The 72,089-nt window shown below is 38.8% G+C and overlaps 3 protein-coding genes across 3 annotated transcripts in view; all 3 read right to left on the bottom strand.

Annotated features, from left to right (window-relative positions):
* Positions 1-13,906, bottom strand: part of LOC129436627 (cytochrome P450 2K1-like) — a 15,376-nt gene extending 1,470 nt beyond the window's left edge. The window contains exons 1-7 of the mRNA XM_055194865.2: positions 12,538-13,906; positions 9,884-10,046; positions 5,571-5,720; positions 5,321-5,481; positions 389-568; positions 136-277; positions 1-58 (exon numbers count right to left, since the gene is read on the bottom strand). The exon at positions 1-58 is cut by the window's left edge and continues 127 nt beyond it. Coding sequence (XP_055050840.2) covers positions 1-58; positions 136-277; positions 389-568; positions 5,321-5,481; positions 5,571-5,720; positions 9,884-10,046; positions 12,538-12,735 — 1,052 coding nt within the window. The 5' untranslated portion in view covers positions 12,736-13,906. The remainder of the gene's footprint in view (positions 59-135; positions 278-388; positions 569-5,320; positions 5,482-5,570; positions 5,721-9,883; positions 10,047-12,537) is intronic.
* An 18,268-nt stretch (positions 13,907-32,174) lies between these two features.
* Positions 32,175-52,436, bottom strand: LOC141362863 (cytochrome P450 2K1-like). The gene is made up of 9 exons (XM_073865122.1): positions 52,178-52,436; positions 42,231-42,393; positions 38,677-38,826; positions 38,427-38,587; positions 34,371-34,550; positions 34,121-34,262; positions 33,850-34,034; positions 33,503-33,644; positions 32,175-33,410 (listed from the first exon to the last, which is right to left on the bottom strand). The coding sequence occupies exons 1-9, from the start codon at positions 52,373-52,375 to the stop codon at positions 33,202-33,204; spliced, it is 1,530 nt and encodes a 509-aa protein (XP_073721223.1). The 5' UTR covers positions 52,376-52,436; the 3' UTR covers positions 32,175-33,201.
* An 18,217-nt stretch (positions 52,437-70,653) lies between these two features.
* Positions 70,654-72,089, bottom strand: part of LOC129436629 (cytochrome P450 2K1-like) — a 12,114-nt gene continuing 10,678 nt past the window's right edge. Inside the window, exon 9 of the mRNA XM_073865123.1 lies at positions 70,654-70,888. Within this exon, the coding sequence (XP_073721224.1) occupies positions 70,680-70,888 (209 nt within the window). The 3' untranslated portion in view covers positions 70,654-70,679. The remainder of the gene's footprint in view (positions 70,889-72,089) is intronic.

Genomic DNA, 72,089 nt, shown 5'->3' on the forward strand with positions numbered 1-72,089 from the left:
TCCTCTGTAACCGGTTCACGTCCATCAAGCACCCTGTCAATTTCCTCATGAACCCGATCTATGACCCAGAAGATCAAACAGAAAATGTTTCAAACCTTTCCTCACTTTTGTAAATATAAAGAGAACAGTTATTACCTTGTATGTGAGGATATTTGGCCATGAGCAGTAAACCCCAGCGTAGGGTTGTGCCGGTGGTGTCAGTACCGGCAGCAAACAGGTTGGACACAGACATGAGCAGGTTCTGATCATTATATTGCGAGTCATATTCACCAGATTTCTGTTAAAATCACAAAAAAAAACATGCTTTATTATTATTTAGAGTGAGAATTCGTTTTAAACATACGTACATTAACCCACACATTTGATATATAAATTCATGATATTCTACCTCTAAGCTTTGTTTTTGGATGAGGAAGGCATCAACTAATCCTCTGCAGTCGAGAGGGTTAAAGGTCTTCCGCAAGCGATCCACCAGCACCTGTATTTCAGCATGGTATTTCTCCAAAGTTTCTATTAGCAGTCTCCAGGTATTCAGCCATGGCCCAAGCACTGGAAACACGTTGTAGATCTGCATGTCGAGCCACACGATAAAGTACAACATAAACATCAAAACTGGCTTTTCACAATTCTGCATTGTTGTAAAATTTACAGACAAATTATGCAAATTTGTTGCAGATTTACAGTAAATACATGTTACTACAGACGGTAGAGACATACAGAATTTGTTTTAAAGGTGTAATGTGTTTTGCACGGCATCTACTGGTGTGATGCGACTTGCAACCAACCTCAATTTCAAAATGCAAAGACAAGCTAAGGTAGCTGCCACATAGGCTGTTTCTCAATTCCAAGAACGAAAAAAAAGAACGGACTTGCATTCTCGTGGAGATCGGTCTTGCTAGGCAACCTTGTAAGAACGAACTCAGAAGGTCACGGGAACACACTTGTGAGAATTGAGATGTGTGCCATCTTCCTGTTGGTCACCTGTCCTCCGCCATAGTTTTGCTGCAAAGGCTTCTGGGGCCTAAAGCGATTTCAATGTGCAAGTCTGCACTTGATGCATCTTCAATATCAAGAACACATCCCGGTATTTTCATGTGGCTCTCTACTTGCATTCTTGAGAATTTACCTATGGCTAAGCCACGCCCCCTCCACTAGCGCTACGGCAGCTGTCACAGGAGGATAGGGCTGTCACAATGATTAAATAATCATCTCATCGCAATTGTTTGACCTCATCGCAATGATTTCCAATCACCGCAATGATTTCCAATCACCGCAATGATTGCACATCTCTCTAAAAACACAAGGGGGAGCTGCAGCGCCTGTATAAATGAGACCATATCAGATTACTTTTAAATATGTGTTATAATATTTACTGCCAGATAAACCTTGCAAAAGATTTAATTTAAATAATCACAACACTGTGTGAAAATTATTTCATGAACAAACAAAAAAATATATGAGAATTAAATGTCAAAACCAAAAAAATCAGTAAATTAATCATCATAACTATCAAAGCCCTAAAACAGGCAAATAATCGTAATAATCGTCACAATTTCTTAGTCAATTAACCGCATGGGCGGAAATCCCGGGGGGGGGGGGGGGGGGGGGGGGGGGGGGGGGGGTCGGGGGGGACAGGACCCCCCCCATCTGAGGGTTGTCCCCCCGAAAATATCATTAAAATATGTGTTTTGAAAATATTTTAATGATTTATAATACTTAAAATAGTTGTGTAAGAAGTGAAACAATACAAATGCAAACGGAGCAACAACAAAAAACATTTTAAACATTTTGATTCCCCCTCCCTTGCCTCACAGTGGTTTGGTCCACTGCCCGCGCCCCTTTTACCTCACCACCGACACACAGTCCGGTAGAGAAGAGACGGAGCCGACGCGTAAATCAGCTATATACCTACAATACAACGTTTCCCATCACTTATCAGTTTATCCTCATATGTTCTAAAACTGGACTATTTTGACATGAACATATTTCGTTTTCTGAGAACAGAAGCAGATAAACGATCAAGAAAACAGTTTTATGCATTCATGCAGAGGTGAAAAAAACAAATTACATTTACTCACCTTGCTGTAACTGAGTTTTTTTTGTGTACTTTTACTTTGAGTAGTTTTTAAAATCTGTACTTTACTTTTACTTAAGTATGTTTAGAGTATTGTAGGCTACTTCGCTTCAAGTTAAATCATATCCGTTACTGAATAAAAAAAATAAAAAAGTAAGGTGATAAAGACGCGCCACGGATGATTGATTGATGGGCGGGGGAACGCGCAAAAAGAACCATGGAGAGGGACGAGACAGGCGCGGGCTAATGCAGACCCTCAATGCAATTCTTATGAAAGAAACCCCTGGCCATTGACGCAAAGCGATTGTTTCATTCAGGTAGGGTTCATCCTCTTGAGTACGGGTTTGAGTTTGAGAATTGCCGATCGGGTTTTAACCGCTAATTTGCACGACGCGTTTTTAATATGCGCATTATCTTCCGAGGTCTAGCAGCTTCGCGTCAAGTCAAACACAACTTAAGAACGTCCTCGAGAATGCGCAGATCATTAGACATTGCAGAGAGAGAGAGCGCGAGGGAGAGAGATTGAAAGACATCAGGTACACAAGGTCTGGGAAGCTATAGAATACAATAAACGTGTAAAAGTATTATGGCACTCATCTCATTATATGCTCATTTATGTATATAGTTTAATAACATAATGTATGTTACCAGCAATACATCAATTACAACCTTACTATAATGATTGTATTTATTAGCTGCTGGCCTCATATTATTTTTGCTTCAAAAGTGCATAACTCACCTGAAAAATCATTAAATATTTCCATAAATGTTTCTTAGTTATAAAAAAGCTTTTTATTTTATTAACTTTTTGTTATTGCACTTTAATTGTAAAGATGTTTAAAATTAAAACATAGTTTGAGATGTATACATCCTTCCTTCTTGAACTAGAAACCTCTCCCCGCTGTAAAAAAGTAACTTTTATTCTTAAAATTAAAATGACTTACTTTTTACTTGAGTAGATTTTTAGACCAGTAACTTTACTTTTACTTAAGTAAAATATAATTAAAGTAACTTTACGTTTACTTAAGTAGAATATTTCATTACTCGTTTCACCTCTGCATTCATGTGTATTAAAATTAAATTTGCGTCCGTTCATAGAGAAAGAGAAACCTTTTCTATCTGTACACATTTCCTGGCAAGTACAATTTTGCCTGTATTATTGGTGTCCCCTTCAAAAATTGTTCTTGAAAAATTTTATGTTTATTGTCCCCCCCAACATTTAGATGAAATTTTCGCCCCTGATTAACCGTCAGCCAAATTTGCTGAAGCTTTCCTTCGACTTCTCAACAATAAAATTATTAATATAACCCTCCTAATATATACAGTTGTGTTCAAAATTATTCAACCCCAACTGAAATTGATTGTTTTGGCCGGTTTGACATTGATTTTGATCATTCAGTCATCCTGCTTACAATTACATCAAAGAGGCATGTGTAGGTCAGACAAATATAACATAACATTTATAATGAAATAACCACAAATGTCTTTTCTGTGCTCACATCATTTTCAGTTTTATTCAACCCCCAAGTGACATTCAATCTTAGTACTTAGTACAACATCCTTTTACAGTTAAAACAGCTTTTAAACGTGAAGCATAGCTTGACACAAGTGTCTTGCAGCGATCTACGGGTATCTTCGCCCATTCATCATGGGCAAAAGCCTCCAGTTCAGTCACATTCTTAGGCTTGCACACTGCAACTGCTTTCTTTAAGTCCCACCAGAGGTTCTCAATCGGATTTAAGTCTGGTGACTGCGATGGCCACTTCAAAATGTTCCAGCCTTTTTTCTGCAACCATGCTCTAGTGGATTTGGAGGTATGCTTGGGATCCTTGTCCTGTTGAAAGGTCCAACGTCTCCCAAGCCTCAGGTTTGTGACGGACTGCAACACATTGTCATCCAATATCTCCTGGTACTGAAGAGAATTCATGGTACCTTGCACACGCTGAAGTTTCCCTGTACCTGCAGAAGCAAAACAGCCCCAAAGCATGATTGACCCCCCACCATGCTTCACAGTAGGCAAGGTGTTCTTTTCTTCATAGGCCTTGTTTTTCCTCCTCCAAACATAGCGTTGATCCATGGGCCCAAAAAGTTCTAATTTTCCACAGAACACTATCCCAAAACTTCTGTGGTTTGTCCACATGACTTTTGGCATACTGCAGTCGACTCTTCTTATTCTTCTTATTTTTCCACTCTACGCTTCAGATAGCGCACAGCAGTCGCAGTTAGCATCTTTTTCTGCCACGACCAGGAAGCGTTTCAACAGTGCCCTTTGCCTTGAATTTGTGAATGATGCTTCCTATGGTGTCTCTTGGTATGTTTAACATCTTTGCAATCTTCTTATAGCCATTGCCCTTCCTGTGAAGATTAATCACCTCTTCTCTTGTCTTCCTGGACCATTCTTTTGACTTCACCATGTTTGTAACCACACCAGTAAATGTTTAGAAGGAGTTGAGTATCACAGTCATTTTAAAGCTGCCTAATTGGTGCTTATTAGGCTTTATTGCTGTTCTGACATCCATAGGTGTTTTCAATACCTGATTGAAAACACTTCAATGAACCTCTGTTCTTCAGAGTGGTAGTTCTTTAAGGGGTTGAATAATTGTGTCAATGAAGAATTCACAAAAGAAACATTTACTACTATATTACAAAACCAATTGATGTCATTTTAGTTGCATATGGTTCTTTAAGAAGTCATTGTAGGATTTCATTCTGAATACAATTACAAATGTACACTAAATTCCCTAAAACCCTTAACAGCATTGGGGGTTGAATAATTTTGAACACAACTGTATATATATATATATATATATATATATATATATATATATATATTAGGGTTGTCAATAGATTAAAATATTTAATCTAGATTAATCGCAAGAGTGAACTCGCGAATAATCGCAAATTAATGTCACATTTTTATCTGTTCTAAATTTACCTAAATTACAATTTTCAGTTTTTTTAATTATATAAGTGCAACCAAACACAACAACCAGACATTTTGATGCTGGGAAACCATTTTTGATAAACTTTCTGAGTTGCCAACACCTTATAACCTCTTGGGAACAACTCCACTTCCATTGCTATTTGACCACGTGGGCTGTAAAAGGGTCTATTATTCAGAAGATCCTAAAAAGTTACACATTGCACCTTTAATTAAATAAATGAAACACAAGCTATTACTGCAAATTTGTAAAGATGTGATCATATAAATACCACAAACATCTTAATTAAGGTTAAAATGGGAACCTGTATGGAAGCAGAGCCCAACATGAGGATGAACTGGTTTGCCCTGTTGACCATTTGGTTAAACTTTGGATCCTCATATTCGAACCGATTTCCATAAACAATAGCTGAGATGATGTTAGAAACGGCATAATTTACTGGCTGGGTTGTACTAAAGGGATTTCCTGCAAGAGACACAGAAACGAAGATCAGATTTTGTTAAACATCAGCACTCAAATTGGCATTTATGAACTGTACACTGTAGTTGATATACCTTGGAAGGTCTCAAAAACGTCCCGTAGATATCGCGTCTCCTGAATAATTATCTCTTCGCTCCGTTTCTTTCCCATCCCAAAGTCTCGAAGAGTTGAGAGAGCAAATTTTCTCATCGTTTTCCACCTATTACCATTTGTAAAGCAGAGTCCTGCAGGAAAAGAGCTTCTCTTAATTTGTGTTTATAATATTTTCATACTGTTTGTTGATCTGTAATCTTTTAGCAAATAAACAAATTATACTGATTCAATCCTTGTTTAAAGCTTTGTTTATCTTGTCTAATTTGTTTCGAAAAGCTAGTCCATACTTTAATCTCTCTATCTGTAGTATGCATTGGCTGCGTCTGAACGCTTAGGCAGCTAAATTGTTGCCTCAATAAGTGTGTTCGAGATCATTCGGCGCTGCGCAGACAGATCGGCGTGGTTTGCTGCTTGCAGTCGAGGGAGGAGTTAAAGACGGAGCCGTCAAGCCGGACACCTGCTGCTTGCCGTAATGACATGTGTGCCGGGATTCCTTTTTTTAAATTGCGAATTAAGTAATTTAGATGCTGAATTTGTTAAAAACACACATTTTAATAAAAAGTTGCAACCAGAATTTTTTTTATATATTGAATATTTTCATTGCTGCTTATACTGTATGCCCGAAAATAATGGGAAACAAGCCTACATTATTAAAATACCAATAGAGTTTGTTATTTTAATTTTAATTTCATTGCACGACACAATATAACATATATATGCATAATAACATGTTTTTTCCTGTTATAAAAACATGAATTTATAATGTTTATTAGTGGAACTGAAGGTTGGATTAAACTTGAACGTACGTAATCATTGTCATCAGTGAGGCGACCAATCACGAAGAGCTGTGTCGTCATCACAACTCTGTGCAGCTCTACTCTCGAAAAGTTCTCACGTTACTTTAAAACCATATGACACAGTCGCGTGCCTTCAGAGCCAGCACAAGTCAGACAAAATTACTAACCGGCATGCACTGCTTCAAGTCAGTCGCCGATCGGTGTGTTTGACTTCATGCGGCGCTGCGCTGACCAATCGGCGAGGTTTGCCATTTGCAGTCAAGGGAGGAGTTGAAGACGAGGCAGACAAATCGGACACCTGCTGGTTGTCTTAGTGACATGTGCACCGTGTTTACTTTTTGATTTGCGAATGAAGTGAATTAGATGATGAATTTGTCTAAAAACCTTTTAATAAACATTGCAACCAGAACCCTTTATATTGAGTATAATAGTTGCTGTTTATACTGTATGCCTAAAATAACAGGAAACATAAGCCTAGATTATTAAAATACCAAAGAAAGAAATTGAGAAATTGATAGAAATTGGTCTTTCACTTCTTTTCATTTTTATTTTATTACTGTCAGGAACAGCGACAAATAAACCCAAAAGCAAGCGATGTCGGGGGGTAAACAGAAAACACTTTAATAATTAACGAAACAAAAGCCCACGAGGGGGCAAACAACAGTAAACAGGTTATATAAATACACTGGACAGACTGAACACACAACTAGACTTGACCTTAGACTTTGACACTACACAAGGGCTTTAAATAAAGGGAACAGGTGATAGGGATCAAACAATCAAACCAATGAGAATGACAAGGCAGCGGGGTAAAAAAGACAAGACAAGGAAAACACGTGGCCTGATATCAACACACCATGGCCACGTGTTCCCAAACATAACATGGTACTGTCTGAATCCTGTCAAATAGAACTAGACATTAAAACAAGACAAGATTCTGACAGAATCCTGACAGTACCCCTCAAGGGGACACACAAGACAAACACAACATTACAGATAACAACAAGACATGACTTTAAACTGGTTAAAAAAAACACAAAACAATGAGTACCGGGGCAACACAAGATAAACAAGTCCATGTGCAGGACTTGGGCGCCGCCGGGACAGCACAAACTGCTCTGGCTTCGATGGATGGATCGGCTGCATGGGCTGGGTTGACTGCACGGGTTGCGCGTGCTGGGTCGACTGCGCCCCTGGTTATAATATCCCATATTATAAATATAAACATGCAAAATATATCTTTATTTACACTAAATTTGGGCTCCAGCCAGTTTCTTGGCTTTCTTTTTTTTGACCAGGTTCGACAAATCACATTCTCTGTGCACGCCCATGCATAGAAATGTGGGACAGGACAATGGGTGCATCCCAATTCAGGGTCTGGATCCTTTTAAGGCAGTAGACTTTGAAGGCAGGCTCGATATTTGAAGGCGGTAGCCTCTAAAGACCACAGAGTGAACTGAAATGAGACGGTCTGCCAACCTCCTGGGGCTTGATCTTTATACCAGCTTGGGGTTCACACTGCGAGACAATAAGGGTGCTGATATCCACTATGTCACCTCCACCTGGCAACAGAGATGGCCAGCGCTGTTTGATCGACTGGGCTGCCTCACAGCTTTCACCCACTAGCCTCTGGTGGACCCAGGGGTATCGCCAGTCATACAGCCCCTGCGCAGGATTACTTCAGCCCTGCGGGAGGTCACTGCTGAGCTTCAAATGATGCTGGACAAGGGGGTGATTGAGCCGGTTAATGCGGCCCCCTGGATTTCTAACCTGGTCATTGCAACAAAAAAACTCTATAGGGATACAAGTCTGTGTTGACCTGCGCTCTGTGAATAATGTTGGTATCCCCGACAAGTATCCATTGTCAACAGCGGAGTAGCTGACCACTCACTCTTATGGTTCAACGGTCTTTACAAAGCTGGATCTGTGCCAGGGTTACCTGCAGGTGCCACTCCACCCTTCCAGAAGTTTATGTCTCCAGGGGCTCTGTTCAGGGGCTCAGCAGTTTATGTCTCTGTACAATGGTGCTGGGCAGCCTGCATGCATGTGTCCTATCAATGGCGAATGAGGGCCACTTGGGCATCGTTAAGCTCAAGCAAGGATGCCGGGACCTGGTCTGGTGGCTAGGCATTGATCACGTCATTGAAGGGCTGGTCAGGGACTGTGAACCTTGTCTCCTCAGTGGGAAGACTGGACTACCAGCTTCAACTCCTGTTCAACCTGGTCTATGGCCATCTCGCCCATGGGATCAACTTCAACTGGACATTTGTGGGGAAATTCATGACCATAGAGTTCCTCATCATCAACGCTTTCTGGTGGTCGTGTACAATCTCCATTCTAAATGGCCTGAGGTAATACCAGTCGAAATGGTCACATCGCAGACCATCACACAGATACTGGAAAGTCTGTTTGCTTTGGGCAATGGGCTGCAGTTCACATCTGCAGACTTCTCCACTTTTCTTTGCAATAAGGGAATTAAGCATATTGGGGCTGCACTCTACCACCCCAAGCGAATGGTGGGGTTAAAAAGTTCACTCAGAGCCTTAAGAATGGCATCCATGCACCTCTTGTCCAGGGGTACACATGCTTGGATAGAAGATGGAGATGCCATTGGACAGACTGAGAACACAAGACTTGTCAGCAGCGAATGGCACCTGGGTAGCGGCCAAAGCAGCGGTAACTTCAAACCAGAGGGGAATGAAGGAAAGCTTCGAAAACAGGCACAAGGAGAGTAAGATAGCGGTGATGGACTGGGTTCAGGTCCACAGACCTCATCGTAGCAGCAAAATGGCATCATTTTGGTCTAAAGCCCTCTAGGAGGATCATCAGTTACAGTCTGTGACATTCTTGTTGAGGGATGGCTCTCGCTGCCCTACTGACAAATCCAGCTAAAACCAGCATAAGCTGGTAGCTGGTTTTAGCTGGTTTAAGGTGGTTTACACTGGTCCTCCCAGCCTGACAAAGCTGGTCATGCTGGTGGGCCAGCTGGTATTCCAGCATGACCAGCTAAGTCCAGCTAGACCAGCTTAAAATGTGACCAAAACACAGCTAGACCAGCTTGCTACACCAGCAAAACCAGCTTCCTACACCAGCAAAATCAACTAAAACCAAGCTGGGGACCAGCTAAAACCAGCTCACCAGCTTATGCTGGTCTTAGCTGGATTTTTCAGTAGGGTGGCATGCTAGCAAACTAAGGAAAGTGTTAGCCCCTTCAAACTCAATCAGGTACCTACAGGCAATGGAGCCTAGTGAGAGAGCACCACAGCACATGCCCCTTCTGGCCCCTCCACTGGAGCCAGTACAGCCATGGCCAGGCCCAGAGTTTCAAGGTTCCCCTGTCAGGGAGGCCCCAGAACCATCTTTGCCAGCATTGGGGTGTCAAAACCTCTAGCTACTGCTTGATGTTAATCAGGGTGGCCAAGCTGTGCCACAGCCGATGGCATATCGAAAGACTTTATAACAAAGTCAACAGTAAAACGGTTAAAGTGATGTCTTACCGTGAACTTTATTCATGTCTTGGAATATGGGTGTTATGTCTCTTTCCCCGAATTCATCAGCATGGTTCACCAGTGCTTGTTTAACCGTCTTGTATCCGGCCAAAACCACAATCTTTTTGGGTCCAAGATGAACTTTGAACACTGACCCATATTTCTTGGATAACTGAACCGGTAAACAAGAGCAAGGAAAAAGTTTAAATGTTAAAGGACATGCATCTGTACTCCAAACCTGTCTGACATTATAACATTACAAATTAAAAGCACTGATAAAAAATATTTGTTGAGGAGGAAAACAAAACAAAACATGTACATGTACATTTTCAGACACAGTGCAAATTAATGTGTAAAAGTCTTCAACATGTGCTCTATTTTTGTTTTTATGAGTATTGCTAGTATTAGTCACGCTTCACTCCCTATGACAAATACAAAAGAAGCAAAACACTTTGTACCCTTTCAAACATGATCCCGGTTACACAATAATTCAAGTTACACAGGTATACAGGTGTTGCTTAAAACTATGTCATGTGAATTTATTTAGAGAAAAAAGAAAAATGTTATTCTAATGTTTGTTTATTCATCTAAGCATTCATTCAATGTATTGTTTTGTCAGACATCCCCATTTACAGGATCTGCACATGGCACACATTATCACCTTTTCAGACTGGTTATGGGCATCCAATGCAGCAAAAGCTGGTTTGAAAAACCGCCATTAAACATAAAAAAAGAAGACGGTTAGTCCCCTCAGTGGCTTTTATCACTGTATTTGGAATAAAAATTGATAAAATATTACTCTCTGCAAAAATATGAAGTAAACATAAAAAAAATGAATCAATATTTCTCCAAATATCCACACCTTGAATTAAAAGTTCAGATGAACGTGGTTTTGTCGAGTGCTTTCTTAATAAATCGCACGCGATTGTCATGCGCACCTCGTCAGTAAAGCCGGTTTCTTGATTAGTAATTAATCGTTATCAGCTGCTTTCAAATGGAGTGGCATTCAACCTTGCTATAATGGCACCATAGTGGATTCTTATTTATGTGCCCTGAGAATATGATTTAGAATGTTCAGTGATGTCACCACCAGATTCAAACTGCTTTTGGGCGTTGGTTGGCGCTGAGCCGGGGATTACTGCTTGTATTACTATGTAAACATAATGTAAGGGTGAACCCAAAAATGAAAATTGTGTCATCATTTACTGATCCTTATGTTGTTCTAAACCTGTACAAGTTATTTTTTATTTTGAAGAACACAAAATAAGATATTTTGATAATAAAGCACATTTGTTTGTAACCATTGACTTTCATAGCAGTAATAAATATTCTGGCAATATTGTGATAAATATGTGTGATAAATTCATACAGGTTTAGAACAACACGAGGATGAAAAGATGATGACACAATTTTCATTTTGGGTGAACTATCCCTTTAATAAAGCTAAATATCTAACGTTGACTGCAGTAGTTCAGTAAAAGTTTTTCATGTAATCTAAACTCATGATAAACCTTAAACTTACTTCCAATAGCAGAGCTCAACATAAATATGGATTAATCTTTATTACTAAGTTACAGAAGTTAGTCAGTCAGGAGCAGTGAGTGATTTTCTTGTCATCTTTTTTTGATATTTAATTATCTTTGATGACAGAGGTTAGGCTTATTATAAGATTTATATTTATATATATTGAATATATAAGATATATATTGTTTACTGGGAAAATCACTAGGACATTTATGCGTATGAGCATTTTAAGCCAAAAAGACGCAAAAATAAAGTAGTTTAAGCTCTGGCTGTGCATGCGTTGACCTTTATAAGTTCAAGGTGGAAATCCAGCTCAATTTATAATCATACAGTAGCCTATAAAGATCACTTTAAGGATTAAAACATTGTGTTGGGTTTTGTTGCAAAAAGAAATGCAAATATTACACTTTATTCTGTCCACAAGGCAATTACTTTACACACATTCCAGCCTATATGCTGAAACACTGAAAAAAAATGATTAATTGAATTTAATCAATTTTTTAAGATATGTGGTTGCAATAAATTTATTTAAGCTACATTTAAACAAAAAAAGATTGGTAAAGTAAAATATAAAACTTTTTTTAAATTTAGCTTAAATAAATTAATTGCAACCAATTACCTTAAAACATTTTATTAAATTCAATGAATCATTTTTTTTTCAGTGAATCATGTAGTATTAGCAATGTACAATTTCACTTACATCATTAATAAGTAGACTTTTCAAAGCATTATGTAGACATTTATCTTTTGTTTGTATGACAAATATTAATAAAGGAAAAACAAAATAAAACAAATACTGCAAAGCATAATCTGTTATTGTGGCTGCGGTGTGTCACGTGACAAACATGACGCGTGGCTATGAACAGTTAAAATATTTTTAACTTATGCGTGAAAGGGTTGATTTTAAGAATATATATATTCTAAGTAAACGACAAGAGCCCAGTTTAATAAAAAAAATATTTAGCATCCATTTTTAGGTGTGCCAGCTGCCACTGTGGGTGGCACTGGAACACCCTGTCTAAATATTTGTTATTAGTTTTAATAAAAATCCCTAAAAAACAATTAAGACACCTACCCATTCTACTGGGACTGTAATAAGAAACATCTGGAAAATGAATAAAATATAAAATCCTACTCACATCCCAGAGGCTCACATGAAGTTGCTTAAGGTCCAGAATGTGCAGGTTTCCCAAAAGTGGCAATGGTTTGGGTCCTGGAGGTTCTTGGTCATCTTCTGGAGACCTGAAGCAGAAATAAATAACCAAAAGCAGCAGAAGAGCAGCGAGTAAGGCTCCTGTGCTGGAGACATTCAGGAGAAGTGTTTCCACTAAAGCCATAATAAAAGAGATTTACACACAGCTGAACAGATGAGTATTTATGCCAGGAAATTATTTGGTCTAAAACATGGAGGAGGAGCCAGGAAAGATTTACAACACGATCTGTGTCCCAATTCAGGGGCTGCAACCTTATAAGCATGAGACCTTAAAAGGTGAGCACTCTGTCTTTCAAGGTGAAAGACGCGCAATGAATCTTGGGAATTCCTTGGCTGTTAAGGATCCATTCGTTCTACCCTTAAAAGCGTGGAGAAATGAGGACGCATTTTGAGGCTTCATTCTAAGCATCCTTTGAATTGGGACGGCCTTACCACCCTCAAGTCGCGCTGCTGTGATGCAATCGGTCTTAAAATACGTCCTTAGAAGGTCGCAGCCTTCGAATTGGGACACAGCCCCTAACTCAACAGCAGTAGGCTGTCAGTCGGTCCACATTGGCCACAAAAGTATTTGGATGTGGATAAAACTCATGCATTATGGTTTAGAGTATTATTTTAATCAAGCAACATAAGCAAAAATGATGTGTGTTGAGTTGACAAGGTTGTCTTGAATTGGAATTTGAATTGAATTGACTCCGCCCTACAGGAAGTTGAATTGGAATTGGAATGACAGGAAGTGAAATTAAATTCATGGTAATTCAAAGAAATTCCACAGTCACACAACAGATATAATCTTACATAAATTCAGTGTTAGGAAAGTTACTTTGGAAAATAGTTTGGCAACCATTTTAAATACTTTAAGTAAAGCATTCTGGGAAATGAAGTCATGTTCCATCAGTGTTCCATAAAATTACAATTACAAAAAAATCAAACTTAATTATTTTTATACAACAGTTTTTTCTGGTTCTCGAATCTGATTGGCTGAGAGCTATGCGATATTGTGCTGATAACGGCAATGTAACCGCTTCACCATTTCGTATTATTCCGCCACCTAGTAAATGTAGGTCCTCTAAACAGGCTCATCTCTGAATGGAGAAACTGCACCCACACACGGACCTGGACACACACACAAACGCGCTGTTTTGAATCACGCTCCGTGTGTCTCATTAGTTCACTAGCTCGTAAATCAGTCTGTGCTTCCCAATCGGAAGTTATTATTCCGTCAAAGAACAGCGCTCTTGGATGTTACGTTAAACTTAATGGGATTAATGTCTTGTCACGTCGTGTGGACACTTGGAAAGAGGATTGTAAACACTCATTTTCTGGGGCTATATCTCTAATCAGAACGCGAAAATCAATGTGGACATTGATCATTTATTTTATCGTGACGTGACTATTAAAACATGTTATGAGATATCGCCACTGATATATTTATAAGCAGCATGCAAAAACATCTCTCTGACACTTATAAAAAACTGGTTTATATAGTACTGACAAGAACAAAGTTTAATAATAATCGAGTGCTCGTATCGCGTTAAGAGTAAATGGGAACTCAATAGTAACATTATACAAATATAGTTTTATTCACTTTTACCTCGCGCCAAAATAATAACAACACAATAAATATGAATAAAAAACAAGTAATAGTTTGATCATGACACCAAATATTGCTGATTTGATCTCATTTTGATGATCAAAAACAAACAAGGCCGACATTAGAGCCAGGGAATCTCTGTCAGAGATTTAGCCCAGAGAGGGCGGTGGTCAGCGGGGCGAGTGAACACTGACGTCCGCTCATGCTTTGGTTCTCATTCGTACCGAATCTCACTAAGCAAACGTTCAAACAGGCGCTATCTTTACTAATCGACTGCAGATTTAAATATAATACATATACATTCTCGACTGAACTACTCTTAAAACTACACTTTGTGACCAAGAAACGGTAATATAAAGTAACGGCTTTTCCGTCCATTGAGTTGTTATGAGCTTCAAAGCAGCCGAAAGTTTTACCTGTCATTCTGGCCGCCCTCAAATCCGTGGCGGAAGAAGTAGTTCTCAAACAAAGAGGCTTTTAAAATAACTCCGTTGTTGTTTTCTAGTTTTCGTTTTTCAAACGTGTGCCGTCGAACTGTTGTATAAAAGCAATATCGCTCTCGGAGTCGTGTGATATAGCTCTATATCATCACGGCTGTGATTGCCTCTGGCACTCGGCCTACGGCCTCGTGCCTCTGGCCTAATCACAGCCGTGATGATATAGAGCTATATCGCACTCCTACTCGAGCGATATTGCTTAAAGGAATAGTCTACTCATTTTCAATATTAAAATATGTTATTACCTTAACTAAGAACTGTTGAATCATCCCTCTGTTATCTGTGTGTGTGCACGTAAGCGCTGGAGCGCGCTGCGACGCTATGATAGCATTTAGCTTAGCCCCATTCATTCAATGGTACCATTTACAGATAAAGTTAGAAGTGACCAAACACATCAACGTTTTTCCTATTTAAGACGAGTAGTTATACGAGCAAGTTTGGTGGTACAAAATAAAACATAGCGCTTTTCTAAGCGGATTTAAAAGAGTAACTATATTTTATGGCGTAATAGCACTTTTGGGAGTACTTGGACTCGGCGCAGTAACACCCTCCCTCTCCCATTATGAGAGTGAGAAGGGGAGCGGACTTTTCAGGCGAGTCGAAGTACTCCCAAAAGTGCTATTACGCCATACAATATAGTTACTCTTTTAAATCCGCTTAGAAAAGCACTATGTTTTATTTTGTACCACCAAACTTGCTCGTATAACTACTCGTCTTAAATAGGAAAAACGTTGATGTGTTTGGTCACTTCTAACTTTATCTCTAAATGGTACCATTGAATGAATGGGGCTAAGCTAAATGCTATCCTAGCATCGCAGCGCGCTCCAGCGCTTACGTGCACACACACAGATGACAGAGGGATGATTCAACAGTTCTTAGTTAAGGTAATAACATATTTTAATATTGAAAATGAGTAGACTATTCCTTTAAATATCATCACGGCTGTGATTGCCTCTGGCACTCGGCCTACGGCCTCGTGCCTCTGGCCTAATCACAGCCGTGATGATATATAGAGCTATATCACACTCCTACTCGAGCGATATTGCTTAAGTAATGTCTTATTGTTTTAACATTAATTGCTGGGGGGGAATATTTCCTGTTAATGTAATCTGTACAAGTATTTCAAACTAATATAATTTATAGAATATGTAATGCCATCATATCTGACATATACTGAAAGCTTACGACTTCAATTAAATTCTGAATTGTGCACAAGCCTGCACAATAGACGCTGAGGGGGACATCTCCTCCCCAATAATCAGAAACTTGATATTTTTAATATACATAAAAATCTCTGTACTTCATGTATCACAGCATCTGTGTAATGCAATTTTTTCCTGTTGTCATCCATGTATTCTAATCAAAATATCAATGAAACTGATTTGATTTGGAACAGCATTGAGTTAGCAGTAAAAAGCTCATGGGTTTAAATGATCTAATCCTGATTAAGTGATACAGATAAAGTATGTACCTTGAATGCCTTCCAAGGTTTTGGATAAATATAACAGTTCCAGTCCTTGATTCTTATATTTACTATAAATCACAGCTATGACCGCTGCACTCAATGATTCTGTGTATTACTGCACAGGACCAGTGGCGGCTCGTGACTCCTCATCCGAGGGGTGCTAATTCAAAATAAGAGTTCGGAGAATCATGTGTGTGGTTCCCTTTTCCAAAATATGTGTCCTGCATGTCGAGAGATCTTGTGTGCATCACGTGTTTTGTCAAAATAAGTGCCTGCTGCACACATGTTAAAACCGTTTATTATAAAAGAGATGCTCATGTTCACCAAATACACACAAGACACTCACTTTACAGTTAACTCGGATTAGGCATTAGATTCTGCGACTGTCTGGCAAATGTGAGCGTCTCTTTTATAATAAACCTTTTATACGCATCTGCAGGAGGCACTTATTTTGGCAGGACACATGATGCACACAAGTTCTCTCAAAGCGCAGAATACATATTTTGAAAAAAAGAACCACACACATGACGGGCTACATACATGTTGTGATAAACTACCCTAAAAAAAAGAAGTCACCAGCCGCCACTGCACTGTAAATATATGTGACCCAGAACCACAAAACCAGGCATAATATGTGTTGTTATCAAAGTTAAATAAATAAGCTTTACATTAATGCATGGTTTGTTTGGATATGACAATATTTGCTCAAGGTACAAATAATCTGAGGGTACAAAAACTAAATATTGAGAAAATCACATTTAAAGTCACAATGAAAATAAATGAAAAACTGTAGTTTGTTTTGGAATATTGTGAGGTGTTTTTTTTTTTACAAATGACTTATCTGTGTCAGGATTCCATCATCCACATCATCAGTCACTCCTCCCACTCGTTTCCTCTCCCCTGAATTCTAATCCCCAACACCGGTGTCCCATCACCATATTCTGCTCCTTTTACTCCTTGTCTGGTCTCATCACTAATGGACACCTAGGGCCCTATTTTAACGATCTGAAACGCAAGTCCGAAGCGCAAAGCGCAAGTGACTTTGTGGGCGGATCTTGGGCGCTGTTGCTATTTTCCCGGCGGGAGAAATAAGTCTTGCGCCGGGCGCAAATCAATAAGGGGTTGGTCTGAAGTAGATTCATTTTTCATAGGTGTGGTTTGGGCGTAACGTCAAATAAACCAATCAGAACGTCATCCAACATTCCCTTTAAACGCACGTGCGCAAGTTCCATGGCGGATTGCTATTATTATGGCGGATTTACCAGGCGCACGCCAGGACCCTTACGAAAATTAACCATGGTTTTATTGTGGTAAAAGTGTAGTAACCAGAGATGGGGACTCGAGTTTGAGACTCGGACTCGAGTGCGACTTAAGTCGCACACACAGTGACTTCAGACTCGACTTGAGACTCGACCCTCAAAGACTTCAGACTCGACTCGGACCGCGCGACTCGTGAACAATGTTTATTTTTAGGAAACGTCTGATGAGCTCGCTGTCATAGCTCCCTCCGTTACCTACAACCTGCCCACGACGTAACACGTGACATATCTGCTCCGCGCGCGCGGCCGCGAACATACATGAATGCACCGGCCGGCTGTGGCATTCATCCGAAGCTTTGGGTAGTGCTGTGACGGATCCGCGGTTCGGCTGGCATGCGATTTGCGGATAAATATGCAATTTAAATAGGGTAAGTTTATCACTGTTTCTAAGGCTTGCAATTGTTTAAATGGTTAAACAATTGTTAAAATGGTTAAACAATTTAACCGCAAAAAGGCACTCAAGTGAGCAGATTTCTGTACGCACATGCGGTTAAGTGTGTCCGGTCCAGCTCCAGTCAGGTCCAGAGTTGCGCTACTTTGTGTCATACTGTAGTGTAGTCCATTAACATACATTTGCTGAATAGAGCAATGAAAAACAACATAACGTTTTTATGTGAAGCGACTGCTGCATCTTCTTCCTGAAGCGCTCCGCCTGTGTTTGAGCAAGCGTTTAGTGCCCTCAGTAGTGTACATACAGAGAGAAGTATTTCAAAAGTTAAGCCAACATAAAATCTTTCTTTTCTGGACAAGGCACATACATACACGCAAAATGATCTCACAGTATTCTTTTTCTAATAAAACATTTTTGTTTATGTCTTAAGAAACCAGTCAGAAATCAGTCTGGGCTTATTTGTTCTTAATAAAGAGACAGTAACCTCAATTAACCTACTTAAGTCTGTGTCATTTATGTTAATCAAACAACCCAAGACAAACAGAAAATCACTTCTATTGCTCAAAAATAATAATAATAATATTTAATTTGTACAGTAAAGACAGTGTTATAATCCATTTAATTTCTGTACATAATGCTAATTTTAGACCTTACTTAATGTGCAACTATGTTCCTTTTTATAAATGTCTATAATTTCTTTATTTGTTATTAGAGTTTTATTTGTTACAACGAGACTTGAGACTTGACTTGGACTCGAGCCCAGAGACTTCAGACTTGACTCGGACTCGAGCTCAGAGACTTCAGACTTGACTTGGACTCGAGCTCAAAGACTTCAGACTTGACTCGGACTCGAGCTCAGAGACTTGTGAACATCTCTGGTAGTAACCATGTTTTTTTTGGTCAATTGATTACTATGAGCAAAACCATGGTTTTATTACACTAACCATGGTTTAACAATGGTTTTTGAAAACCATGGCTTTCAAAACCATGGTTATTTTGTGGTAACCATGGTTTTACTACAGTAACCATGGTTTTTTGGTCTTAACTGTAGTAAAACCATGGTTAATTTTCGTAAGGGGAGCGGTTCACAGCTGAGGAGACCGACGTTCTTGTAAGAGCAGTCAAAGAAAAAGAAATTATTTTGTATGGGGATGGGAGAAACCCGCCCAAATCAGCGTCGGCTAAACAGGCGTGGGAGGAAATAGCCACAATTGTTTCGTCAGCTGGCATCCCCAGGACGACGCACCAGTGCCGCAAGCGCTACAATGATATCAGGAGACGGGGGAAGTCCAAGCTTGCCAGCATAAATCGGGCACGCCGTGTAACGGGAGGTGGATTTGCCTCTACACAGGACCTGACCCCAGCAGAGGACATCGCTGCGTCCACTCTCACCGCTGAAAGCGTTGAAGGGTTTGGGGGCTTTGAAATCGGCACCCAAGAAACGCAAGCACTCCAACCCCAAGGTACACTTACAAATCAAGTTCACATACATTAAGGTTTCTTATGAAAACATTTTATTTATCATTATTTACATAAAATAAATGTAATACAGCCACACAACAAATTTCTGAAAATATTTTAATCGTTATATGCATAATTTTTTTTAACGCAGCCACACAATAAATAAAAATAATGTAATAGCTTCGCAGGAAGACCCTGGCGTCGCGGGCCGTGCGCACGGGCCATCTGAGGAGGGAACAGCGCATCAATCAAGACCTACACGCCGTGGCAGCATCGCTAGACCAGAAGACCACCCATTCCTGCAGCTCCAGCAAACCGGATTTGAAATGCTGGAGCGGGAGCTGTCCGGGATGCGGCGAAGTGTGAATGCCCGTCTTGACCGGGTGGCGATGTTGCTGCGGCCTCTCGGACGCATCTCCTCAAGCCTGGAGAGGATTGCTGCAGCCATGGAGCATGCCCCTTTAAGCGCACCACCACCTCCTATTGTGTCTCCTCCTGTTGTGCCTATTCCTCCTTCCTCCACATCTCCGTCCAACCGTTCCACCAGACACACACCACGCAATGTCATTCCTGGACCCTCAGGTGTCCAATCCCGCCGAGGCGCGTGTCGCAAAACTACCAGAGGAGGGAAAAAGAATTACAGTTTTTCTGTTTAAATATTTTTAACCTAATTTTCCTTTATCAATTACTGTTTGCTATTGATTTTGTTTTTTGACTAAATGTAAATAAATCTCACAAATAAATACTTTTCAATGTTTTGGACTTGTTCTCTCTGAATCACCACTCGAGTATGGTTATATTTTTGCAATTTAGTATAACATTAGACTGAGATAACTTTGCATACCTCACTATAAACGATGCAGCAGCTCTTCTGCCAAATAAGCTCTCCTCTCTCGTGCTGCTGCTGGGGCATTTGGGTTAAGTGGCATCGGCACATGCAGTTCACCATCACGTCTCCTTAAGTCCTCTAATATTTCCTCATCTATGTCAACAACACAACCTTGATTTATGGAAATGTTATGTAAAACACAACACGCCACAATGATTGCTGCGACTTTTTGAGGACTGTACTGTAAAGTGCCTCCTGATCTATCCAAACACCTAAAGCGCATTTTCAGAATGCCGAACGTTCGTTCAATTACAGAGCGTGTTTGTGTGTGTTTCTGATTAAACTGCATTTCACGCATTGTTGCTGGCATAAAAAATGGTGTCATCAGCCATGTCTTTAACGGATACCCATTGTCCCCTAACAGCCAACCATCCAACGGGGATTCCCCTCGAAGATGGCAGGAATGGAAGAGTTTGCCAGTATGAATGAGTTGTGGATCGAGCCAGGATAATTCGCAGAGACATGGGTGATTTTACTATAAGCATCGCAAATGACTTGTACGTTGATTGAATAGGTTCCCTTGCGGTTGATGTATACAAGTGTGTTTTCTGATGGGGCACGTAGCTGCACATGGGTGCAGTCTATACAACCAAGGACACCAGGGAACCCATACTTCGCACAAAATGCTTGCTTTGCTCTTTCCTGGCTGTCAGGTGTGACAGGGAATTTGATGTATTCCCCAGCATGTCGGACTAGACCTGATGTAACTGCATGTATAGCCGAACTTATGGCAGATTGTGAAATGCCTCCAATGGAGCTAAGGGGGTGTTGGAACGACCCAGACGCATAGAAATGTAATGCCCCTGTGACCTTTACTGCAACGGGCAAGGCATATGGAGAGGGTGCATCAGTCCCCAGCTCATCTGCCAGGAGATGACAGATGTCTGTCACAGCCTGGCGGGTCAGGCATAGCTTGCATAAACATTCCTCCTCACTGAGGGAGAGATATGTCAGTCTTGGCCGGTATACCCTCTCACTCCGGCATCTAATTCTCTGTCCCAAGACATACTCCATCTTACTGTGCAAAAGAAAAAAATATGAGCAAACTCAACTGGTAAGTTAAATACTAAGGTTTTTAATGTACTTACATATGGTAAAGGTGATTTCGCAGTCTTCCGATTTTTTCTTGACGGACAAACCAATTTGTCAGATGTCCTTTTATACACATATGTCTTGTCACTTCTGGGCAAACAGGTCTGATCCGTCATTACTACAATTAGCCTGAATAATTAGTAAGCTACATTTATGCCTATTTTCTCCACATCTTCGTGCACACCACAATGATTTCGCTTATCTCATGTATTTATATTTTTTATTGTAACAATTTATGATTTAATGATTTCACTTATCTCATGTATTTATATTTTTTATTGTAACAATTTATGATTTAATGATTTCCCTTATGTCATGTATTAATATTTTATTGTAACAATTTATGATTAATGATTTCCCTTATCTCATGTATTTATATTTTTTATTGTAACAATTTATGATTTAATGATTGCCCTTATCTTATATTTTTTTTTTAACAATTTATGATTTGCAAAAATAACTGTTGCATCTGTGTAGATTAGATAAGCAATGCGCGTTGTGCACGCTATACATTATGGTCAGGCATGCGCCCTTAAAATAGCATAATGAACTACGCGCAATGCGTCACTGACTTTAGACTAGTTTTTTTTGGTTAGTAGCGCAATTGTTTTTTGAAACTGCAAAATAGCATAAGAGATGGTTTGCGCCGGAACACGCCTCCTTTTTGCGCTGAACCGCCCAGGCAACGCAAGTTCATTCCCTAGTTTGCCGACGTGCGTCTGTGGAGGGAAAACCCGCTTTGCGCCGGTGCAAAATACGAAATGATACATGCGTCACTGACAAAGTCAATTGCGCTGGGTGCAAGATAGGGCCCCTAGGGTGTTTCTCAATGTCAAGGAAGGATCCTCGTAAGCCAGAATTTCGAGGATGCTATGTCATCGGCATCCGTCAAAGGACTGTTCCAATGTCGAGGATCCTCAGAATTTCAACTAAGGAACGAGTACTTTGTTCGAAAAATATACAGGAAAGGATGCATATGTGCAAATGTCAGATCACCAACAATCCAAAAGCACACCTTTTCGCTGACGTAATGATGCAATGACGTGCACTTGCTAGCCTGTTCCATTTACGTGTTCTCTGAATGCTAAAGAGGAGCCTCGACTAGCCTCTGAAGGAAGTTACTTGGAAAGACGAGTCCTTGACATTAAGAAACACCTCTAGACTCACCCGTACTACTCATCTTGGACTTACCTGTTATCCTTGTTTACCTTCTGATCTCCTCTTGCAAAAGAGACATTGTTATTCTACAGCTAAGTGCATTCCTGAACTTTACATATCCAATTTTACTCACCTATTATTTCTCTGCTTCAGTGTGTGTTTCAATAAAGAACTATATTACTTGCCTTCAGTCAACATCCTGGCTCTGAGTGTGACAATCTGTGAGCTTCATTGTTATTTTTTTATTTATTTATGTGCCCTCATAATTTTTAATCAAAAACGTAAATCTTCTACCTTCCTCAAAACGATCTCTCTTTACTTCCCGGTCATATGATATGGCAGTTAGGCAGGGTCCAGGAAAAGATCCCAGCGATAAGTAACATGTGGCACCACAAGTTGGGTCGTGCAAGAATCGACAGCCGGATGATGTCAAAGTACAGTGAGAGTGATTCACTAAATATTACGGAGGAGTTTGCTTTTAATTCGTTCTGATGGAAGTTTGACCTCATCCGGCTGTAGGTTCTTGCGGCGTCGCATGAAGTCAAACAAGTCGCCTAGTTGTTACTTCCATTTTATGGAGACTTTAAAGATGTCGAAATGAAGTCCTTAGCAACATACATTACTAAGGATAAATACATTTGTTGATATATTTACGATAGGAAATTTACAAAATATCTTTATGGAACATGATCTTTACTTAATGTCCTAATGAGTTTTGACATAAATAAACTTGATAATTTTTACCCATACAATGTATTGTTGGCTATTGCTACAAATATATCTGTGCGACAATATGTCTGGTTTTGTGGTCCAGGGTCACGTATGTGATTCTGGTCAAATGTATAAAGATCTGTTTTCTTTATACTGTGAACTGAAAGTCATCTTGACAAGTGAAGAGTTTTCTGCACTTCTGTAATCCACAACAATCCTGTGCAATCAGAGAAGGATGGAACAACAATGACAAAAGGAAAGGTGCAGCACAGATGTCTATTTTAAAAATAATTTAATTTAAAGGTGCACAATGATGACCAACATTTCGATGCACAATTACATCTTTATCAAAGTTGTGGGTAAAACATGGGCAATGAAGCCCTTAATAAGAATCATTAACAGGTGCGTAAAGGGGGTGTAGGCCTACAGCATCCACATCCACAACTACCTACAGCAGGGAAAATAAGTATTTGACATCAACAATTTTCAGTAAGGTGATTTCTAAGTGGCCTATTGACACAAAATGTCCACCAGCTGTAGCCATCAAGCCAAATATTGAATTCATACAAAGAAATTAAAACATTTAGGTATAATTCAACTATAATTAAAGATGGCGGGAGGTCGGTTAGGTGCGGTAGTGGCTCTGCTACTATATACACTCCTTTTGAAGTTTATACAACCGACTAACATACGTCTCTGTAAACAATCTTTCAACAACAAATATGCGAATATCACTCACAATAATGACAAACTAATTGCTTACGGGATTTATCAGCATAAACAAACAAACAAGATCCACGGCGTTTTCGGGTATGGGGACTACACCCTGGCCATCCATTGTACAAGCCCAAATCGATACAACCGCAGGGTGAAAGGGACAAAAACAACGTGCAAACGACATTCCAGTCAGGCCGTGATCATAGCTATCTGTTTGCTTTTGTCGGGGGACATTCATCAGTGTCCTGGCCCGGCAACAAATGGAGCAAGTATCTCTGACGTCTATACACGCAATTCTACCTCAGGTATGTAGCATTGTTGGAGACTACTTATGCGCCAAATCCACACAGCAAACTTACCTTCTTCAATGTCCACTTTCGCCCAGTTCCGTCGGGGATCCTGGGGGAGTTCTGTGGCGTCCCATTGGCGGCTTGGCGCGCTCTGGGGTGGTCGGTCCTGACGGGCGTCTGGGGCTGAGTGTGGAGAGAGCCCGGGGGAAGCCGCTAATGCCACAGGAAGCCTCTTCTGGCAGCCTGGGTGTACCGGAAGATGTGGAAGCCGTCCGGTTGCAGATGGAGGATCAGCCACCGTTTGATTCACCGGCGGTAAAGCCTTCACCACAGGGGAGACTTTCGGTAATGAGTACATTTGCAGCCCTTCCTAGGAGCGATACCGGTGGTGACTATACGCTCGTGAGTACAACAAATTCCCAACCGAGTGATAAGCATCGCAGGAATTTATCAGAGAAACGTGTGTTCAAGAAAAAAAAGTGTGGGTAAGTAAACAAAGCCATCCTTAAGAACCGGAAGTGGAAAATCTTTCCAACAGTAAACAACTCGAGGATTATTTGGGATCCAAAAGTTAAACCAAAGGGCATATTAGGTGCCCACTTAAACATACGTAGTTTAAAACCTAAAAGTGATCAAATAAAGAAAATATTAATAGACTCTAATTTAGACTTCCTCTGCTTAACGGAAACTTGGCTTCATGATAACTCTCCATCCGCTGCCCTAATAATCCCGGGCTATGACTTTTACAGGAGGGACCGAACTGATGCAAAAGGGGGTGGAGTTATGATATATGTAAAAAACACCATCCAATGTAAAGAGATTCAGTTGCAAAACCCAAGTAATCTTGAATGTTTAGCCTTGAATATGACTATTTCGCCTCAGATGTCCTATACTATTGTAGTAATTTATCGACCGCCTAACTCGAATATTAGTTATTATAAAAAATTTAGGTCTGTATTGTGGCAATTTGATTTTAAGAAAGAAATAATTATAATGGGTGATTTTAACTTAAACTGGGAAGATAAGACTTCAAGAATTAAACTTAAGCAAATTTTTGATGGTTTTAATTTGGTTTAATTGGTTAAAGGTCCAACAAGAATAACTAACAACTCTAGTACCCAAATTGACCTTATATTTAGTAATAAACCGGAAAGGATTACAAAATCATTTAATATGATAACTGGTCTATCAGATCACAATATGGTGCTAATATAATGCTGCCAATAAGGAATTCTTTGGTATCCCGAAAAGCAAACAAGAAGATTTCAAGGCAGCCATACAAAGTATAAAATGGGATGAGTTACTGCCTGATAATGATTTAGAAATGACCAGTCAAATTTTTACACAAAATTGCAATCTATAATCCATGAATTTTCAATTAATATTAAATGTAAAAACAAGAAACAAAGTCTTCCCTGGATCAACGAGAAAGTTTTAAAATTAATGAAGGAACGGGACACTGCTTTGAAAATGGCCACAAAATCAAAGTTGTCCGTTGATAGGTTTATTTTCGTTAGGCTAAGAAATCTAGTAATTAGAGAACTGAGAAAAACTAAGGCCGATTTTTTTATTATAATTGCTGAAAATTCAAATGGCAACTCTAAAGCCATATGGAGCCAGATTCTAAAATTAACTGGTCAAAACATTAGTATAACTAAGCCAATTGTATTAAAAGTTAATGACACTATCTTGGAGAGCCCGATTGAAGTGGCACAAGCCTTCAATCAATATTTTGTTGAGTCAGTAGATTCTATTGCCCAATGTTTTTCAATACAACAAAACAACGAACATATAGTCAATACTACAGAGTCACCATTAATTCTCAGACCAGTGTTGGAGGATGAGGTTGTAAAGGTAATTGCATCTCTAAAACCTTCAAGGGCTAAGGACATCTATGGTATGGATACACTAATGCTGAAAGAGAATAATTCCTCAATAGTCATCCCATTAACACGTATAATTAATATCTCATTGACCCAAGGATGGTTCCCTGATTTATGGAAGCCTGCTGTTGTGGCCCCTATCTTTAAAGGTGGTGACCGTCAGCTGACTTCAAATTACAGGCCCATTAGTGTTGTACCTATAGTTTCAAAAGTATTTGAAAAATTAATTAACAAACAAATGATAGATTATTTAAATAATAGTTCTTTTCCATTGCATCCATTGCAATTTGGTTTCAGGGCTAACTACTCGACAGAAACGGCTACATGTTACTTTATAGAAAAGGTGAAGGCATCACTGGATAAAGGCGGGGTAGTAGGGACCGTGTTCCTTGACTTAAAAAAAACATTTGACACGGTTAATCATAATATTTTATTATACAAATTACAGAATTTTAATTTCTCCTCAGAGTTAGTCAGTCTTATTAAATCTTATCTTTCACTCCGGACTCAATATGTTAAAATTGGAAATTATAAATCTAATCCCCTATGTCTTTCAACTGGGGTCCCGCAAGGCTCAATACTTGGTCCAACCCTTTTTAGCTTGTATATTAATGATTTACCGTTGGTGTGTGAAAATTGTGATGTTTTAATGTATGCCGATGATACAGTTATTTTTACTCATGGTGGGACTGCTGCAGAGGTTGCAATTAAGCTAACAGAGATTTTAAGGAAGGTGAAATCCTGGCTTGATCATTGTTGTTTACAATTGAATATTTCAAAAACAGTTTGTATTTATCTTTCCAAAAACTCCTCTATAGACATAGAACAAGACATTTTACTTTCAGGACATACACTAAAAGTTGTATCTGAATATAAATATTTAGGAGTTCATATAGACTCAAATCTTACATTCAAAACACACATAAATAAGGTCTGTAATAAAGTAAAGTTTAGTTTGGCAAATTTTAGGTATATCAGAAACCACTTATCAACTAAAGCAGCTAAGGTATATTTCCATTCACTGATTCTCTCTTACATCACTTACTGTTTGATAAGTTGGTCCAATGTGCACTCGACTGTTTTAAAACCACTGAAATCATTATACAATCAAGCTCTTAAAATTTTAGATAAAAAGCCAATTCGTTACCATCATTGCCAAATTAAAAAAAAAATATACATTGCTTAGTTGGGTAAACCTCATAAAGTACAGAAATGTTTGTTTAGTTTACAAAATTTTACATAACTTAGCTCCCCCACCTTTACTCTGCCTTATTAATTTTAAATCGAATGCAAATAGAGTCACAAGAGGCGCAGCAAGGAGGGACTGTATAATTCCATAAAAAAAACTGCATTTAGTCAGGCTGTATTTTCATTTACAGCAGTACATCAATGGAACTCAGTTCCACCATCAATTAGAGAGTCGCCATCCTACTACACTTTTAAGGTTAATGTTAAGAAATGGTTTAATGATAATCAACATTGTCAACACTGAACATTCCCATCTATTAATAGTAATTGTATCATCTTTTATCTTTTATCTTTTTTATTTTTTCTATCACTTCCTAAATGTGTATTTATATGTGTAGGTGTATATGTATGTATATTATGTGTGTATATGTATATATATATATATATATATATATATATATATATATATATATATATATATGTATGTATATGCATGTGTATATATATTTATATATTATTTGGTCATTTGATTGGTTGTGATTTTATTATAGTATAAATTTACCTCTTGTATTTTCTTAACAATTTTATTGTATCACAACAGTTTCTGTTTTAGGATGCCTATTAACATCTGGCAAAGGGACTGCCGATGAAAATTAGCCTGTGGCTAATTCGGGTGCACTTACATTTGTTATGAATGTTGATACGTGTACATTGTCCCTTTTCAAATAAACAAATAAAATAAAATAAAAAATAAATTCATACAAAGAAATTAAAACATTTAGGTATACAAGTTGAATCATAATAAATAAAGTGAAATGACACAGGGAATAAGTATTGAACACATGAAGAGACCAAGGTGCAAAATGGGATAGAAAGACAGAAGATCACCTGGAATCTGTCAGTACTGAGAGAGAAACCCTGCCCCCTATCAGTACTCATTGATATCATCTGCTTAGTCCTAATTGATGGCCTATATAGGCTTCTCATTACCCAAGAGGAACACAGGCAAGACTTCATGATGTGTAAAAGAAAACTCTCTCAAGATCTTCATAATCTTATTGTTGAAAAGCATTTTGATGGGAATATTTATAGGGGCATTTCCAGAATGATGAATGTTCCTGTGAGCATTGTGGGGCCATTATACGGAAATGGAAAGTCATCACTTCACCATAAACCGGCCATGATCAGGTGCTCCACGTAAGATTCCTGTCCGAACTTCAGGAAGACCTTCTTTCAGCAGGTACTGTTGTTTTAAAGAAAACTATAAGCAATGCACTGAACCGCCATGGCATCCATGCATGCTCACCACGCAAGACTCCATTGCTTAACAAAAAGCATGTTGAGGCTCAGTTAAAGTTTGTGAAAGAGCATTTGGAGAAGCCTGTGGATTATTGGGAGACTATAGTATGGTTACATGAAAGCAAATTTTTACTTTTTGCCAGTCATTCTACACACCATGTTTGGAGAATAAATGGGACTGCCCACCACCCCAAGAACACCATGCCAACAGTTAGGTTTTGGGGTGGAAGCATCATGGTTTGGGGCTGCTTTTAAGAAAGGGATACTGGCAGACTTCATATTATTGAAGGCAGGATTAATGGAGAAATGTACCGAGATATTCTGGATAAAAATCTGCTGCCATCTACCATAAAGCTGAAAATGAAAAGAGGTGGACTTTTCAGCAAGACAATGATCCCAAACACAAGTCCAAGGAAACAAGAAGTGGTTTTAAAGAAAGAAAATCAAGTTGCTTGAATGGCCCAGTGAGAGAACTGAAGATCAAAGTTCATAAAAGAGGCCCAAGGAACCTTCAAAATGTAAAGACTTACTTCTCATGGAAAGTAACTTATGTTACATTTGCATTACTTTTGCGTTACTTTTTCTTACTTGGCTGAGACTTGATTTCTTTGAGGCTTTGCAGGTGTTGTTTATGACAGAAAAGTTCTGCATTCAGAAACTGGATATTTCTGTCTCAAAAATGTCAAGCTCTGGCCTGCCAATATAGTTTCTGACTTAAAATGTTCCTGCTCTGCCACGACACATAGAGTGCATAATTCTATGTTAATATGTAAGGAATAATTGATTATGGGAAGAAACAAAATGTTTCTTATAATTCAAAGGACCGGAGTCAATTATTCCTCTTATACCACGGTTACCACGAACATTGCTCTTGTGCCTATTTTTAAAACATTTGACAGGTAAGGTGTGCGGTTTACATAAAAATGATCAATACCCATTGAACATTTCTCAGCCAATCAGAATAAAGCGTTCAGTTCAGTTCAGTTTAATTTACTACATTTTTTATATCAAATTAATTAAACTGTTTTAAAAAAGTAACTCAAATATTAAAGTGCCCATCTTATGACTGCTTTTCCACACGTAAAATAGGTGTATGAGTTCCATAAAACATGTTTAAAAAGTTGTTTGTTCAAAATAGCTTGTAGGAGACGATTGTTACCCATCTCTAGTAGCCTCTGTTTCAGTGCATTTCAGATTGTGCCGTTATAAGGCGGTCATTACATATTTATGAGCTGCTGCTCTTTTGATCACGCCCCACTACTAACGTCATGTGCGCATGCACAATGTTATCGCAAGCAGTGCAGACTGTAGACTGTATTATAATTATTTTATATATTATTATTAATGGTTTATGTATTGCCAACAGACAATCAAGCAAAAAAGTATCACTAATAAGTACACTCCAGGAGAATAAACTCATGACATATAATGATTCCAGAGTAAATTGTGATGTAGCAGTCTCAACAATACATTCGTTTTCCCTGGACAACGCTAACATATTCCCGTTATAAAACATCTTCAAACGCATTATTTTCGCAAATTACAGAAATTAAGACCCAGTGGGGGATGTATACTGCTTGTGGACAGCATGCTAATTGCTAGAAGCTAGCGGGAGGTCCGCTGTATCTTGGGAAAATGATAAGAGACTTGAGGGTACGTTAGCCTCGGCGGAAAAGCCAGGTCGGTAAGGCCGGTCTTGGTTAGTTTGGCAAAACACTTTTACTTAGTAAGTTCATGTAGAATTGTAAAACAAAACAGTTAAATATTTCTTTTAACTTTATGGTAGCTGGTCACTGGCTTTGCAGGAGAAACCACGCTGCAAACTAACTAGCATAGCGGTTAGCCACCTTGTCGTTCTCAATGGCAAATGACTGCTAAAACACACACACAAGTTCACCCACTCGACGTGCCCCAATTTGTGGGTGGGATGATGTCAGTTTTTCTCCGCTAACAATATCTATATAGCCTCCTGTCTACAAACATGAATAATATTAACATTAATATACATCGTTTAAAAGGTATAACTTACGGGTTTAGCATCAGTGTATGGTCTCTGTTTTGAGATACAGATACTCTAGCATCATAAATATAATATTTTGTGACAGACAGATGACAATATGCAGATTAAACATGACTTCTTACCTTTTGTGTTGATATAACGAATGCGAATCGAATCCAGTCTGTTTCAGATGTGTGATTAATCCATAAGAACCGTCCAATAAAATACATTCAATGACCATTTTTGTCCACATATGCATATAATTTATGAAATATAGATACATAGTCTGTTGTTTACATCAGATTTTGCATGAACGTCTTATTGCCTACAATCTGAGGACTACGACTTTGCGTCGTAACACACTGTATATGAGATTACACTTTAGGTTTCCGTAAACACATAAACACGCGATAAAACTTTGTTTTTAAAAGTAGGTGGGAGTATAATCCATAATATCCAAATCCCGATGTTAATTCTGTGAGCCATGATAACAGTATAGAGTATATCAGCGAAGTGACTGCTCTCCTGCTCTCTAGCTACCTGGTGGGTGGAGACCTGCGAGTGGGGTGGTGGGCAGGAAAATTCAAACGGAATGTGACAACAAGGCTAGTTACGTCACAACGGAGCTGATTTTGAGACTCAATGCAGAGGACATTCAGAAACCTGTATCTTACTCAAATCAGCATGGATGGATTTTTTTCCAAGTTTGTATGCGTGTGGAAGCACCAGAGACACAAAATAACACCCCAAAACTCAGAAAAAGTGAGTTTTTCATAATATGGGCACTTTAATGTGCACATTTAAAAAGTAGTGCATTACTTTACTCGTTACTTCAGAAAAATATTATTATTATGTAATGCAAGTTACTTGTAATGTGTTACCCCCAACACTGCTCTCCACACAAGAGGCATCTAGAAGCTGTAATCACCAACAAAGGCTTTTCTACAAAATATAAAATAAAGTGTGTTCAATACTTATTCCCTGTGTCATTTCACTTTATTTATTATGACCCAACTTGTATACTTAAATGTTCTGATTTCTTTTGTATGAATTCAATATTTGGCTTGATGGCTACATCTGGTGGAATTTCTTGTCAATAGCCCACTTAGAAATCCCCTTACTGATAAAAATGCTGATATGTCAAATACTTATTTTCTCATTTCTTACCACAGCGAGGATGTAAGAAGTCTTTTGCTTTGGACAAATTAGAGCAAGCATTACTTGCATGTGTATCACACTTGTCTCTTTTATCATACCAGGTTTGATTTTGTAACAAATGTCCAGCAGGAAGCAGCATCAGCTCATTTAACTCTTTCGCCACAATTGACGAGATAACTCGTCAATAAAGAGAAAACGCTTCCCTGCCAATGACGAGAAATTCCGGCTTTCCGCAATACCGCTATTATCCACCGCAACTTATACAACCCGGAAGTAGCGCCTCACGTGAAAGAGAAAGAACTTTGTGTATGTTTTAAAGATCGCTCTGCATCTGATCTCTATCGAAAGTCCCTCACAAAAAATGGAATTATCTCAGCTTTTTCTCAAAAGTGGGTGTTTTTGAAGAAACCTACCCATATTTGAGAGGTAATAAAAAGAGAACTAATGAAGCTAGGATGAATTTTTTTCTGTTCTTTCATTTGATATATTGTTTTTTATATATTTAAAGAACAACATTTTCTGAAAGGCATTACATTTTTGTGAAAATTATGAAAAATGCTGGTGCTGGCTGGCAACTTTTTTTTTTAAACGCTGGCGGGGAAAGAGTTAAAGATTTCTGACTTATTTTATGCACATAATGAAGAAACTGTGGTGAAATGAGCAAAAGTCGTGACTGATTAGCAGTTTTCTGATCAAAATACAAATGAAGCTGATTTGATTTTCTCTTGAAGAGTATTTTATTTAATCATTGCAAAAAGATCATGTTTCTGTGCTCAACTGCTAGATCATTGGGTTAATAGCGAGAAGGTCATGGGTTTGATTCCCAGTGAATACAAATACTGATAAATGTGTAGCTTAAATGCCCTGTAAGTCAGTTTGCATACAAGTATCTGTCAAATGCATAAATGATCTGCATATATTTCAAAAGCATATACATTTTTACACCAACTTGAAATACAATTGAATATGTTTAGGCAAAGAATGTATATGTGTAATGTAAAAGCTAATGAGATAATATAATAGTCTAAGAGTCTTATAATGGGATACAAGTGTCCAGTGGTAGCCGGTGACTTCTCTTCCGATTGGTGCAATTTCAAATTATGTGCATTGTGCTTCTTGTAAAAATACATCCCTGCTGCACAAACGTCGAAAGGGTTTATGAGAAAGAGACACTTATGTTTACAAAATACTTGCAAACTTAACACTAAACTCTGATTACACATGAAATGTAATGCGTATCTGGCAAACGTGAGCGCCTCTTTTATCATAAACCCCTTTGAAGTGTCTGCAGGAAGCTCATATTTTCACATGATGCACATAGATTCACATGACAGACAAACACATATTTTGACACACATGACAGGCTAAATACATGTTTCAATGAGCTTTGCACTCAAAAAAGAAGTCACTAGACCCACTGTAAGAGTCTTTATGTTTTACAATCATTAGGTATATACTGAACTAGTTATTCTGCAAATTTATTTATAACCTGAGGTTGTGTTTTCCTGCCCTACTGACTGCACACAGTTTGTGTGGTGAGGGGTTCAATATGAGACCCACAACTGGTGTGAGATCCAATTCATCTTCAGAGACTCCAGGTGGAGGAGTGAAGTGAAAACACTGAAGAAGAGAAGTGAAGAACAGAAAGAGCTCCATCCTGGCCAAACCCTCTCCTAAACAAATCCTGCGACCTGAGAGAAAAGATGGGAATGCGTTTGTAACAACATAATTGTTAAACAACATAAGTCAAATTGATTTTGATGTGAATAGCAAAGTTTATTACCTGCAGAGAAGGGCATGAAAGCGTCACGTTTGATCAGCTGACCGTTCTCATTGAGGAAGTGTTCAGGGTTAAAAGTGTCGGGCGTCTCCCACTCGCTCTCATCTCTCAAAACAGAATACAGCAGTGGCAGAACACACGTCCCCTAGATTTCAGGAAAAAACACAGACTACATTAGTGTGCTAAATACTGGGGTCTATACTGGATTTTGGTCTGTACTTGTCCGGAAGCAACTGAAAAACAAAAGGCTGTAAGTAAATTCAGAGAAACTAATGACACAAACTTTTGATAAGTTAAGCTGGACAACAGACTGTAAAGTGTGAATTTAATACAATACGAACAAGACGGACCTTCTTGATGAGATATCCATTGAAGTTCACATCACAGCTGGTTTCATGTGGCAGACTCATGGGCAATATATTCACCAGTCTCTGGATTTCATGGATCACAGCGTCTGTGTAAGGTAAATTCTTCCTGTCCTCTGTAACCGGTTCACGTCCATCAAGCACCCTGTCAATTTCCTCATGAACCCGATCTATGATCCAGAAGATCACATAGAAAATGTTTAATATCTTATCTTACTTTTGTAAATATAAAGAGAACAGTTTGACCTGCTATAACCTTGTATTTGAGGATATTTGGCCATGAGCAGTAAACCCCAGCGTAGTGTTGTACCGGTGGTGTCAGTACCGGCAGCAAACAGGTTTGACACAATCATGAGCAGGTTCAGATCATTAAATTGGGAATTATTTTCTCCAGATTTCTGTTAAAACCACCAAAAACATGCTTTATTATTATTTAGAGTGAGAATTAGTTTTAAACATACGTACATTTACCCACACATTTGATATATAAATTCATGATATTCTACCTCTAAGCTTTGTTTTTGGATGAGGAAGGCATCAACTAATCCTCTGCAGTCGAGAGGGTTTAAAGTCTTCCGCAAGCGATCCACCAGCACCTGTATTTCAGCATGGTATTTCTCCAAACTTTCCATTAGCAGTCTCCAGGTCTTCAGCAACGGCCTAAGTACTGGAAACACGTTGTAGATCTGCAGGTGGAGCCACACGATAAAATACAACATAAACATTAGGAGATCAGACTGGCTTTTCACAATTCTGCATTGTTGTAAAATTTACAGAACAATTATGCAAATTTGTTGCAGATTTACAGTCAATACATGGTACTACAGATGGTAGAGACATACAGAATTTGTTTTAAAGGTTTAATGTGTTTTTAGCTGCATCTACTGGTGTGATGCAAATTGCAACCACACTCAATTTTAAAACGCAAAGACAAGCTAAGGTAGCTGCAACATAGGCTGTTTCTCAATTCCAAGAACGAAAAGGACGGACTTGCATTCTCGTGGAGATCGGTCTTGCTAGGCGACCTTGGAAGAACAAACTCAGAAGGTCACGAGAACACACTTCTGAGAATTGAGATGCGTGCAATCTTCCTGTTGGTCACCTGTCCTCCGCCATTGTTTTGCCGCAAAGACTTCTGGGCCCTAAAGCGATTTCAACGTGCAAGTCTGCACTTGATGCATCTTCGATATCAAGAACACATCCCAGTATTTTCATGCGGCCAAGCCACACCCCCTCCACTCACTCAGACAAACAATCAATATTTGGTGATGGGCACTACGGCAGCTGTCACAGGAGGATAGGGTTGTCACAATGATAAAATAGTCGTCTCATTGCAATTGTTTGACCTCATCCCAATGATTTCCGATCACCGCAATGATTGCACATCTCTCTAAAAAAACACAAGGGGGAGCTGCAGCGCCCGTATAAATGAGACCATATCAGATTACTTTTAAATGTTATAATATTTACTGCCAGATAAACCTTGCAAAAGATTTAATTTAAATAATCACAACAATGTGTGAAAATTATTTCATGAACAAACAAAAATGTTTGAGAATTAAATGTCAAAGCATAAAAACAGTAAATTAATCATCATAACCATCAAAGCCCAAATAATCGTAATAATCGTCACAATTTCTTACACAATTAACCATCAGCCAAAGTCACCAAAAGGGTCTTAACTATGCATTGGAGGGTTATATTAATAATTTTATTGTTGAGAACTCGATGAAAAGCTTTAGCTCCAGGAAAAAATTTACATGTTACAGCAAAATGCAATAAACCACATCTCGTTGCCATCATGATCAAATTAAATACGTACATGTCACGGAGTGACAAAAGACAGGCGGAACTCTTTTTGAGGAGGATGTTTCCAGCCGGGAAAATTTTGGTGTAACACACGATCAGTTCCGGCTGCTCAGATGAGAAATCTAATAAGGAAATAAGCCTCAGGTGTCCGAGCAGAGAGCGGCGATCAGTGATTGAGGCATGCAGACGGAGGATGGTATACAAAAGGACTCTTTGAAGAGGAGAGGAAGAGTTTTTCTTTCTTTCTTTTGTAGGGAGACGGAAGCGTTTGGTGTGAGGGTGAGAGAGAGAGAGAGACAGAGAGAGTGTGTGTGTGAGAGAGAGAGAGAGAGAGAGAGAGAGAGAGTGACAGTGAGTGAGTTCGGAGAAGGCAGAATTGCGGTGGAGACGGAGCTCTATCGACTGGAAGTAGGAAAAGGAGTAACTTCTACAATACAGGATTTATGAGAGACGAAGAACGGATGTGCACATAACTGCTGAGAATGGGCTTTGGTCATTGTTTATATTGCCCAGTTCTGTCTTTGGTTGGCCACTTCCTGTGTTATGGTTGAGGAGAGAAGTGTGGAAGACGAAACCTCCTTCTTACGAATACAGTGCTGTTTATGCTTACTCCACTTATAGCTGCTTACAAGTCACTCTGACGCCAGGACACGGGATCCGGTTGGGGCTATGGACAAAAAGCCCTAGGTCACTGTGATTATTTGGATATCTGCAGTGTGTGAAAATTATTTTCACACACTGAATACCTTTTTGGTTTTGGTTTGCTAAATACCTGAGAGTGTAGAGCATGAGTTTTTCTAGTGTTTGTGCCCTTGACTGGGAGTACCGTTTAACAGCAAGAGTGGCGAATCTAATTAATCAGTATTGGAGTGTATGTTACAGAGCTGGACGGGGGAAAAGTGACTACCTGCATAATCACAATCACATGATTTTCGGTTGACTGGCGGAGAACTCGGTCAGGAAAGAGTATTTTCCTTGCAAACCTGTTACCATCAGGATTGGAGTTGATCCATTGAAAATGTGAGTGTCTCCATCTTTGCTGTGTTACTTGTTTAGAAGGAAAGCCATCCTCGTATATTTCCCTCTGCCTGCCTGCAAGAAGTGACATTACCTGTATTCACACTCTCACCTGGCCTAAAGTTGATCTATTACAGGCACAAGCTGTCTCCCTCCTTGCTGTGTCTATTTTGTTTAGAAGGAGAGCCATCCTCATATACCCACCTCTGCCCGCCTGTAAGGAGTGTCGTTACCTGTACTCACACTATCACCTGGCCTAAAAAGTGATTCCTTGAAGACATAAGCTGTTCCCCCTTTGCTGTGTTTATTTTGTTTAGAAGGAGAGCCATCCTCGTATACTCACCTCTGTCTGCCTGTAAAAAGTGCTATTACCTGTATCCACACCAGCACCTGGCTTATAAAGTTGATTCAGAATAAAGACGGGCCGGTCTGAGTATTTCACAATCTGCTCAGTTACTGGGACTTTCATGCACAACCATTTCTAGGGTTTACAAAGAATGGTGTGAAAAGGGAAAAACATCCAGAATGCGGCAGTCCTGTGGGTTAAAATGCCTTGTTGATGCTAGAGGTCAGAGGAGAATGGGCCGACTGATTCAAGCTAATAGAAGAGCAACTTTGACTGAAATAACCACTCATTACAACCAAGGTATGCAGCAAAGCATTTGTGAATCCACAACACACACAACCTTGAGGTGGATGGGCTACAATAGCAGAAGACCCCACCGGTTACCACTCATCTCCACTGCAAATAGGAAAAAGAGGCAACAATTTGGACCAGCTTACCAAAAATGCACGGCCTACCTGAGCATTGTTTCTCGCCATGTCCATCCCTTTATGACCACCATGTACCCATCCTCTGATGGCTACTTCCAGCAGGATAATGCACCATGTCACAAAGCTCAAATTATTTCAAATTGGTTTCTTGAACATGACAATGAGTTCACTTTACCAAAATGGCCCCCACAGTCACCAGATCTCAACCCAATAGAGCATCTTTGTGATGTGGTGGAACGGGAGCTTTGTGCCCTTGATGTGCATCCCACAAATCTCCATCAACTGCAAGATGCTATCCTATTAATATGGGACAACATTTCTAAAGAATGCTTTCAACCTTGTTGAATCAATGCCATGTAGAATTAAGGCAGTTCTGAAGGCGAAAGGGGGCCAAACACAGTATTAGTATGGTGTTTCTAATAACCCATTAGGTGAGTGTATATTATGTAAGGAATAATTGACGACGGGCCATTGAATTATAAGAAAATAATGCACACCAAGGTGGTAATGCGGCACGACGCGAAGCGGAGTGCCGTTACACCACATGTGTGCATTATTTTCAAATAATTCAAAGGACCGGAGTCAATTATTCCGCTTTTACCACGATTACCACAAACATTGCTCTGGTGCCCCTTTTTTTAAGACATTTAACAAGTTAGGTGTGCGGTTTACAGAAAAATAATCAACACCCATAGAACATTTCTCAGCCAATCAGAATGCAGCATTCAACAGACCCGTGGTATAAATATATATATATATAACAACTCCACTTCCATTGCTAAAATGCGTGCGCAGGCTATTTGACCACGTGGGATGTAAAAGGATTCATTATTCAGGAGATCCTAAAAAGTTACACATTGCACCTTTAATGAAAATAAATGAAACACAAGCTATTACTGCACATTTTTAAAGATGTGATCATATAAATTCCACAAACATCTTAATTAAGGCTAAATAGGAACCTCTATGGAAGCAGAGCCCATCATGCGGATTATCTGGTTTGCCCTGTCAACCATTTCGTTAAACTTTGGATCCTCATATTCGAACCGTTTTCCATAAACAATAGCTGAGATGATGTTAGAAACGGCATAATTTACTGGCTGGATTGTATTAAAAGGATTTCCTGCAAGAGATACAGAAACAAAGATCAGATTTTGTTAAACATCAGCACTCAAATTGGCATTTATGAACTGTACACTGTAGTTGATATACCTTGGAAGGTCTCAAAAACGTCCCGCAGATATCGCGTCTCCTGAATAATTATCTCTTCGCTCAGTTTCTTTCCCATCCCAAAGTCTCGAAGAGTTGAGAGAGCAAATCTTCTCAGGGTTTTCCACTTATCACCATTTGTAAAGATGATTCCTGCAGGAAAAAGTGCCTCTATTAGTTTGTGACATTTGACATTTTCATACATTTTGTTGATATGTAATCTTTTACTCTGTAATAGCTTTTATAAAACTTAAACTTACATACAACCAAGTTTAACAAATTATACTGATTCAATCCTTCTTTAAAGCTTTGTTTAGCTTGTCTAATTTGTTTCCAAAAGCTAGTCCATACTTTAATCCCTCTATCTTAAGTATGTATTGGCTGCGACTGAAAGCTTAGGCCACTGACTTGTTGCCTCATGAGGCAATAGGTGTGTTTGAGTTCATTTGGCGCTGTGCAGACCATTCGGCGAGGTTTGCCGGTTGCAGTCAAGGGAGGAGTTGAAGATGAGGCCGACAAATCGAACACCTGCTGCTTGTCTTAGTGACATGTGCACCATGTTTCCTTTTTGAATTGCGAATTAAGTGAATTTGTCAGGATCCTGTCAGGATCTTGTCTTGTATTACATTTAGTTCATTTTGACAGGGTTCTGACAGTACCATGCTTTATGTGGGAGATGCGTGGTTTTAGTATTGGTTTATTCTGGCCACGCATTCCCCGGGTCTCGTCACTTTTTCCCTGATCCCTTACATGTAATGATTTCCAGGTGCATGTAATTGATTTTGTCCCTATTTAAAGTCCTTGTGTTTGATGTTCTTTACACGTGCGTATTGTTTCTTCCCTGTTCCAGTCCTGTGTTCTTGTTAGTTTATATCAAAAAGTATTTTCGTGCCTAGTGTTATCTTGTCTTGTTATTTGTGCCGTTTAGTGTTATATATATATTTTGTCTAATTTAGTGTCAGTTTAGTGTCTTGTTCATCTTGTTCTCTTTTGCCCCCTCGTGGGTTTTTGTTTTTCTGTTTTGTGTTAAATAAATTATCTGTATATTCATCTGTGGTTTGCGTCTGGGGTTCATCCGATACCAAAACCTCACAGAAAGCACGTGTCAATACAGAACCCAGCGGACCAGGATAATTATTTCACCAGGCGTCCAAAGGAGCCAGCAAGCTCACCAGCTTTTCAGCCTCTGACAGGAGGAGGCTGCTGTATGATCCTTCGCCCTTGTGTTCCACGTGGCAGCTGGAGACTCCGGGTTCGATGAGGCAGAATTATAGACTATCTTCAACCGCTGCCTCAACGAACCTCTCACTCCCTCGGAAATGAGGATGTTCAGACCCCTGGGCTTTGTGGATCAGCTCCAGTACACGATGCACCGAGAGGAGTCCAGGGGTCCCACCAGAGTCACTCAACCTGTCCTGCTGTCATCCATCCCGTAGAGTCTAGCCTTGGGAGTATTAGCTTTTGGCAACCCGAGTCTTCCCTCTTCGTCCCCAGAGAGCTCCCCCCACCAGTGTCGCTTCGTGGGAAGCGTGAGAGGAGGATCTCCTGGGAGTTGACGTCTGGGGGGTCCTCCTCAGAGTCTGTCTTTCCCGCCACAGTGCCTCTTCTCCCTTCGGCACTCTCTGCCCCATGACCTAGGAGAAAGAAGAGGAAGAAGGGAGCTTCCTGTTCACCATCTTCTCCTGGGCCCGCACCGACTCCTCAGATAGCTGAAACCCCTGTCTCTGCGCCAAAGCTCTTGCTGCCAGCGCAGCTGCTGCAGCCAACAGATCTAGCACAGCCCGCGCAGCCACAGCCGCCTGCGCAGCCCACGCATCTCCTGCCAGCTGCAACCTTCCCCGTCTCGACTCTCCGGCTGTCCGCAGTGCCCCCTTTGTTGGTCCCTGTTCCCCTTCAACCCTCTAATCCTGTTCCCTTCTGTTCTGCCACTGAGTTATTTCCCCCAAGAACCCATGTCAAGCCTCCCAGGTCCTCCACAAGACCTCCACGGACTCCCACTGCTTCACCTAGGACTCCTTCCCACCCCGGACCACCACCTAAACTCTTTTGTTCCCCCACCCCCCTCCCTTGTTTGTTATTTTTTTGTCGCACCCCAATCCTGATCTTGTTCTTGCCTGTTTGCCCCTGTTAGTGTTTGTAATGTTCTCATGGTTCTTGTCTTGTATACAGTCTGTTATGTCTCGTGTTTAGTGTTCCCCCTGAGGAGCGTCTGGTAGCCGCTCCTTAAGGGGGGTACTGTCAGGATCCTGTCAGGATCTTGTCTTGTATTACATCTAGTTCATTGTGACAGGGTTCTGACAGTACCATGTTTTATGTGGGAGATGCATGGTTTTAGTATTGTTTTTTTCTGGACACGTATTTCCCGGGTCTCGTCACATTTTACCTGATCCCTTACTTGTAATGATTTCCAGGTGTATGTAATTTATTTTGTCCCTATTTACAGTCCTTGTGTTTGATGTTCTTTACACATGTGTTTTGTTTCTTCCCTGTTCCAGTCCTGTGTTCTTGTAAATATCAAAGAGTATGTTTGTGCCTAGTGTTATCTTGTCTTGTTATTTATGCAGTTTAGTGTTATATATTGTCTAATTCAGTGTCAGTTTAGTGTCTTATTCATCTTGTTCTCTTTTGCTCCCTCGTGGGTTTTTGTTTTTCTGTTTTGTGTTAAATAAATTATCTATATATTCATCTGTGATCTGTGTCTGGGTTCATCCGATACCAAAACCTTACAGAATTAGATGATGAATTTGTCAAAAAACAAACCTTTTAATAAACATTGCAACCAGAACCCTTTAAATTGAATATATTAATAGTAATATTCATTGTAGCAGCAAAATGGCATAGTTTTGGTCTAAACTCATCCAGGTGGATCGTAAGTTACAGTCTGCCACATTCTTGATGAGCGATTGTTCTCGCTGGCATGCTAGCAGACTAAGGAAAGGGCCAGCCCCTTCAAACTCAACCCGGTACCTACAGGCGAGGGAGCCTAGTGAGAGAGCGCCAGCACACTGAAGCCAGCACCCCCGTCAGGGAGGCCCCACAACCATCTTTCCCAGCATTGGGGTGTCAAAACCTCCAGCAACTGCTGGACGTTAATCAGGTTGGCCAAGCTGTGCCACAGCCGATGGCATTGGAGAGACGACCAGTTCAGTTGAAACACAATTTTTGTGAATTGTGTGACGTTAGATCCAGGAAGGTGTATTAAGGGCGGGGTTTTCTGAAGCGCTGTCGCGCTATTGGTCTGACAATGCAAACGCGTCTTGATTTTGGTTAAGAAGCTGGAGGATGGAGGCTATTGGCTCCCTGAGGCACGTTTAAAACCCTGGCTCGCACAGGCCCGATAGTGCAAAAGCGGCTATTGTCTCAGGAGTCTCAGGAGACAGGAAGTAAACCTAACATCGGATTCAGACGTGCCTTGATACCTTTATGCATTGGAATTATATAACATTGAAACATTTTTTCTCAAATTACAGAGCAACAGAAAACAAACAAATAGAAATAAATTAAAATAATTTGTTTAACTGATAGTCAACAGTAAAACGGTTGAAGTGATGTCTTACCGTGTACTTTATTGATGTCTTGGAATATGGGTGTTATGTCTCTTTCCCCAAATTCGTCAGCCTGGTTCACTAGTGCTTGTTTAACCGTCTTGTATCCGGCCAAAACCACAATCTTTTTGGGTCCAAGATGAACTTTGAACACTGACCCATATTTCTTGGATAACTGAACCGGTAAACAAGAGCAAGGAAAAAGTTTAAAGTTAAGGGACATGCATCTATACTCCAATCCTGTCTGACATTATAACATTACAAATTAAAAGCACTTATAAAAAATATTTTGTTGGGAAAAAACAAAACATGTACATTTTCAGACATAGTCCATATCAATGTGTAAAAGTCTTCAACATGTGCTCTAGTTTTTTTATTAGTATTACTAGTATTAGCTCACCCTTCATTCCACCCTGTAACAAAATTAGGAATCCAGACTTATTGGGTTCGGCCGAATACCAAATCCACTGTTTAAGATTCGGCCGAAACCGAATATCGAATCCTACTCGCATCCTTATTCCATTACAGGGCTCGCAAAATTTCTAAATCCCTGGTAGCCCTTTGGGCAGGCACTCTTGTTTTTGGTAGCCCGAAATGAATGCAAGTAGCCCGAATAAAAAATACATTTGTTTTAATGTAGAATATTGAGACATCTATCGAAACACAAATAACACATACAATTACAATCATCAGTACAAATATTTTCTTCTAACCGAAGTGAAATATCAATAAACTTCAGATTCTGAATCTGAAATATTAACTTAAGTCACAGAAAAGAAAATGCCACTTGATTTTGATTTTATGTTTAATCTGCTATTCTTGTTCATCTCCACGTCAGCACCTGATGTGTGTAATCAACGGCCGCGTGACATCGACCAGCGCACTCAAGCTTAGGGTTCGGTTCGGTGGAAAAAAAAATCTAAGGGTGTTTTCACACCTAGTTCGTTTGAGCCCTCCAAACGCTCTCAGAGCAGTTCAGGGTGTATATGTGAACAAACCAAGTGATCTCAGACCCCCCTAAAAGCACCCAGAAGTGAACCGAACTCAGACCACATCAGGAGGTGGTCTGAGTACGGTCGCTTTTGGGTTCTTTTGTGGTTTGATTTCTTTTTGATATGTGAAATCAATGAGGTCCCGGTCCGCTTTGCGTGTTGTTTGGACATTGTATTAAAATCAACTGCTGGACAGAAAGCTGGGATCTAAGTTCTTATGAAGTTGTGATGTGAACAAGAAAAGGTCTGAGATCACTTCAGTTCTGAAGAGGACCAAAAAAAGAACTGGGTCCTCTTTTGAGTCCACTATATTGTGAACACCAAAAGGACTGAGGTCACATTCAGGTAGTTCCTTTTCTGGTTCACTTTAAGTAAACTGGGTTTGGTTCTTTTAAACTGAACCATATGTGAAAACACCCTAAGATTCGGCCGAACCCGAACCCCATGAAAAAGCCCAGTATTCGGCCGAATCCGAATCCTGGATTCGGTGCATCCCTAAACAAAATCAAAAGAAGCAAAACACTTTGTACCCGTTCAAACATGATCCCGGTTACACAGGTGTAAATCAAGTTACACAGGTATACAGGTGTTGCTTAAAACAATGTCATGTGAAATTATTTAGAGAATGTTTGTTTATTAATCTTCTAAGCATTCATTCAATGTATTGTTTGTCAGACAGCCCCATTTAGAGGATCTGCACAGGGCACACATCACCTATTCAGACTGGTTATGGGCATCTAATTTGTATTCTTTTGTCCTTATTATAATTACCCTGTGAAAAATACAAAAGAAGCAAAACACTTTGTACCCTTTCAGATATGATCCCGGTTACCCAGGTGTAATTCAGGTTACCCAGGTATACAGGTGTTGCTTCAAACAATGTCATGTGAATTTATTTAGAGAATGTTTGTTTAATCATCTTCTAAGCATTCATTCAATGTATTGTTTGTCAGACAGACAGCCCCATTTAGAGGATCTGCACAGGGCACACATTATCACCTATTCAGACTGCTTATGAGCATCTAATTTGCACTCATTTGTCTTTATTATAATTACTCACAAATTTCTATGCAGCGTTTAATTAATCTTTTCTTTGATCAAAATGTCTCACTTCACCTATACTTTGACTTTGTTTCAAATGCCTTTCTTCCAAAAAGAAACATACAGGTAAATATTCCTAAAAACATCTCTCTCATATCCCAATAGCATCGTGACAACAGGTGTAAAGAACAGCTATTATTTAAGCCTAACACACCATCAAAACATGACAAATAAAGGGATTAAAACCAAACTCACTTCATAATCACATTTAAATATAAAAGGCAAATAGTTAGGTCATGTTTTAACTTCACGATACATACACTCACCTAAAGGATTATTAGGAAAACCTGTTCTTATTATTGCAATTATCTAATCAAACAATCACATGGCAGTTGCTTCAATGCATTAAGGGGTGTGGTCTTGGTCAAGACAATCTCCTGAACTACAAACTGAATGTCAGAATGGGAAAGAAAGGTGATTTAAGCAATTTTGAGCAGGGCATGGTTGTTGGTGCCAGACGGGCCAGTTTTTCGAAATCTGCTCAGTTACTGGGAGTTTCACGCACAACCATTTCTAGGGTTTACAAAGAGTGGTGTGAAAAGGGAAAAACATCCAGTATGGGGCAGTCCTGTGGGCGAAAATGTCTTGTTGATACTAAAGGGTCAGAGGAGAATGGGCCGACTGATTCAAGCTGATAGGAGAGCAACTTTGACTGAAATAACCACTCGTTACAACCGAGGTATGCAGCAAAGCATTTGTGAAGTCACAACACACACAACCTTCAGGCGGATTGGGTACAGCAGCAGAAGGCCCCACCGGGTACCACTCATCTCCACTACAAATAAGAAAAGAGGCTACAATTTGCACAAGCTTACCAAAATAGGACAGTTGTACACTGAAAAAAAATGTGGCCTGGTCTGATGAGTCTCGATTTCTGTTGAGACGTTCAGATGGTAGAGTCAGAATTTGGCGTAAACAGAATGAGAACATGGATCCATCATGCCTTGTTACCACTGTGCAGGCTGGTGGTGGTGGTGTAATGGTGAGAAAGATGTTTTCTTGGCACACTTTAGTGCCAATTGGGCATTGTTTAAATGCCACGGCCTACCTGAGCATTGTTTCTGACCATGTCCATTCCTTTATGACCACCATGTACCCATCCTCTGATGGCTACTTCCAGCAGGATACTGCACTATGTCACCAAGCTCGAATCATTTCAAATTGGTTTATTGAACATGACAATGAGTTCACTGTACTAAAATGGCCCCCACAGTCACCAGATCTTAACCCAATAGAGCATCTTTGGGATGTGGTGGAATGGGAGCTTCGTGCCCTGGATGTGCATCCCACAAATCTCCATCAACTGCAAGATGCTATCCTATCAATATGGGCCAACATTTCTAAAGAATGCTTTCAGCACCTTATTGAATCAATGCCACGTAGAATTAAGGCAGTTCTGAAGGCGAAAGGGGGTCAAACACAGCATTAGTATGGTGTTCCTAATAATCATTTTGGTGAGTGTATATGTCTGTTGCTAAAGTTGTTATAACTACCTGCTTTTCAAACTGTTTAAGGCAGTTATGTAATGCTAACTTAGAAATAACCTATAACGTTACCACAATAACACAATATTAAATAAGTAAATATTAATAAACTTAAATTTATCATCCAGACTTTGAGTTGTTGCATTCCCACATGTCAATGGCAATTGTCCAGTGTAATGCCTGAAATGGAAGTCAAGCCCTGCAGCTTTGCTGAAAAGTGGAAGTTGAGTGACTTATGCTGCATTTACACCAACCGTGGTAGAGGCGTGAAGTGCGAGTGATTTCAATGTTAAGTCAATGTGAAAGCACGTTGACGCACGGAAGAGGTGTTCGGCGCGGCGCAGAAGACACAGTTCCGCCTCTTTCGCGCGTGAAGCTTGCGCGAAAGGCGCGAATTGAGCGTTGTGCGTGGTGCTATACGACCCGGAGCTGTACCCGGAGCTATACGACACAAGTTCTTATTTCTATAGAGGAGACAGATATAAAAAGGACCTCGCTTGGAAGAGTATCAGTAAGGACATTGGGCAACCTGGTAAGTTGTAATACACCCGCGTCGTTTATTTCCCCCCTATAGTAAGGTTACCAAATACAAACTGGTAACTCTTTTGATAAATGCACAATCAACATCAGTCATCTTGCAAACAGACACTCGCACAACAGTTGCCCCTCCCACAAGAAGCAGAGTTTGCCTCTGACGAGCATCAAATGCTTGCTTTTTCCGCGTGTCTACTCTGCTCTACAAGCGCGAATGCATCCAAATTGTTCAAGTGGCAAACCACGCGCGGTAGACGCGATTTTGACGCCTGAAACGCGGTTGGTGTAAACTCAGCATCAGTTGGGAAAAGGGCCTATGGGGAGATCACAAATGACCAGTGTCTTATATGGTTAGGGAACTAACCTACTTTTAATTAATAGACAGACAAACATGACAAACATGTGCATAATTTTATGACAAACATGTGCATAATTAAAAGATGAGGTTGTGTTATTGATCTGTTTGCCCTAAAAACACAGAATACACTTTTACTTAAAGGCGGAGTCCACGATTTGAAAAAAAAACGCTTTGGAAAAGAAGACGGGCCGACTACCAAAACACACTTATAGCCAATCAGGAGCGTGTCTACTAACTGACATCCTTGCCGGGTTGCGTATGTGTGGGGCGGGTCTATCAACAGAAGGTCCAGATTCTATTGGGGTAGGGGCGTGTTTGTTTAGGGGATTTCAAATATCAACATTTGCTTTCAAACATCATGGACTCCGCCTTTAATGCCTTAATTAAGTTAAATAATATTTTTCTTAGAGTCTTACTATTACTTTGTAAAAAAATGTAAAATGTTTGGACAGATCTTGTTGCTTTTGACCAGCAGGTGTCTCCATTTATACAAATATTTTTGTGTGTGGATTTATACAAATATTTTTGTTTGTTTGTTTGTTTTTGTTTTTTGAAATGAGTTTTTCCTTTAATATGTATTCACACTCCATCCCAGTAGGTGGAGGAAATGCACCAAAAGCTGGTTTGCCAACCGCCATTAAACATAAAAAAAGAAGAAGACCTTTACCCCCCTCAGTGGCTCCTATCACTGTGTTTAGAATAAAAATGTATTAAATTTTACTCCTCTCTGCAAAAAAATTTAAGTAAACATATAAAAGTTAATCAATATTTCTCCAAATATCCACACCCCTGCTGGACCAGCATGGGAATTATGCTGGTCTATGCTTGTTTGCAGGGCCGGTTTTTGCTATGGGCGCAATCTATTTGAGGGTGCACGAGCGTACTCAAAAAAAAAATAATAATCCAAGCGTTTTTTTTAGACAAACGCTCATTTCCATCTCAAGTTAGTGCTAAGAGTCATACACAGGTTGTGTGCGTGTCAGAAGAGGCACGGGAGAAAGGGGCGGGGAAACAGCTTGCGACTGCAAAACGCTCGCTCGCCTTAAGGGGGGCGAGTGAGGGATAGACTGGTCCCAGACCAGAGGCCATACAACACAAACTGCTGCGTCTGCTTCCAAAATCATTTTATTTTTCATTCCTAAAATTAACATAGACCCATATACCTACGAACATGTTATCAATTGGATTTTGTGAGAAAAAAATCTGTAGAGTCAGTCATCTACGTGACTCACGTCACGTGACACCGGTTGATTGACGGGCGAACGGACGTTGTTGTTGGCAAAATGTAATGCAAAGTTAATGATGTCGAGTCTTCATCATCATCACGCCATGGATCAAATTAAAAGACCAAAGAAGCCATAAGTTGCCCAGATCAGAAAAATAAGAAAAGAAGATGAGGAAAAATGGGCAAAAGATAAAGGTATGCCGATTTCTACGAGCTAATGTTATTTATATTAGCCTCGCTCTCTTGCTAATATGTTGCTATTAGCCACAGAACACGACTGTTTTTTTGTTCTGTTTTAGTTTTGCTGAACTAGCAACTATTAGAATTGAGGCACCATGTCATGCAACTAAATTCACCCATAGGCAACACACAGTCTAGTTTGTGTTTGCAACACAACAAGTGCAAACTCACACAGACCTCCTGACTGTGTCATTTTTTATTGCTATACGCTATATGTGAACTTAAATAACTTCTAATATAAATTGACATGCCATTTTGTAAGCTACACAGTGATATAGCTTTTTAAATAATTTGTAGTGTATGCTTAGCATTTGTTAACATCCTATAAACTAATAAAATGTGTGTTATGGTCATTTTAATTGGGTAACTGATGCATGTGTGATGTAAGTGTATCTAACTTACATATTGGATCTTAATTGTAAATTCAGGGGCATTTCTGAAATATTTTGAAGTTAGAGCACCCACTGGCAAAAATGAGGAGTCAGATACTTCAACAGCAGCCACAGACATGGTTGTGGAGTCTGATGAGGAGTGTGTGTGTGTGTTTATATACTAGGGTGGCCATTCGTCCGGATTTTGGCCGGACAGTCCGGATTTTAAGCACGCTGTCCGGCGTCCGGCGCAGCTTCAAGCCGGACGCTTGTTTGTCCTCCTTTTTGGGGTTGCGCTGCTTAATCAGCATAAAACCCGCTCTAAAATCTTTATTAGGACGTCGCACGCAGCAACAGAGCGTAATGCCGTAAGATCTCTAGTCAAACAAACGATTGGCTGAAAACGGTGTCAAATAAATATCTGAAATATCATTGGTTAAAAACGTAAACAAGCCTCCATGTGCTGGCTACGTCATATCATCACGTTAACATGCCGAAACGCCAGACCTCGTTTAATCCGGAATGGACAAAAGAGCACGAATTTATTGCAAAAAGCAGTAAAGACACTTTTCATGGATTTTGTACACTGTGTCGCTGTGATGTGGATGTTAGTAGTCAAGGGAAAGCCGCCATTGACCGACATGCCGGCACGGAAAAGCATAAAAGTAATCGACGAGCTGCAGGTACGTCTTCCCTGAGGTCATTTTTTCGAGAAGCAAGATCACCTCAGGATGAAAAAATCTATGCTGCAGAGCTTTGTAAAGTCTATCATGCAGTCAAGCATCACCAATCATACAGGAGTGTAGACTGCGGGGTAAAAGTTGACAGAGAGATCTTTAGTGACTCATCTACAGCGAAGGGGATGACCTGTGGAAAATCAAAAGCTAAGGCTTTGTGTGAGAATGTCCTAGCGCCCTACTCCGTATATATACACTCAGATTACATCAAATTAAACAATCTGCCGTTTTCGGTGGCAACGGACGCATCAAATAAAGGTACGACCAAGTGTTTCCCTATTGTACTGAGATATTTTCACTTTAAGGAAGGTGTGCAACATGCACTGTTAGATTTTTATAGTGACAGCAACGAAACTTCAGAGGCTATAACAAACCAGCTTCTGGCTAAACTGGAGATTTCTGGTCTTGATGTAAAAAACATGTCTGCATATGCAGCAGACAACGCCAGTGTCAACTATGGAAAACACAACAGTGTTTATCAGAAATTGAAACTGGCTCAGAAGGATGTGCTACCTGCAAACTGTTTAGCCCATATCCTACACAATGCAACAAGATATGCAGCAGGCAGCCTGAATTTTGATGTTGAAAATGCTGTGCTCAAAATTTACAGCCATTTTAGCATGTCAGCAAGCAGAACAGCACAGTTAAAGGAATTCTGTGAGTTTGCGGAAGTGGAAGAATGCAACCTGCTACGGCATGTCGTCACAAGGTGGTTGTCCCTGCTTCCATCTATAGACAGAATACTGAAGTATTGGATGCCCCTGACCAGCTACTTTCAGAGGGAAGGTGAGGAACAATGCTCCCAGTTTTTGTGGAAATGTTTTGGAGAGGAAAGCAATGAGGTGTCTGAGACATATTTTCTTTTCCTCAGTCACATTCTAAAAGTGTTTTCAGACACAATTGAAGCACTTGAGGCCAAATCGTTCAGCATAACGTGTGTGTTTAAGGTAATGACTGAACTAAAACAGAAAATTGAGAGAAGGATGACAGACAGGTTCTTTGGCTTTACTGTGAACAGCAAACTCAAGCAGCTACCCCCTTACCTGGCAAATAAATGTGTGGAGGATTTTCTTGTTTTCTATGAAAGAGCCAAGAAATACATAAGTGAAAGATACGACTTCTCTGAGAACAGCTTTCATAGCAAAGTGGCAAAGCTTGACCTCACAACTGCTGTGTCATATGAAGAATACAGTGATGCTGTCCAGGTCTGCAATCTGAAAGACATTGATATGGATGAACTGTATGAGGAATATGCCATGGTGAAAGCTACCTTCACCTCTCCAGAAATGGAAGGTTGCCACAGTGAAGAGCGATATCTGAAACTGTTTTCCAAAGCAGCAGAACCACTTGTGAATCTCAGGAAGATCAGTGCCTATATTTTCTCCATCCCATGCAGCAATGCACACACAGAACGAATCTTTTCAATGATGACATCTGCATGGAGAAATGAGAGGAATCGTCTGGATGTGGACAGCGTCAAAGCTGAGCTCCAAGTCTGTGTCAATTTCACCTTTCCCTGCACAGATGTGTACAAGAAGTTTCTTGGAAACAAAAAAACTCTTGGATGCCGCCAGGAAAGGGCAGAAGTATTGCAGATAGACAATCAACTATTTGGTGAGTACATTAGTCTTATGTGTTCTATGTAGTCTTATGTGTGTTCACAAATCTGATGCAGCTAGTTTACAGTGTATTGTATTTAATGAAGCATATAGGCTACACTCATTTCCTCTTAAGCCAAATTGATCTCTAATGCAGCATTTTGATTTTATGAATGGGCTATATGAAACATAAATATGTATTGGGTTTAAAACAATACAGAGTTTTAAGGCTGATAACACTCCCTGTTTTATGTGTACCGCAGGAGATGAACAAGCCCGGGGCAAAGGGGGCTTGCCTTGGTGGCCATGATGACCCTAGAGGTGCTGTTGTCGCCTGAGCTGCTGTTTTTTTTTTCTAAGAACTACAATGTGTATTTTTTATTTTTGCATTAATTATTTGTTTATGTATTCCAGAAGTCCAGATATGTTATGTTTTCTGGCACTGTGCCAGTCTGCCAGATTATTTTATTTATTTTATTTATTTTATTTCCAGAAGTCCAGAAATTTTGTGTTGTCAGGCACTGTGCACTTTGTTTTTGAAACAATACAAATTCTTTGAACAAACACTTTTTTGCCTCTTCTTTTACACATAGGTCTACATCAAATTGTCCGGCAATGAATAGATTAGGCTTTTTCAGAATCACTGTATCATGATACCATAGATATAATGGACAAAATTGTATTACGAGTACATTGTAGGTGCGAGTCCTATGCAATCATTCTTGCCTCACTAAATGCCGCAAAGTGTCCTCCTTTTTGGTTGTATGGAAATGGCCACCCTATTATATACTGTATTACATTTATTTATCTTGTTTTTCTCTGTTCTTGTTACCTTTTTGTATTTAAGATTATATATAATAAAATAATACATGTTGGTGGCGGGATTTGGGGGTAATTCTTTTTTTTCTGGGGGCGTCCAAGGGATGGTTCGCCCAGGGCGTAAATCTAGCCAGGACCGCCACTGCTTGTTTGATACTGGTTTAGCTGGTGGTCACCAGCTGGTTCGGTGCTGGTTTAGCTGGTGCTAATGCTGGTTTGGTGCTGGTTTAGCTGGTGCTGATGCTGGTTTAGCTGGTGTTCACTAGCAAACCAGCACCAAAACACAACATATTCTGGTCTTGATGGTATGCTGTTTTTTTCAGCAGGGAGGTTAACAAACATGCTTGTTAAAACTTGTAAGACGTAAGTGAAAGCTTTTAATGTATTGCTATTAGTTGCAATAAAAATCCCTAAAGGCACAACTGCTGTACACACCCATTCTACTGCGATTGTAATTGGAAACATCTTTAAAATGAATAAAAATATAAAATCCTACTCACATTCCAGAGGCTCACATGAAGTTGTTTAAGGTCCAGAATATGCAGGTTTCCCACGAGTGGCAGTGGTTTGGGTCCTGGAGGTTCTTGATCATCTTCTGGAGACTTGAAGCAGAAATAAATAACCAAAAGCAGCAGAAGAGCAGCGAGTAAAGCTCCTGTGCTGGAGACATTCAGGAGAAGTGTTTCCACTAAAGCCATAATAAAAGAGATTAACACACAGCTGTAGTGAGTCTTCAGACTGAACAGATAAGAATTTATGCCAGGAAATTATTTGGTCTAAAACATGGAGGAGGAGCCAGAAAAGACTTGCAACACAAACTCAAAAGCAGTATACTGTCAGTTGGTCCACAGTGGCCACAAAAGTATTTGGATAAGAATAAAACTTACGCATTATGGTTTAAAGCAGGGGTTCTCAAAGTTTACATTCAAAGGTCCAAATCTGAATTCTCATCATTTTCATAGGTCCGGAAAACTTTATGTAAATCATTTCTTTATATAACAAATCAACACAAATAGTTTGGGAAAAACATAAGTGTATTTTGCATTTAAAGTAAAAAAAATATTTTAAACATAAACACAAGAAATATGCCAAAAGTAACCAGGTGCAAAATACAGAGCAACCTAATTAGAGAAATGGCACAGTTTGTTCTCCATCAGATGCATAAACCATGGCAAAAAAGTGTGGTTGGTAGGCAGAGACACTGACCAAAATTAGGGGTGCACCAATAAATTGGCTGATGATCCTTGCTATGCTTCTCAATGAATTACTGTGAAATGCCGCTACATCCAAAAGCCAGGGGGCGCTCTCGTGCAGAAACTCAATATGAGCTGCAGACGAAGAACCAGACACACGCAGCTCCAGGCAGGGACGGATTATGGCGATGATGTGCCCTGGGCACAGATCTCTCAAAGGCCCCCTTTACCATTTTTTTGGGCAACAGGGTTGCACCTGTATGCACAGGGCTCAAGTGTTGGTTCGCCTCTGCCTGTATGCCCCATCATACAGGATTAACAATGGCACTAATACGCGGGGAGAGAATGCACACAATATTCTGTACTTTCACACCACAAATTGGTTTATTTATATCTCACTAGTATCTGTCAACATACTGTACAACATACTCCATCAAAAAGATGAGCGGAGCTTTTCACTCAAAGTTGAATATTTTTGAACTCTTGACGCTCAGCACTGAGCGCGAATAAAACCCTGAGCGCCGGTTTTCAGCGCGGAAAAAACCCGCTAGCTGCTTGCTTATTTGAAAAATGCAGAGTTTCCTTTGGAATCAATTGAAAACATGCGCCGGCCGCGGGCGTAAAAGTTTTGGTGTCTCCAGCCCCTAGCTTAGAACAAAAAGGTTGGTTTAAAAAAAAAGTTGGTCGGAGCCGATGGTGAAGTGGGCAGCGCTCCGACATATGGTGCGAACGCACTTCCGGCGACCCGAGTTCGAATCCCGGCTCGAGGTCCTTTGCCGATCCCATACCCCTCTCTCCACCCTCTACTTTCCTGTCGTCTCTCAAAAATACTGGCTATCAATTAAGGCAAAAAATTGGCCTCAAAAAATAATTATAAAAAAAAAGTTGGTTTAAATTTACCTTAGCTGAGGGGTATCTTTCTCGATTTCCTCAGAGAAAACGCTTCCAACACATCATCAAAATCCAGTTCCCTCACAAGATTGCATTCAATGGCCATTAAAGACGTCCTTGACACATTTTGCTTCTTAGTTTGTTTTTTACTCTTGCCATTAGAGAAAATGAGCATTCTCCTTCACAATTGCTGACTGGCATGGTGAGGAAAAGCTGTCCTTTTGTGCTTTCTTTTCATTGATCCACTTGGTTGTGGTTTTAAACTCATTTTTGTTTTGGTTTTTGAGTAACCGTCTTCTACGCGTGACTTTTATATTACGCAATGCTTTTCACTCGCCTCTAGATGTCCCTTTCAACAGCGCAGCAAAACATTAAAATTATTTATTTGATTTATTTACTAGTTAATACTTTGCAACTGCAAAAAAATTCACATTATTCTTCAATATTAACAAAATTTTACTGAAAATAAAATTAAAATATTTACTTAAAAATAATAGACACAGTAAATTTGACAGGGCCCCCTGCTGGCCCAGTGCCCTGGGCAAGTGCCAGTGGGCCCGTGCGTTAATCCATGCCTGGCTCCAGGAAATGTCTTAAGGATATATTTATATTGCTGTTCTTCAAACCTCTTTAGGTATTTTCATGATAATAAAGAATATGTGTAATGATTATGTTTGACGAGTGTTGCTTTTTCAAATGCATGTTTTAAACGACTCAAACCAACAGTGATAAGGACTTACTGATCAAAAGCCGTAGTACATGAAGTAGCTGTGCATAATATCTGGGTGTGATGGCTACAGCGTCACACAGGACATTTTTAAATAACTCGTTTTATTTTAGGACCAGGAATACTCTTAAATCTAAAAAGAAAAAAACGAAACGAATGGTTTACAAGTTTAATATGCATTTGTAAAGTAGCAAATGCACACATTTAATCAATCACATAGAAATGAATGCACGTGTAATGTGAAGTGGACGCGGGTCCGGATCAAGTTCCCGTCGGGTCCGGATCCGGACCGGAGTCCGGACTTTGAGAACCCCTGGTTTAAAGTATTATTTTAATCAAGCAACATAAGCAAAATTGTCAGGGATTTGCAGGAGAAAACCCAAATGCAGACGATGTCAGAGGTGTCATATATATATGTGAGTCTTTCTTGACTTCACTTAACATAAATAGGGGAGAGCAGGGGCCATTTTCAGAAAAACTTAATTTTAAAAGCTAATGTTTTGGACAGATATATTTTTGCTGTGGTCAATAACTCACAAGTGTGGTCTATCAAAACCAGCTGGAATTTTGAACAAATGTAAAACGACTTCTGTATAATTTCACTTTAAACAAGAGTAGTGGATTGTTACTTTTGACCTTGACAGCAGGAACGAAAGTAACACACAGGTGGGTCAAAAGTAACAAAACATGATAGATTTGTGTTACACTTGTTTTTATTAAATATATATGACTATGACCTCTTTAATATGTAACTGCAAACTTATTTTGTCATTTATCTTTGTAAAAAATAATTAAATTACATTACATTACATTAAATTACATAATTAAATTACAAATTACAGTTTTATCAAATGTTTCAAAAGCAACCAACAGTACAAACTTAAATTGCTGAGACTAAAAAAAATTCAATAGTTTGAACACTATGAAAATTAAATTAAATCAAATTAGAATAATATAAATTTTTTAACATATTATACACAGTATTAGCAGCGGGACAAAACAAGTGTTACTTTTGACCCGACAGGATCTACTCACAAAATACTTTTATTTTGAAAAACTGAGAAGTCTTCAGGATGTTATATACTAAATACCTTGTAGATTTATCAGTATTGTAACACATGAAACGAGAAACACAACGCGTTATAAGAAAAAAGACCGCTTTTGGAATGTACTTATCATGGTTGAAAACAGTTCTGGATCTACACGTGGAAATCGGTGAGTAAATAACGCGATATTTGTCAACTCTTTCAGAGGTTATGTGCTAATATGCTGTCATAGTGAGATGCAGATGTTATATCAGGGCTCGGAGAAAATCGCTTTGTTACTTTTGTTCTTCAACTCTCCCACACTTACTGGTTTTGCACTGAAGTCCAGCTTTTGTTGTTTGGGTACACTCTTATGAAAAATGGTTCTTCAAAGGTTCTGAAATGATGGTAAAGGTTCTATATAGAACCATAGCTTACTGAAGAACCCTTTTTTGCTGAAATGGTTCTTTGTCTTGGCAAAAGGGTTCTTTTTTTCCCCTCCTGTTTTGATTTTAAATTTAGTCATTTATTTTCAAGCTGCCTCTTGATTATTTTCAGCTGTAAAAGCCCTGAATCATCAGTCCTGCTGAACTGCCTGCAGACTAACATCACAAACAGGTAAGAGAGGAAAATAATCATCATTTACTGTTAAAACATTTTGAAAATTGAAGTTTTGTGTGTTCTTATTGTAATTTATTTATTTTATAACAGGTAAGCTTTATACTGAAAGCTTCATTCCCTTTAAAGCAGGTAATCTTCATATTGTTTTAAATGATAGGAGACTCTGCTTTAACAATGACTTAGGATAATGATTTGTTAAAGTGTTCAAAAGCATATACATGTATATTTTTTACATTAAGTTTATTAAACTAACTATGAAAAGAATGTAGTACAGCATGTGTTTAGTTTTTTTTATTGATATTTCAGAGTTTTTATATTTGAGGTAATCTTGCTGGGAGTGAAGGCAGTGCGTATGATCGCTTGATATGAGACACACATACTGTATTTAAAGGTGATGTATGCATGTTACTTTCAATGCTGACATTAAAATAATAGTTATTTACTGTTAAAAACATTTTGAAAATTGAAGTTTTGTGTGTTCTTATTGTACTTTATATCGTTTATAACAGGTCAACTTTATACGTTAAATTCATTCCATTTATAACAGGTAAGCTTCATATTGTTTTAAATGATATATTTAGGGGACTCTACTTTAACAATGACTTAGGAAAATGATTTGTTAAAGTGTTATAAAGCATATACATGTGTACATTAAGTTTATTAAACTAATGGCGCTTTTCCATTGCAAAGTACCCCACGGTTTCGTTTAGTTTGGGTCGGGTCAGCTTACTTTTGGGAGCTTTTCCATTGGGTGCAATATGTAGTACCCGATACTTTTTTTTGTACCACCTCGGTGGGGGTTCCAAGCGACCCGAGCTGATACCAAACGTGACGCGAAAACACTGTAGGTCACTGATTGGTCTGAGAGAAGCGTCATTGCTATAATGTAAATATTAGCTTTAGCTTACTGCTAGCTTGCGCTGTCTCGAGCAAATATGTTGTTATCTGTGTTCTGTTATACGTTTCCAAACACCCTTTTAGCGATGAAAAACATCCACAAGTTGAGAATCAGGGACACCATAACAGTTTTTTCCAGACTTGCAGTTTGTGGCGGCACATTCGCGACGTGCACGCCCACATTATATATGCTTAAATGCAACTTGAATGAGGCTCAGCGGGGCTCCGTCGACTCCGTCGGGTGTTTGAACAGAAACTGTCATGTGAGACAGAGGTAGTTATAAACGCAATGTGCAAACATCTATTTGGGGTGGCCAATTTTAATTTTGTGGCAGACTGAGAAATAAATGAATGTATGGGAATGTACAACGATGTATGATGTCACAGCTGTAGGCAGCGCAAACGTAACGACACGCCTATAATCCCTCCCACTGCGAAGTGATACTAAACTCAATGGAAAAGCTAACCACGCCAAAGTGAGGTGAGCTGACCCGACCCAAACTAAACTAAGCCGTGGAGTACTATGCAATGGAAAAGCGCCATAATTATCAGAAGTATGTGGTACAACATGTGTTTAGTTTTTTTATTGATATTTCAGAGTTTTCATATGTGAGGTAATCTTACTGGGAGTGAATGCAGTGCATATGACCACTTGATATGAAAGACACATCCTGTTTTTAAAGGTGATGTATGCATGTTACTTTCAATGCTGGCATTATAATAATAGTTATTTACTGTTTAAACATTTTGGAGATTGTGTGTGTGATCTGGTGGCACATTTACTTGTGATAACAGAATTATTTTTGTCTATCTGTTGTAGGTGGATCATGAGTGAAGCTCTGCAGGTCTGCCATTAGCTTGATAACAGTGGTTTATGTGAATTGAGTGAATGCAATTTATAAATAAATCTTTCACCAAGCATTCACCTATTTACGGACAAAACAGGTATCTTGAGCAGAGTCATATTAAAACTGTCAAATCATGTTTTACATACAGTATGTAAGGAAACTCCAGGCTAATATTAACTTGTTTTGTCTCCATGTCTTATCCTTTCTCCCATCACCAACAGATCCAAATCTTGTTCGGTCTGATGCTCAACCTTGTATGATGATGACCACAGCCAGGTGATCTGTGTTATTCACAGCCTGCGTCTCAAGATCAACATGACAATAGCAGACCATTTCTTATCTTACTCTTATCTGACTAAATGTTCAGCATCATTGCAACGAAACAAAGAACATTGGATGGAGTATTGGAGTATTGGATGATCCCGTAAAGAAAATAATATGGACTTTTTTGGTGAGATTCTACAAAGATTGACACAATCCTATTGACTTTTATTTTTACAGTTAATAATGCATTATAAACATCCCATTCATTTGTATTCTATGTCATCGATCTGTTTGTGCTAAAATGTATACATCTGAATGTAATATCAATAATATGTTAATATTCAGGATTTATTATCATTTGCATGTTTTGATGTTGCATATCATGATTTTATTGATTTCATGTAATTGTTGTCTATTTAAAATTATTTTAATTGCCAAATTTTATTGTTACTCTATTTAAAGGGACACCATGAAACTTTTTGGCCACTAGGGGGTGCTAGACACGTATTTTTCACTTCTAGCGCCCCTAGAGCCCACAAGCGCCGCAGCACTGTCGCAAAGGAAAGGAACTGGCCAACCTTAAAACTAAACTAAAAACTAAACATTTAAAATGCTAAACGATCAACATTTTAAGACAACAGGGAGAAACGCAGTCATGTTACAACTTTCTGATGAGGAACTCGTCGTGGCAGAAGCCATTTCTCAATCTGAAGGTTGCAGCCTCCGGATGTCGTATTTCTAAGCTGTATACCTCATCAAGACTGTCTTATTTCACAATATTAACAATTACAAAGTTGACTATTATACTTAGTTAATCGTAAATTGTTGCAGTATGCTTATGACTTGCGAATGTAATGCTCAGTTTACCTTAATAACCCAGGCTTGATGACGTGTGCAGCCTGCATATTTGACCTCCGGAGGCTGCAGCCTTCCAATTCAGAAACGACCAGACGTATTTCCTTGCCTTTTTCCAAACAAATATTGTTGCATCCTCTCTCTCTCTCCCTCGCCACCAGGATTTTCCGCAATGGCGCTCGTTATTCCTCTTTTTTGTGTGAAAATCGCTCCAAATCCAAGTAAACCGATGCGTTTAGGTCTGCCGCTTTGTAATACGTCACGCGAGTGACAGCGGAACGCAGCAAATGAGGAAGAGAGAAGAGAGAAACGCTCGGATCTGATTGGTGAATGAATAGGGTTTGGTTTTACACTGTGAGCAAGTTTGAGTGCTATAGCATCCTGGATTGTAATGTAAATATCATAGACACAGTAAAAGAAATGTAAATACGTGAACACAGCATCTGAATACAGGGAACTATATGCAATATAATCGCCGTAATTTATAAAGAACATCGCATTTATGTATGAATCAACAGTTTATATAGAAAATTGCCTTAAAGGGGAATCGAACCCGGGTCGCCCGTGTCATAGGTCCGTGACACTAAAGACTGTGCCACAGTCACATAATAGAAACTGCTCTCTACACTCCTTAAGTAGCCTCCAGCAAAATTCACGTTAAAAACAAATTGTGTGGAGGAAGTGACGTATGCCGTAAAGCAGTCGAATTTTGTAGTTTTTTTTGTGCTCTGGTTACTACCAGAAACCCTAAGTTTTAAAATACGAGTAAAAGTGATACAGACCCCGTCAGGCTATGGTAGACATGTCATTCAACCTATTTAAAGTCGATGTACTATCACAAGGGTCTTGAAAATTTATTATGAAGGTTGAAAAATTACATGGTGTCACTTTAATATTGAAGCTGTTATTTAACATCCATATCTTATTTGAGTAGTGATTTGTTATATTTGCATAATAATTCATATATTTATTCTGATTGTGATTTTAATGCAAATATTTATTATTGTATGACACCTCATGTAATGAAAAAGTGAAAATAAAAGTATGTTCTGATGTCTTGCTGTTCTGTTTTTAAACCGATAAACCTTATAAAGTGCTATAAATAAGAAAAAAACAAATAAAAAATAATCCTTCTGACTGCTGATTAATGAAAGGGTTCTTTATAGCACCACTGAGGTTCTATTTAGCACTTTTTCAAGGCAAGGTTCTATATAGAACCATCTAAAAAAGGGTTCTATATAGTACCAGAAAGGGTGCTGCTATTGTTACAAGCTGAAGAACCCTTATTTGGTACTATATAGAACAATTTTCCTAAGAGTGTAGTGGAAGACCTCCTGCTCACTGCTTCGTACCACCGGGGGGGACTTGCTCTTAGTTTGACTGCCTATGCCGTGCCTCGACTCCAAATGTTTTTTTTTATTTTATGTATAGTGTTTTTGTAGCTGCATCTCTCTTCTCTCTCCATTGAATGTTGTTTACGTTTGTGTCGCTTACACGTGACCTGAATTGTCCTCATGCTGAAAACGTGACTTGTCGCACACCTGACTTCACTTCCCGAGACGCAAGAAGAAATATACAAGAAAATATATATTTTACTAAGGAAAATTTCAAAAATAGTAACGCACAGTGACTTGGATTAAGTAACTTTAATCTGATTACTGGTTTGGAAATATTAACGCGTTAGATTACTCGTTACAAAAAAAGTGGTCAGAGCAACGCGTTACTAAGTAACGCGTTACCGGCATCACTGGCTGGGAATAAGTAATAATTAACAATAAGCAGGAGAACGAGGGGGCGGGGACAAGAGACAAGACACCGGAGGCACATGACACAATAAACAAGACATGAGCCTCAACATAAAGCCTGGGACTAGAGGTCTGCGCGGGACACAATTTTCAGTCCCGCTCCCGCCCGCACCCGCAATGTTCAGTCCCACTCCCGCCCGCTCCCGCAAAGATTTTTAATTTTTAGTCCCGCTCCCGCCCGCATCTGTGATATTTTGTCCCGCTCCCGCCCGCAAATGCCCGCAGGCAGGATGGATGGGTGTTTACTTTCGGTCTCAGGAAAGGTCTTAAAAAAAATGTGCGTGCACATATAATTCCTTATCAATACATGGTAACAGGCTTAGATGGCTAATCGGACAAGGAGAATTCCTGATGGGCCGGTCTGTTTTTTGGCAACGAGGCCGGTTGTTGTCATGCCACCAGGTTGAAGGTTGCTGTCATAGGCTGCCTGCAGTCACAGCAGCCCCACCACTTTATGCCCAAATTGATTGTGTCCTGAGTCCCGACCACTTATTGGAAGAATTTTTGCATTCGAGTCCATTAACTTAACATCTAGTGAATGGAAAACGAAGGACGCACTGAATTTCTTCTTCTTTTCAAAGCGTTCGCCTGTAAATACGAGTTTTGTTTCAGACGCGTCTATATTTGAGTGCGCTTGCCGCTCATCAAGATTTAAAATAAACTTGGCAACTTGATGCGAACGGTCTCTGAAAAGAAAAGGATATACAAATTGTAATTTTTTAAGTCATAGATGTAACAATGAATCGTCTGTGAATCGTCATAAATAGTCTATTGCAAGAGTATCAAAAATCTATTTGATGCAAAACTCATCAGTTTATTGGAAAATAAAGTAAGTTTTTGGACACAAAGTATGCGTATCTTACGACGTTATTTACTTATATACATGAATAACATGATATAATTACTAATAAAAAATTTAAAAGATTTGATAAAGCTTTGATCAATCTTGCTTATGTATTATAGGGGTTTGCAAACTTTTTCAACCCAACAGGTAATCTCAAGACCCACCATTTAAAAAAATAGAAACAAACACATTTATTTCCTTTCAGTAGTTTTTGAATAAGTTTAATTGAATAAAATTTTAAAAAGATCTGAATTTATATATAAATTTCATAGTGTGGCCAATTAAAATACACTTGGCGAATAGAGCAATAAAATACAGCGTCTTTTAAAAATAAGCTGCTGTCAGAGCAAGTGTAATTGCAGCATTTACACGCTCCTCTGCTCTGATCTCTTTTTCCAAATTGTTCTTTAAAGTCAGAATGTAACAATAACATGGACACTTAACTTACGTTCTTACAAAGATGTGTTGGATTTAGGGATATGCAGGTGAGGATTTTTTTCACCTTCTGAATGTATTAAACGCACCGCATATTTTAAACGAAAATATATTTGGCAAAGACGTTTAAAATCCTACCCAGTAGGCTACATTTGATATTTATCGTTAGATTATTAAATATTTCCATTTCTTAATAAAATACATTTGTTAAATGTTTGTTCATTATTATTCATTATATATATCAGGGGCGGAGTAGGACCAAAAAATCTACCGGGAAATTTCCGTGGTAAAAAAAGGTCTTGTATTTGTAGTAAAACGGTAATACAAATCGCAATCAATCTGCAAAAAAAAAAACATTTTCATAATAATAATAAAATCATCAAATCATGGATAATTTCCCTAAATGAGTAACTTTACAAAATGATACCTGTTTAAAAGACGGAGATGCACACCTGTCAATCAGCTATTACATAACAGAGCGAGACCAGTGATGAACGTGCTCATAAACTGGAGTAATATGGAATATTTTCTTTACATCTTTGAAAAACTGTAAGAATTTTTCCTTTAAATATCATTTTTGTCATATAAAGTTTTGAGAGATAATAATGTTTTTTTTCCACTGTGATTGCTCATTTATTTTAACGTGTTTACCTCGCGCATTTACCTCAGAGTTTATTTCAGTTATTTTGCTGTTTTTCCGGTAATAATAATACAATTTACATGCCAATCCTACTTCCTTGTCTTTTATTCATTTCATTATGCTGTTATATTAAGTTATGTGGATATTTATTGCCATATAAGACGTTAATTGCCGTTATATACTCTCGACTAATATTCAAATCATATGTGGAATAATGTGTGCATCTTTGAATAACTCTAAGAATACAGTTAATCCTTAAAAATAATTTTTGTCAAAGTTTTGAGAAATAATAATGTTGTGAGGATATTGCCATATTGCAGTTAAATACTCTCGTTTATAATATGAATTATATTCACATCAAGCCGCCAGACGGGGTTGCTATAACTCGCAATGTATAACTATTATCAATACTATTATAATCAACACCAATAAAATATTAGGCTTACAATGACAGACTCACTTATATTAAACAGTTTGTTTTATTAATAAAACGAATTCAACGGATGCTATCTGCGTTATAACAAATAAATGAAAGACATAATTTTCCATTACTACGAATGCTTAGTATTTGTCTTTTTTTTTTTTTTTAAACAGAACAACAATAAAGTAGTAAAATGACTCGCTTATTAAACAGAACGTTTAACAAAAACGAATAGACAGAAAACATTTACCCATCTTTTAACATAAATAAATCTAAAGTTTTGTAATATTAACTAATATTTAATTTGCGGGAGTGCAGCGTATCATCCCTCCCGCCTGCACCCGCAAGTGCATCTCTATCATCCCGCCCGCTCCCGCAATGACCATTCAAAATTTGTCCCGCGCCGCACTGTTTTGCATCGGGACCCGCGGGTCCCCCGCGGGAGTGCAGGCCTCTACCTGGGACTGCCAGAACCCTGCCACCACCACCAAATACAAATACAAAACAAGACTCCTAGGCAGGATCCTGACAAATATGATGTTTGTTGAGTTGACAAGGTTGTTTTCATATAAGAATTTGCGAAATATTTAATTGTGAAACAGTAACAGTTAATGATATGATAATGATATTCTTTGCATGGCAGGCTTATAATTACAATAGCAGGCTAGTGCACAATTCAGAATTTCAGAATTCATGAATTGGAATTTGAATTGAATTGACTTCGCCCTAAAGGAAGTTGAATTGGAAATGGAATGACAGAAAGTAAATTCATAGCAATTCAAAGAAATTCCAGAGTCACAGAAATAATCTTAAATACATTCAGTGTTAGGAAAGTTACTTTGGAAAATTGTTTGGCAACCATTTTAAATACTTTGTTAAAGTAAAGCATTCTGAGAAATGAAGTCATCGTGTTACATAAAATTACAATTACAAAAAAAAGTTTTTATATAATATAATTTATATAATATTATATATAATATAATTTATATAATTTATATAATATTATATATAATATAATTTATAGAATATGTAATGCAATAATATCTGACATATTCTGAAAGCTTAATTTTTAACACTTCACGTACTGTATAATAATATGAACTTCATTGAATTTCTGCTTCATCAATTCATCAATTCTGCTTCCTTTATTTCAAATTCGAATTGTAATTCTAGACCCTGTTTTTAACATCAATTCAAATTCAATTCAAATTCAAGAATTGAATTGGAATTCAGGAATCATTCTCAATTCAATTCTGAATTGTGCACAAACCTGCAAAACAGACACTGAGGAGGACATCTCCTCCCCAATAATCAGAAACTTGATATTTTTAATATACATACAAATCTTTGTACTTCATGTATCACAGCATCTGTGTAATGGAATTTTTCCTGTTGTCAACCACTAGAGTTCTCAACGAGTCAGGCCGGCCCGACAAACCCGACGGGTTCGGGTCAAAAATATAAGCAAATGAGTTGGGTCGGGTTGGACCTCGGGTTTAATCTTTTACGCTCCGCGAAAAAAAATATTAATCATCACTGCTGTTCACCGTAAAGTCTGGTCTGGCTGCTGCATGCATCACAAAGAGGGGCGGGGGTAGCAATAAGCTCCGGGGCACATCAGCAATGGATCCAGACCGGAGCTGCCGGCTTCAGAGCGGATCCGTTGCGGTTCCGCCCCGGAGCTTATTGCGATCATTGCGTGCACGCCTGTTGCCTGGAGAAGAAGAGTTGGAGAAAAGTAAATTTGCCGCAGGTGAATTCACAGTTGCTTGCTACTACAGGAGGAGAAGCCGCTGGCTGGGAACATGTTTGAGTTCTTTTTATTTATTAATGTGTGATTTTTATTTAAGGCATATATATATATATATATATATATATATATATATATATATATATATATATATATATATATATATATATATTTAAAGTTTATTGTTTCAGTTGTTTGTATTGTTAAAAGGCGTGAACAATAAAGGTTGATTTAAATTCCCGTCTACTGGTCATGATAATAGCCTATGTGTATGAGAAAAAAAACAGGGGAAGGGGGGGTCAGCGGCGTCGGGCGGCGGGTCGGGTTCAGACAGATAATTCACGTTGATGTGTCGGGTTACATCGGGTCCAGGCTTTAAAAGCCACGGGCCGGGTTGGGTCGGGTTGTAATTTTCAGGCCCGTTGAGAACTCTATCCACCACAGGCTGTCGTCCACCCATCACTCTGTCAATCTCCTCCTGTAAGTTTACAAGCAGCGAGACCATATAGCATGAATTAATTCTGTACCCTGCAAGCAAGTCTATGATGGCCCATTATTGGCCCACTAAGGGCTCGTCTAGGGCCCCCAGCAGGCTGACAGTGCATGGTCCCTTGCACAGGCAGCCCTTACTTAGCCCAAAAAAAGCCTTCGCCAGGCCCACACAGGCCCTGCACACACAGCTCTCATTTAGCCCCTAGAAAGCCCTCACTAGGCCCACACAGACCCTGCACACACAGCTCTCACTTAGCCCGCAGAAAGCCCTCACTAGGCCCACACAGGCTCTGCACACACAGCTCTCACTTAGCCCCCAGAAAGCCCTCACTAGGCCCCCACAGGCCCTGCACAGGCAGCTCTCACTACTTCTATTTCATGGAGACTTTAAAGTTGTCCAAATGAAGTCCTTAGCAACACACATTACTAATGATAAATACATTTGTTGATATATTTACGATAGGAAATTTACAAAATATCTTTATGGAAAATGATCTTTACTTAATATCCTAATGAGTTTTGGCATAAATAAAATCAATTATTTTGACCCATACAATGTATTGTCATATCATTTTGCTTTATTTATTATGACCCAACTTTTATACTTAAATGTTCTGATTTCTTTGTATGAATTCAATATTTGGCTTGATGGCTACATCTGGTGGAAATTTTGTGTCAATACTCCACCTAGAAATCCTCTTACTGATAAAAATGCTGATGTGTCAAATACTTATTTTCCCTGCTGTATCTGAACCCAGGTATCACATTCACAGATCAATCATTAAAGGCAAATGCCCAAACACAGATACATATGCAAAACATTCACACTACGATTAAAATAAAAATCATTATCTTACATACTACATTTAATATGTTGAAATGTTTAAAGAAGCATGTTAAACTTAATTCTTCATTTAGACCAAATGGTTCCAGAGTGTTTAATGTATGTATCCAAAAAGCTTTCCTGCATAGGAGTTTTTGGACAATATCACCACCTCTAAACTTCCCCCAAACTTTAATGATGCCATGCCAAACTTTTGGTGAACCATGTGATTTGCCTGTTTATAATGTCTCGCCATGGCGTAAGTTAAATTCTGGGTACGAATTGCTATTTTATGTTCAGCTATCATTAGTTTAAGATGACTTGTATGTGGGCTATATAAACCAGTCCACAGGGACATTATAAAAGGTATACTACATGTGTACTGTTGCAATTGATAAATGAAGAAATAGAATATTTCTTACCAGTGCGAGGATGTAAAAAGTTTTTCGCATTGGTCAAATTAGAGCAAGTAATACTACATGTGTATCACACTTGTCTCTTTTCTCATACCAGGTTTGATTTTGTAATAAATGTCCAGCAGGGAGCAGCAGATGTTTGATTTATTTTATGCATATGAAGAAAAAGTAGTGAAATGAGCAAAAGCTTTGACCAGGGGCGGAGCGGGGGGGGTGGCTTTTGGGGCTCGAGCCCCGAATGTTTTGTCAAAAGCCCCGAATCTTTTCAGATCTGTAAAATGAATTCATCCAGGACGCTAGGTGGCGGCACTTAGCTTTAACTCTCCGGTCCCCCACTCAACTGAAAATGAATAAGAGATGCGTGTTCAAGGCAAAATAATATGCTGAATCTCCCCACAGTAAACGTTATTACTGTAAGTGTATATTTATAAATAGCGTCAACTGATATATTATCTGCATGGCTAACGTCTAACTTACTGTGGTGCTCTGGTCTAGTCTGCCTCATTGGTCTTGGTAACGTTGTATTTAAAGTACATTTAATAATAGTGAATTAAAACTTTGAAAAAACTTGCTCATTGTTGCATATATACTTTTTTATAGATGGATATACGATTTATATTTTTAAAGACGTCAGAAGTAAGAAGGTGAGAAAGTATATAGTTAGTTAGGTAGCTTATGTTTTGTCAATATGCATTTGAAATTCGCAATGATTTTACCTCAGAAATACATTGATAGACAGTTATAAAATGTGAATCCCCAATCTCTTACATTAAAATATCCTTATGTGTGATAACTGTCAGTGCAAATAGGAAGAGAGGAGAGTGGAGAGAGATCACAGACAGACAGATAGACAGAAAGAGAGAGAAACGCTTCCATAAGCAGGTGAGAAATTGTTCTGTCAATGAAGTCAAAAATTGTTATTCTTATGTAGCTTACTGGATTAGCCTTCAGCAAACATGTTTGCCTATTTTTGGATAAGAGAAGTTAAAGTATCATTGTCAAAATTTGTTATGTTGCAGTTTCAAAATGACAATACCAGCAGGCACGTGCACACATATACATCAAAGGGGGCTTGAGCACCTGCCCTTTTTATTCCTTGAGGAAAAAGTGCCCTTTTTTTCTGGGGAGCTTTTTATTTTTTTTATAATATGATCTTTATTCATATAACAACTGATGTCTGTCTGTTTCTTGTGTTTTTTACTTGTTACTTATTTAATTTAACATGAATTTATTCAGGAATCATTCGATAAACTCTTATAAAAAGAAAAATAGCGCTATTTGTGGTACACAAACGGTTAACGATGAGTCCCGCCTCCAAAACTCACATCGCTAATATGATTGGCTTTACCTTTCCTAAGTCCCGCCTCTCTAACCTACTTCGCTTTATGATTGGTCTAAGTTCTCTTTACTCGTGTATGCTGCATCCGCGCTTGTAAGAAGCGCCAAATCTAAGCCTGAACGAGACGCGATGTGCATGATTGCAGGCAGCTTCCGGTAAGTGTGTGAGGAAGAAAACATTCTTATATTAACAGTTTTATGCACAAAATATGGGACACGTTATTACACATAACGATTCAGGGACATTGTTTTCCACGACAATCCCATATTAACCTGAAGAGTTGCAAACTTGCAACAGTAGTGTATGTAGTTTAAACAGACTGCTCATAAAATAATAAAGCACAAACAATAAAATAATTGCTAACTGCAGTAGTAAGCTTTTTTGTTTACGTTTTTTGTAATGGCTGTCAAATAAGTATAATGTGTTATACTGGAGTGCTGGAGTAGATTGGGAAGAAATCTGATGGTTCAGTATTTTACTTGCCCAGTCTGAATTTTTAGTGACATCACCAAAAAGTAAAATATAAAATACAAATAAAATAGGCCTAATCTATATTTGTTGTTTCTGACATGTGTAACCCTAATAAATATGAAACCTACGATTAAAGGTGCCAAAGGATGTGTTGCCATAATATGTAAAATTGTTTTTTGACAAAGAAGGCACTTTATTAAGTGCAAAAATTATCCAGAAACGTTTTTACATGTCCATTTACAAGCCTAGAATTTGTCATTTGAATGAAATTGTCTATTTTTGCCCTATTTGAAAGGGTCATGAATAATAACGTTGAGCTCTGCTCTGATTGCTCTGCTCTGAGGCTCATGCCAGAAGCTCACATTAGTAAACAGACCTTATATTTTGAGCCCTTATCAGACAAAAATACAGATTTTGATTAACAACTAATTGCAAACTAATAGAACTTCAGCTAAACGCTAGCATATAGCATTTATTGGCATGTAGCACTACTCAGCAGTCACAATTTTGTTTTTAGCATTTTAACAAATTTGTAATTAATGTGTAATTTAATGTTTTCAAAACATGCACATTGTGTAATGGTTTCATTGGCTGCTCTATAAACCTAGACTACTAAGGAGACCATGGTTTCTGTGTGAACTGATTATTTTGTAGACATCTTTTGAAAATGAAACAATTGCGTTAGTTTGAGGAAGATAAAATTAATAAACTTTTTAAATAAATTTTAAGGAAGTCAGAATTGCGTTAATATATATACTTTTTTGTTTAAAAAAAGAAAAAAAAAACATAATTATGAGAAGTGCCCTTTATTTCACTTGAGCCCCTGCCCCTCAAAATGTCTGTGCACGTCCCTGAATACCAGTGTTGGGTAAGTTACTCAAAAAAGTAATTAATTACTAGGTACTAATTACATCTTCAATCATGTAATTAAATTACTTTACAAATTACTCTCTCCAAAAAGTATTTAATTATTACTAATTACTTTCTAAATCTTATTTAGTACATGATACGAGGATAGGCTTGAAATGGCTCGAAGAAACAATATATAAAAGTACATCAATTATTCTGGTCCCACTTTAGGGTTCATTTCTCTTTATTAATTAACTATTAACTACTTTTGCCTCAATATACTCCAACTACTGCTTATTAATACTAAAGTAGCTGTTTATTTTAAGTATTTGTAGAAATGGGGAGGGTTAAGGATGTAGAATAAGGTTTTGCAGAATCAGGCATTAATATGTGCTATTTAAGTAGGCCTACTAAAAAACAGTCAACATCTCAGTAATATTAATGGTTATAATCAACCAGTTAATAGTGAGAATTGTAAACTAAAACCATGTTAAATCCACTATTTATTATAAAATACATAATTGTTCTACAGTCCATAGACAGTATTTAGTTACATCAGAAGTAACTGTAATTCGATTACAAGAAAAATAAGAGTAATCCCTTACATTACTTTTTCTAGTAATTAAATTACAGTAACAAATTACTTAGTAACTAGTTACACCCAACACTGGACAATACAGAGAACACTTAGATTAAAAAATAGTTTATAAAGCTGCCGTAAATGGAGAAAAAATGTCAACAGGGGACCAAGCTTTGAAACCCCTAGATTTGGGCTAAGCCCCCAATGTCTACAATGTCTGGCTCCGCCCCTGGCTTTGACTAATTTGCAGTTTTATTATCAAAATATGAATGAAGCTGATTTGATTTCCTCCAGAACAACATATTTTATCATTGCAGAAATATTATGTTCCTGTGCTCAACTTGTAGAGCATTGCGGTAGCAGCAAGAAGGTCATGGGTCCAGTGAACACACACTAATACATAGCTTAAATGCCCTGTAAGTCAGTTTGCATACAAGTATCTGTCAAATGCATAAATGATATATATATATATTTATACAGCATATACATTTTTACTCCAACAAAAATACAATTGAATATGTTTAGGCACAGAATGTACATGTGTAATGTAAAAGCTAATGAGATAATATAATAGTCTAAGAGTCTTATAATGTGAAACAAGAGTCCAGTGGTGGCTGGTGACTTCTCTTCCGAGGGGCTCAGTTTCAAAATATTTGTCCGATAATGCGTCTTGTCAAAATACGAGCCTGCTGCATGCATGGTTTATAAGAAAAGAGATGTGCGCCCTCGAAAAAGAAGTCACTGGATGCCATTGTAAGAGTCTTTATGTTTTACAATCATGAGGTATATATTTAACTAGTTATTCTGCTATTTTATTTATAACTTGAGGTTGTGTTTTTCTACCCTACTGACTGCACACAGTTTGTGTGGTGAGGGGTTCAAGACGAGACCCACAACTGGTGTGAGATCCAATTCATCTTCAGAGACTCCAGGTGGAGGAGTGAAGTGAAAACACTGAAGAAGAGAAGTGAAGAAGAGAAAGAGCTCCATCCTGGCCAAACCCTCTCCTAAACAAATCCTGCGACCTGAGAGAAAAGAAGGGAATGTGTTTGTAATGACATACGACAGTATGTGCAGACTGAACTATTTTTGCATTAGATGCACCGTGTTCTGTATTTATAGTTAATATACTTTTACCAACCATACTGCATGTTTCAGTATCAAGGCAATGTGCTTAAGCTGAGGTTAAATTTTTAATTTAAATATGGTATAAAGTAGATATTGCTAGCATTTCAATACAGTGGCGGAGCCAGAGGGGTGTCCAGGGTGGCACTGGACACTCTTGACATGTCACTGGCCACCCCGTGTGCCACCCCAAATTTAATGCGCTACTTTTACTTAATCGCTATGTTTATTTTCGACTTGCGGCAGCGCAGCACATTGTTAAAAACAAACATTATGAATATTAACCCTCCCTGCGGTCGCGGCGCAAACTCTTTATTTTTCAATCACTGCGCAAAGAGACTCGGATTACTCTGCTGATTTTGGACATACAGATATGATTTATACATCATTTAAAACGTTCAAGTGTCATTTGTACGCTTTTTGGTGAGAATGGGTTGCATTTTTTTGTGTGTCTATAAAACTAAATGTTGTGCTTTTCACAAAATTAAGAAAAAATACATAATGCGCGTTCTGTTATCTCTCCATCAGTGACGTCTTTTCAAAAACGCGTCAGAAAAATTACTGTAACTTAACGAACACTTTTCATACCATCAGAAGATAAATGTCATGTCTACATAATGCTTGTAATCTTTAAAATGATGTAAGTGAAGTCGTACATTTTGCTAATACTACATGATTTATTTTCACTGTATATGCTGGAAGTGTGGTAATTGTCTTGTGGACTGAATCTAAGATTGCCAATTCTTTTTACAACAAAACCCAGCACCATGTTTTCATACTTGACGTGATCTTTATACAATTGTTAATTCGACTGGATTGCCACATTGAACTTGAAAGCGCGACGCGCATATCCGATAGTGCGCGTGCACAGCCAGAGCTTAAACGACTTCATATTCGCGTCTTTTTGGCTTAAACGGACAAATGCTCATATGTCAAAATAGCTGTCTTGGTGATTTTCATACTAAACATTTGGTTACTGTACGTCTTAAACGAATGAACATTTTATTGCATTCGGTCTTAGCCTAACCTGTTGAAGTCTCTCTGTCATTAAAGTTAATTAAATATCAAAAGAAAAAAGAAAACTTTTGCATCTTTTGTATC

Source organism: Misgurnus anguillicaudatus, unplaced genomic scaffold (assembly GCF_027580225.2).
Source record: "Misgurnus anguillicaudatus unplaced genomic scaffold, ASM2758022v2 HiC_scaffold_29, whole genome shotgun sequence".
Lineage (NCBI taxonomy): Eukaryota > Metazoa > Chordata > Actinopteri > Cypriniformes > Cobitidae > Misgurnus > Misgurnus anguillicaudatus.

Excerpts from the sequence above, each read along its gene's own strand:
- LOC141362863 (XM_073865122.1), bottom strand. The coding sequence starts at position 52,375 with ATGGCTTTAGTGGAAACACTTCTCCTGAATGTCTCCAGCACAGGAGCT. Across the intron at positions 42,394-52,177 it reads TTCATGTGAGCCTCTGGAAT|TTATCCAAGAAATATGGGTC; the intron begins GTGAGTAGGATT and ends TTACCGGTTCAG. Across the intron at positions 34,035-34,120 it reads CAAATATCCTCAAATACAAG|ATCGGGTTCATGAGGAAATT; the intron begins GTTATAGCAGGT and ends TCTGGATCATAG.